Source organism: Varanus komodoensis, unplaced genomic scaffold (assembly GCF_004798865.1).
Source record: "Varanus komodoensis strain SLA01 unplaced genomic scaffold, ASM479886v1 scaffold12, whole genome shotgun sequence".
In the NCBI taxonomy this organism is placed as follows: Eukaryota; Metazoa; Chordata; class Lepidosauria; order Squamata; family Varanidae; genus Varanus; species Varanus komodoensis.
The window spans coordinates 1,234,570-1,293,934 of record NW_025335349.1 but is presented as its reverse complement, the minus strand read 5'-3'; the positions used below and the strand labels follow the sequence as shown (position 1 = coordinate 1,293,934).

The 59,365-nt window shown below is 40.9% G+C and overlaps 1 protein-coding gene across 1 annotated transcript; it reads left to right on the top strand.

Moving 5' to 3' along the window:
* Positions 1-18,725: 18,725 nt before the first annotated feature.
* On the top strand, positions 18,726-58,916 carry BMP5 (bone morphogenetic protein 5; the record flags this gene model as incomplete). Its single annotated transcript, XM_044421499.1, has 7 exons — positions 18,726-18,741; positions 20,584-20,776; positions 25,257-25,405; positions 42,044-42,241; positions 52,844-52,920; positions 54,079-54,189; positions 58,767-58,916. Coding segments are annotated over 7 exons (894 nt in total), but the record flags the coding sequence as incomplete, so codon positions are not given.
* Between the last annotated feature and the right edge of the window lie 449 nt (positions 58,917-59,365).

Genomic DNA, 59,365 nt, shown 5'->3' with positions numbered 1-59,365 from the left:
GTATTTCAATGTATTTTATTGTGTTGTAAGCCGCCCCGAGGCTTCGGCAAGGGGCAGCATAGAAATGTTATAATAATAATAATAATAATAATAATAATAATAATAATAATAATAATAATAATAATAATAAAATCTAGATTTAACCAACAAACTTATCTAGTTCTCTTATGCCACTGGACAACTTTCTCCTCAAATATTACCTATCTTAACTGGTGGCAGCTGATAAAGGCTCCACATTCTGGTGTTTTAAAGCCCTGGAACCTGATTTACTCTAAACTGATTATGGAATACGCTTCTCAGAGAGGTTCATTTGGCACCAATGCTTTATTCCTTTCAGTGCCAGGCGAAAACCTTTTTATTTTCCCATTATTTCAATGTTTAATAGGTTTTAATGTGGATGCTCCATTTCATTTGTGTTGCTTTTATTGTAAAACAGTCCGGAGACGCTAGTAGTTGGATGGGATATAGAAGTTTTAAATAAATAAAATTAAATAATATAAAATTAAACTGGAGATCTCCAGGATGCAGCCTGGCACCTGGGGGATGTGCCTGGCTATTCAGCTACAACTCTGGCTGGTTAAAGATTCAGCAGATCTTTTAACTGAAAACTGTTTAATTGATTAACTGATTTTAGCAACATCAGATAACTTTTGTTTTATCACTTATAGGTTACCACTCATTGCTAGAAGGAAATGCTATTTTTAGTTGCTTGTTTATCAATCTGTTTGAAAATATAAGATGAATTTACAGTAGAACGGAATTGGCTTTAAACAACAAGAAGTTTAAGACCCATCAATATTTATAGAAGACTCAACATTTCAAGCTGCAAGGATGCTGATGAGGGATGTGCAAGGAATCTGCTTTGGGCAGTTAAGCTGATGGATTCCCCGGTCTGAGTGCACCCAAGGTTCATTGGGCCATTGCCAGGAATCAAGCCCCACACACCGCACAAGCAGCGCCATTGCTGGCCGCTGGGAATGGGAGCTGGAGCACTCGCTTGCCGTGTCCCTTTCCGCCTCATGCCGGTGGGTGCTGGCAGCGAGCAGGCAGAGACGTTGGCAGCTAGGAAGGGTGGCAGGGGAAGGTTCCCAGTTGTGCAAAAGGGAGAGTGTGAAGGCTTGCAGGTTGCTTCTGCACTTCACTCTCTTCCTTAGAGAGGGATGGGTACCAGAAGCATCCCAAAACGCAGGTGGGTACCAGAGGGGTTCGGCAAATCCCTCATGCTGTTTGGATGTAAACTTCACTTGACTAGTATTCCCTTGTTATAATGACTACTAAAGCAATAGTCTTGAAGGGCCTTCATAGTGCCTCCATGGAGTACAGAGTGATGGGAAAGCTTCCCTTGATTTGATTTTTAATAGCACTGGTGGTTATGAATGTTGCTGGAGAATGCTATAAAAATGCCTTCTTCTGAGTTATAGTTATTTGTGCATGCATCACTTTCTGGGAAATGTAAAATTGGCTTGGGGGAAGGCAGCACTTTCCCTGAATTACCAGGGAATGGGTGTGGATTATTGTTCCTGCAACACTAAGACTCAAGCTGTGAGACTCACCCCACCTACCCCATGGAAAGAATGGAGGGGAGGAACCACAAGACAAAAACAAAGCAATCTTTGCCTTGGGAGAGCAAAAAGGAGCTCCACTGCTTTTCTTCTTGCTATTGGGAGACTTAAAAAAATAAACGTGCAGTGCTCTTGCTTAGCTAAGACAGAATCTGATGAGTCCACTGACACACACCCCTGAATAAAACCCTCACGAAGGTAATGCCACCTCACTGATGATGCAAACTTTTGCGATATTGCTGATTTTTATGTACTTGAAAATTTCTAGGTCAGTTGATTGCAGCGCAGGACTACTGCAAAGGCATTATGCTATACGTATCATACATTACACCCCCCTTTTAGAAGAGTTTAGTCAATCAAACATAGTTTGTGACTGACGCATTGGTGGGGACCCTCAAGCCTTCAGGACAAAACTGATGGAAATGTGGTCCCAAAGCAGCACCCAGATGGCCAGGCTGTAAGGACTGGGCCAACTTCTCCCAAAATAGCATGTGGCGTTGCTTCTGTCTGGCTTGCAAGTAGTGTGAACCTCCCTGAGGGTGGAGCATCCTCCATTTGGTGGAGAAGGGAGAACAGGAATTCATTTTGGTATCAACCCTTGGTATGGGAAAGAACTAACTCTGCCTCTTGCTAATAATGATCTTTACATCTCTATATCACACAGCTTGTCCTGGCTGACCAGTTTTAACATAAAAAGGATTGTGGCTAGAGGCCTCTTACAATGATCTGCTGGAAAGGGGAAAGGAGAGTGGGTGGGTGAGAGAGAGAGAACCAGCCCTTCCACACACACCCTTTCTGAACAACTGCCAATGGTTTAGTGGTTTCCTGGCTTTTGTGTGATCCCCTCTTCCCTATTCTAAAAAATTGAAATGAACTTTCCATGGTTTAGTTTCTGGTGGTAGGAACTTTAAGCCAAAAGAGCCCACAGAACTTTTCAAAAATGGAATTTGGCCCTCAGGCTGAAAGAGGTCCCCCAATCCTGGACCAGAGGGCTGAAGCAATCACTTGTAAGGGAGGGGCTGTCATGAGGTACAGTCCTTCTCCCAAGTAAACCCGCTGCTTCAGAGTTCCTTTTCTCAGTGCTTTATTGTTACACATCCCCACTGTCTGAGTTCACCCCGAGTAAAGTGTTGAACCCTCTCTGAGCCTTCCCTCAACCTTTGTCCCGGCTCGGGGGGGGGGGGCGTGCTGGCATTCCATGCCTGTCTCCACCCCTCCCACCGCTCCAGCAATGGAATCTCCTAGCAACCAGCCACACCTCCTCAGGGGGAGGAGCCTCTGCATCTGATAGACTAGTCTGCTCTTGCCGCACGCCCCGGGCAGACCCTGAGCCCGCCCCCTGTTCTCCCATTGGCAGATTGGGGCGCTCGTCATCTTCCATCGCCAGTTCTCCTTGCTGGACTCTCTCTCCGATCCCACAGGATGGTTGGTCAGCACCCCACCCAGCTGGGGCCATGGTGCATGAGCTGCAGCCATTCCGTGACCTTGATCTGATACGGTCATTGCTGACATTGCAAAACTGTTTCATCTTCACTGTCTGAACTCCAGTTCCCATCACATCTGTCAACAGACCGCAGCCCTTCTGGCCGCTGTTCCCTGTGTGCGCACGCAGCAGGGGGATGCCGTGTCTGAGCTTTGCATGTTCACATAGCGTAGCAACTGCAGGCTGCTGAGGACAGGAGCCTCTGTGAGCAGCAGAAAACTTTCTGGACAAGGGAGCTCTCTTCAGAATATGTTTGGATTGTAAAAGCTGAGGAAATCTGTTTTCCAGTTCCCTTATTTTTGAACTAAGGGGAGATCACTAGAAGCAGAATGTCATCGCTGAGCCTGAGAGAGAGCGACACGGCAAAGTCATCCAATGAGGACTGGCTTTGCTCAAGATGCTGAAGCTGCCCACAAATGAAAGTGCCCAGATTTTATGGCAGGTAGATCTGATGTATCTGCTCCTTGACTTGCCTGTTTACCAGTTGGCAATATCAGCTAACAAACCTGTCAGCATAGTATAAAATATAATATAAATACCAAGCATAAAATAACCATTAGCTACTAGGGTAAAAACCACATTGCAGGGACTAAATAACAGATTACGGGGCTTTTCAAATCCATCAGAATGCACACTGTGGACTGGTTTATATTCCCTGTCCCCCAGCCGCCATGTTGCATGCAGAATGCGCCAACTGCCTCTTTTGGAGCACCTTGTGCTTCAGTTGGTATGAGGTGTTAGGACAACGCAATCTGTGCTTTTCCATGATGTCTGTGAACAGAGCCAGCAGACTTCTAGCAAGAGCGCTGATCTGCAAATCGGTCCTGCATTGCTGGGCCAGTGTCAGCGACAGGCATGGCTGGACAGCTGACGGTCTACCTACAAGCAGGGCCCCCGGACAAAACCCACTGGACTTGATTCCTCCCTTCACCATTGACCTCTTGGTTCACCTGCCAAGGTGATGGTGATGGTGATGGAGGTGAGGAGGAGGAGGAGCAGTGCCTCCTTACTCGCTGGTTTTCTGCCCAACGTGCAAGCACATGGTAGTGGTGGCTGGAAAGAAGGTGTGGGGCAACAGCTACGATAATTGTGGTGATGGTGGGGCAGGTGCCACGCGGGAGGGACCCATTCTAGGTGCCTCTCCCCCAGAATCCAGAAGCCAACACTTCATACTGCATTTTGTATCCTGTAAACTCTGATCAGGATATGCCTGATCTACTATAATGCTACTATGGAAGCATTGTTTCTGTGCACCTTTTGTGCTTAATCATTCTTAAAAAAGTGCTCCCGTGTGGCAAAATCAAGATACAATGAAGGACATTAATTTTCAGTAGTTACCATGCATTGCGTATTTTACTTAATCTTGATTTCATTATGGGAGGCGGGGTGGAGGAGAAAGCAGAATTCGTTTTAACTTGCAAGTACTTGAAGGTGCCTTTAGCTATTACGTACAGCTTGCCACATGTACGCCCCAGCCATTTTTGAGAGCTCTACTTGGCCCATCGCCGAAATTCAGTGATGTATCTCTTGGGGAAAAATGGCAAACCAGTCCTTACAGAAGGCACCGCTGCTACACGTCCAAAATGTGGAAGCAAACTTCCAAATGTCCTTTTAAAATAGGAATTCCTCCCCTGCTACTGCTTCACCAGGGTTTGGTGGCAGAGAGGTACATGAGCAAAAGAGGTGTGGCCACCGCTGAGGTTCGGAGGAATTGTGTTCCCACATTCTGGAACTTTCTTATTCCTTGTATACCTCACACTTATGCAAGGAATAGATTTTCATGGTTTGATCAGAAGTGTGCATTTGGTGTGTGAGTGTGCATGATGGGAGAAGGGGACAGAATTGCGGGGGGGGGGGGGGGAATGAGTGTTTGGAAAAATAATGTAGAAAGAATGCAAAATGCAATGACCAGAATGCAGTAGGACTATATCCATGTGTGTATGAAAGAGAGAAGCAGGACTCAGGGAAAACGAGAGATCATTTTTATTTTCCCTTTTCATTTTCCCATCATTTTAATGTTTAATTGATTTTAATTGGGGTTTTAGTATTTCAGTTATCGGATGCTTTGGTGTTTTGTTTTATTTTACTCATTTTTATTGTAAGCCATCCTGAGACTCTAGTGGTAGATGGGATAGAAAAGCTTTTAATAAATAAATAATAAATAAAATTTAGCTCTTGCAGTGGAGGGAGGGGCCTGAGCTGCTTAGACTCAGACCAAAAGCTAAATTTAACAGGTACGTCTTTAAAAATGCTTACTCTGGAGCAGATGCAAGGACTCTGATTCAGATTTAAGAAGCCCTTATCCCCATGGATGGGACCTGATCCACATCAGTCCCTCTTCCCCTTGATGATACTAGAGTACATGTGAAAACAAGATAGAGATGCTAGATACAGATTTGAAGACATGCCTGTTTGAGTCCTTGTTTACAGTACAATAATGACCTCAGTTCCAGAGGCAAATCCTTTCATCCCAGCAAAGTAAATACACACACAAAAAGACCCCATCCTGCCCCGGTGTGTGTGTGTGTGTGTGTGTGTGTGTAGGGAGTACACAGAGCAGCTACTAATGCTTCTGGCCATAAATAACAGAGTAGCTCGCTTTCTGAAAACCACAGGTTAAAGGATGAGGGCTGCCCATGACGCACACAGAGAGGCTGAGATCAGAAGGGAAGCAAAAAAGAGGTCACTGAGAACAATGGGTCCCCTTGTTCCAAGTCATATTTATGAGTGCTTCATTGCACCTAAAGTTCATACTTTATTGGCTAGGCCATGGGGTTTCCCCATTTGCTCATCTCTTAAAATAACACCCCTGGCTAAAGGTTCCTATAAAACAAATGAGTGCTATAGCAGGCAAAGCTTGTCAATGCTGACAACTTGTTAGTTTGTATTGATGGAGTGGAGGCAGAGGTGCTTTGCTTTCGATTTTGCACTAGAGGTTGGGATGCTTTCCGTGAAATGCTGACAGTTGGCCATTTCTTCCCAGTTGTCCGAAGTCCTCCTACGAAGACCCAGATTTCTTTAAAATTTTGTAATTTGCGAGTTGTTATATTGCTCTTTGTAACTTGCCTTGAAATATGGTGGAAATGTAGCATATAAAAACGATCCATAAAAAGATGCACCCATCATTAGAAGAAGTCCTTGTTTAGAAACATTCTTTGTCATGCTGCTTTTGTGCTTTATAGCAACCTTTCCCAACACAGTGCCCTCTAGAATAGTTGGACTTCAACTCCTAGTATCCTCAACCAGCATGATGCTGTGCATTGCGGCCCCACAAGTATGGAGGGCACCAGTTCAGCCTTTGAGAAAGGCTGAGCAGCTGCCTCTTGTTCCCCTGGTGCCAGCTTGCTTATTGTTCTCTACTATTTACCATCTTCTTTGTCCTTATACTTCTCGGCTCCATTTTCTCACTGCCATTGCAGTGGTTATTGGCTGTAACCACCCATGTTATTCTGTGTACCTGCACTGCTGATACCTTGGTATGAAGCATAGCATCATGTCACTGACAGAAGCGTGAATCGGCACTGAACTGAAAGGATTAGGCAGGGGAGCCCAGGATTCTGAAAGCAGAGAACGAAGAGTCAAAAAACTTCCAAAATTGGGACGCATCTTTCAATATGATAAACAACTAAAATCAGACTTTTGACAAGATAACATTCTTCCTCTTCTGTCCAGCTTTTGCTTTCCATAATGCTGCTAGGTAAATTCTCCGCTCTTTGGAACAAACAAAATGGATGGAGCTAAAATGTCCTGGACAACCAGTTCCCCAGGCAGAAAGGGACTAGATTCAGTTCCCATATACCTTCAGTTCCAAAATTGCCTAGCAATGCACCTGAAGTTAAGAGTTCAAATTAGCCAACTGTGTTTCGGTTGCACATTCTTCTGTAAAGGTGTATTTAAAGAAGGTCATTAATAAATGATTTAACTGACTCGATCCATATATATTGCAGCAAAGCATAGTACTTTAGAGCAGGGTTGGGCACTGTGTACCCTCCAAATGTTGTTGGATTGCCTTTGTCATTGGCTATGTTGACCAGGGCTGATGGCAGTGGCAGTCCAACAACATCTACAGTCCAACACCATTCTATACCCTTGCCTTTTGTTCTTGCGAGGTGCCATCAAGTCATTTCCAACTTATGGCAGCCAAACGAATGAAAGCCCTCCAGAATGTCTTGGCCAAGACAGCCCTGCTCAGCTCTCATAAACTCAAGGCTGGCTTCATCTATGGATTCAATCCATTTCATACTTGGTCTTCCCTTTCATCTCCTGCCTTCAGCTTGATCTAAGATGCTCGTCTTCTCCAGAGAGTCTTGCCTGCTCATGATGTGGTCCTTGCATCAGAGGATCAGAACTGAGCTATGGGTCGATAAAGTGACTAAAAGTTACACTGCTATCTTACAGTGCAATTATATGCCTTTTTACACAGAAGTGTGGACTGAAGAAACTCCCAGCATTTCCCAACCAGCATGGCTAAATATGCACATGACTGCACCCCTAGTTAGGAAGGCTGAATATGTTACATTTAAGTTGCAATCCTATATACAGTTCCCTGAGACTCACTACTATTGGATTCAATGAATCCTACTTCTGAAGAGAAATGTATGGGATTCCATTGTCAGTTTCCTAAAACAGGGTAACTTAAAATCACTTTATGTTATCTTGCTGCTTTGGTTTTCAAAAAACCAGTGCCATGCATTCCTGACCTCTGAGTGATGCCTTATTTGAGTCAGTTTTTATCTGCTGACCATCTGACTGACTCCTGTTGTTAATTTTACTTAATTACATCCTGTTTTAACATTTTGAAATGAGGATGAGAATTCTTAAAGTTTTACAGAGAGGATATGAAGGCTAATAATCATAACAACCATAGAACTAAAGCCTGCTCTCATGAGAACCTCAGCTATTTATTTCCTCTGATGGGCAGCTATAGGTTCAAGAAGGGTGAACTCTTTAATCAGTTTGTAAAAGAGAGAGAAATGATTTTCCTATTTCCTGTTTGCTTTTGTTTAGAGAGGGCCAAAAGCATGATTCAGGGAGCAGGTCTCTGAATAATCGGCAACAGCGTATAGATAAGGTTATTTAAGGGTTGATGAGCTAACAAGGGACATACCTCTGGGACATGGGATTCTGTGGCTTTTTACCTGATCAAACTATTGGTCCGTCTGGTCCAGTATTGTCTGCCACAATAGTGATGACACTTCGGGGTCTCCAGCAGAGCTCTTTTTCATCACTGGTTATTTGATTCTTTTAAAGGGCCAGAATAGGACAGGACAGGACAGGACAGGACAGGACAGGACAAAAAAGCCTGCATGTGCCAGGAATCAAGCCCAACAAATGCCAAGTACCTGCTCTGCCATTTTGCTATGACTAATTCCTGGAAAACTTGGATGCTGATTCCAAATGTGCGGAGATGTTCTCCTGTATCTCTGAATGGGGAAGGGGTAAAATCCCTTTGGATAGTCTTCCATGATCTTCCTGTCTTCCCATCTAGTGCCAAGGCTATTCCAAATGTATTTTTCTCAGCCTGGTGCCCTCCACCTTTGTTGAACTATAGCTCCCACCATCCTGACCTAGGCAGGTTCAGCACATATGGAGGATTATAGGTTGTGGCAGTTTGTCTGCTGAAAGTGTCTGGCTGCTCTAAAGATTCCTGAAGCAATGTAGGAGCTACTACGGATGCAACAGTGCCATGTTTCTTGGTACTTAAAGGGAGTTTTAAGTCTGCTAAAGATTAGGGTGTGTGAAAAGTTCCAAAGATTTGTAAAGCAAAAGTATCCACAACCTTTCAAAGGAATCATTTGTATATATCTTTTGGACCACATTGTACCAGGCAAAGAATGAGTATACAAAGTTATAGCTGACTAATTGGACTATACAAGTTAATTAGTTTCAAGATGAATGGGAAAACTTTCTACAATATGCTTCTACTATATGGTAGCTTTTCAGCAATGCTGACACGGCACAGATCAAACTGGCATCTGTTTATGCCAATGTGTTCAGGCATTTATATGCCAAGTGTGCATACAGAGCCTCCAGTAGAACCTGAACTACCCAGAACCTATGGGAATGGGGCAGTATATAAATATTAAGATAAATGAATTAAAATATATACAAATAAGATAAATAGAACTGGACCATTCTAGTGAAGGTAACATCTATTCTGCGAACGAATGCAATTATTATTTAATTATTTAATGCATTTCTTATTTATTTAATTAAAGTATTTTTATTCTGCTCCTCAGCTGAAAAAACTCCTAGAATAGCTTGCAACAAGAACAATACACAAGACAGCCCATGTGCATAGACTTACAAGCTTAAAAACCACTAAAAGACAAGGGGGTGAAGAGGGAAGAGGAATAGAAGCACGCCATTCTTAAAATATGGGACTCATTCTTATGATGACCCTCTGGACTTGAATAAACTGTTCAGGAACAGGGGAGGCCGACATAGCTGTCCTCTCAGCAGAGCTGATGGAGTGACTCTGCTTTCCATCTCTCTCTTTGCAGCAGATTGATAGAATGGCTGTGCCCAGTGACAGCTGCCATGATTTAGGCCACTTTTAAAATCCATTCACACCTGATTCATAACTTGCTCTACTGTACTCCTGATTGAATAGAAGCCAAAGGCTCCGCTGCATAAATCAGAGCAGACTCTGACTCAGAAAAGTCTGAAGAAAAGGACTTATGAGTATGATTGGAATCAGTATTTCCTAAGGAACCTGACACATTCAGTAGCAGGGAAGATTTCTGAGCCTTCATTGTATCCAGGGGATTTTCCATTAGATTTCAGGTGGGGGAAGTAATTCAGGAATCTCCAGGCTGACTTGGGCCAATAGGCTTCATTTGTACATTTTGAAGAGCTCAGCTAATAAATGGTGCCCTTTCATCACATTGTTTTTGCTGCTGAACAAAACTAATATCATGCAAGGAACAGGAGGTTGTCACAAAAGCAACTTCAGGTGAACTTGATTTTCCTCTTGCTTTTCAACCTGAGCAGGCAGAACAATTTATTTGACTTATAGGCAATTGCAGACTCACCTTACCCACTTACTAATCAGGAACTGTATAGCAGAAACTGGCTTCCTAACAGGACATGAAGTAAATGTGGAAAATTTGACTTCCAAACTAGAAACAGGACCTTTACTGTATTCCAATCTATTCCTGCATGATATTAATTTCCCAAAGCTTTTCCTTACTGAAAAGGTAGAGTTGGCTCCATTCTTTAGAGGGCTTTCTGTTTGAGGGAAGGAAATTGGTATTACAGTCTGCGTGTCCCATACATCTTTATGTATTTATGACCCAAGGAACATGCAGACGATCTAAGAGCTTTCATTTAATTACATTTCAAATTAACTCAGACCCCACAGCCAGACTACTCAGGTCTAAGATCTTGCAAGGTCTCGTACAAGACTGTAGCTCTGAGCTACCTAGTAGTTTAGATTAGAAAAGTGATTTGATCTGCAGAAAATAAGCAGAGGTCTTGCAGGGCCGGCACAAAGGCTGAGCTTTCTTGCAAGCATGTTGCCACAGTCTATAAATTCAGCTCCCAGACAGAATACAGTAACTGCCAATTTGGAAATCATAAAAATGAAACTTGACCTGGTCTGAGAAATCAGATTTAAGTGCAGGACTCTTTAAATGTAAAGGTGGGATATCTTCTGAAGCAGGAAGATCAGGCAAGACCTGGATATGCAAATTGTGATCTAGAATGACATCTCATATGCTTTCTTCTCCCTAAAGTGACATTCCAGTTGCAGGCTTCTTTGTGGAAAGCTACAGTTTGAGATTATTAACATAGGAAAGCCTCTGACTCTGGGCAGACCAAGCATGATTCATTTCTGCTTTGTGGCTTCAACTTTAATTCTTGGAGGCTGAAGGGAAAAAACTTCCTATGAAGCCTGACCTGGCACCTACACTGTGCTCTTTCCAGAGCCAGGTGAAGACCTTCCTATTTTCCCAGGAATTTTCTTTCTGGCTCTGTGGTTTTAAACCCTTTGCTGTATTTTAAATCTTTGTACTGTTTAGGTTTTACTGCTTCCATTTTACACTGTAGTCTTCAACCTTTATAGTGCATTTTATGTTGTATTTTATTATTTTAATTGCTGTGAACTGCCCAGAGAGCTTCAGCTATTGGGAAGTATATAAATGTAACAAACAAGCAAGCAATATAGAGCGGCTCCATAAAAATGCGTATCAATATGTGCATCTCAATACATGGCAGGCTAGACAGATGTAAGGACTGGCCAGGATTTATGAGGTGTGAAGTCAGAATAAAATGTTTTCTTCCCAGTTCACTTTGACAACAGAGAGCAGAGTGACAAGTTCTGTAATTTGTAATCAAGTCCACCATTGCTTTTCCATGGATATTTAATGCTCTTGAGCAGCTTCCTTCAACATGCGGCTGTCAGATGTACTGAACTACAATGTCCATCATCCCCCAGTCAGGATGGATGGCTGGGGATTTTTAGAGCTGGAGTGTAACAGGTTAGGGAAGTTTGCTCTAGGAAAACATCCTCAAAATGGGAGATACTTGAACAATTTGGTTGATATTATCCTCTGCTTCATTATTCAATAACATGGCTGCTTTGGGATTTTGGACATGTTTCTAATATCTGCATTTATAGGGCTTATTTATAAATAAATATGGCCATAAGTAGGGATGGGCAAGCTCAGCCTTAGGGTTACATGTGACCCTAAACCTAATTTTATGTGTGCCTTTCCCTAATTTCGGAAGCCCTCTACAAGTGATCGGTTCAGGTCCCTGGCAAAGGTGATCAGTCTTTTACGAGGCAGAACACTGGGCAGGAAGAAAGCAGGAAAAGGAAGGGCAAGATGGTGATAAAAAGAGGGAACTGGAGGTGGCAGAAAGTGACTCATCCTTTTTCGTCTATTGCTGGCTTTAGGCCCACCTGCTGCCAACATTTGACTCAGTGAGTCAAGGCAAATAATGCATAGTTCTCTGCTGTCCGTGACACAATATTAACATTCCCATTGTATCCTAGTTTCCAGATTCTTTTGGACATCCTAACATAAAATGCTAGCCAGTCCATTCAAATGTTCTGGCCTGTTTCACTGGGAAGGATTGAACCCTTATAAGAAAAGACAAGGTGTAATTTTCCACTTACACAATCAACAATTGACATGATTTTCAGAATTTAATAATTTGGGAGGCAACTGCATTGCTGCACTTGTTTTTACATGCAAAGCAACCGCATATGACTTGGAAAGTGTAAGGGGTGGATAAATGGAACATAAAACACATGTGCATTTCTCAAAACATTACTTTCCAGGATAATATGGATTCTGTTTTTGTTTTTCCCTGACTGGAACATTTTAAATAGTTTTTGAAAAACAAATTGTAAGAAGTAAGCAAAAGATACTGACAACATTCTTCATAATAGGCAAATTATAGGGCAGATAATTTATGGAAACAGGATTGGATCATGCAGGAAAGCTGCTTTCCATGGAGGACTTCTAGCACTAGCAATTGACAGACAGTCTGTGGCCATTCCAACTTATACTTCTGAGCAGAGCGTTTTCCTGGCAAGAAGAGGAAGGAAGAAGAAGCTGTTGAAAAGGCTGAGAGGGTTAGAAATGGCAGACAACCTTGCTGTGAAAGAACCAAGTCCTGAGGCCTCATCGCTGAGCCGAGTGCCCGCAGCTGAAACACCCTGGAGCTTTGGCCTGATCTTGGAAGCAGAACAAATCCACATTGAGGTTGAAAGGATTTGAGAGTTCAAGGGGTCATTTCACTTAGCAGCGATTTATCTAAAATGCATGTGTATATTCTGAGATACTGTGAATCACCCCAAGTTTTAGATTCCTAAAGAAAACTAAAAGCTTACCTAATCTAAAAAAAAGAGCATTAACATTTTAGAGGTTCAGTTTCTAAAATAGATGGATATGCAATAAATTCTGTTTCCTCACAGGTCCAATAATTTGGGAAACAGAACAGCTAATGTGTCTAATATCCCTTTTAAAAGATTAGGTAAGATTTTAGGTTTACCAAGAGCATACAGGCGTCGAACTGATGCAGGCTGTATTATAAGGCAGGTGAGTGGAACCTCTCTTTATAGGCGGCAGGTCTGGCATGCCCCACTGTTGCAGGGCCGTGGCTCCTAATGTTACCCTGTACCCCTGAAAGAGAGGCCTCAGTTGCACAGCTTCTCTGGAGCTCCCAGCCACTCTTCTGCTCCAGCAAATGCAGCTAATGCAAGCACTGCAGCAGGGAAGAGGCACCTGTGGAGCTCTGAACAACTGTTGGCACTGCCTGCTCTCTGCCTCACTCTGTTGAGAGGCGTTGCATGGCTGCTGGCATCCTACCTGGGCCCCCATCATTCATCTCAGCAACAGAGTTTGGTTTTTAAATAGGAATAACAGAGGGCCCTTGCATCCAGCATTCCCCTGCCCCACCTGCTCATGTGTATTGGCAAACACTTTCAGGAGGTTGGGAAATGCTGAACATGAGGCTGCAGCATTGTAGGTGCCTTTTTCCAGGTTTTACTAGGAGGGTCTGTGGTGGCAACATGCATGGTGGAGGCTGCTGGCAGCCCCTGAGTTACGGTGCATGGGGTCCAGGATGACAGTCTGGAATGCCTTCTACTTGCAGACCTCGTCAAATGCAGCCATAAGACTTACTGAAGCTGTTGTTCCTTTCCTTCCTCCTCCCAAATGCCCCAGGTAGGTTAAGCCACCATTATGGACAAAACCCCCAGTTACCTGATTTGAAAACCACTGGTTAATCCTATCTGTACTCAGCTGGTCAGACCCAGGTTGTCATTGTCTTCCTAATTTCTGTCTGGAGTTGTAATGGAAAAATAAAACAAGCTGACCAGTCAAATACAGTACTGCTTCACCATCTGTGTTTATAGCTGTTGCTATGGTCAGACCAGAACCAGAGAGAGATCACACACTTTTATCAGGTATTCTGGCTCTGATCCGATCTGATTTAACTGTTGCTTGGCATTTTGGGGTGGTTCTTAAATCAGAATTACTTGGGAAGTACAGACATGTATGCTAGGCTGAGCCAAGTTGCAGCAAAATATCTCACTGGTAGGAGAGGAAGGGTGCGCGCACGCGCACACACACACACAGGTTAGTACGTTGAAAGGAAACTGACCCCTATGGATTTTGGCTGACCCATACTGCAAGCCACCTATAGCTAGAGGTAATTTTGTTATGGGACTGTGGTATATACACAGCCCTGTGTTTATGGCCTGGATTATCCAGGCTATCCTAAGGAGGCTAATGTGTGCATAACTCTGCCTTAGTCAGGGATTAGATCTGGTGGCCTCTTGCTCCTTCTCTAGCTTTGAAATTCAATGAGTTTAAATCTTTCTAGCATCACAGATAATACTCAGGCAGCCATAGCTAATAGGTTGGATCTAGACTAGTCATATTTAGAGCAGATCTGTTGAAATCCATGGAGCTTAAATTAGCCATACCTAATTTAATCCCCATAAATTCACTGGATCCCATCTAAGTATATCTAAGTCAGAATTCAAGCCCACTTTGTATGCATGCATGCATGCATGCACGCATGCATATGAAGTAAATACCCACAGGTTTTCCTTCTGAAAGAGCTTTCTTTTCTAAGGACTTTATGGAAGTGCATTCTGTATTGTGCATCACTTAACACTCATGATGGACCAAAGAGGTGTGGCAAGAGCAGGTTTTGAGCATTTGTTGTTTGAAGATAATAAAAGGAGCAAAGGATCAGGATGGTAACCGTTTGATGTCTCTGTCTTCCCAGTAACACAATCACTAATTCCTGGGGCCTCTGCCCTTTGAGTGTACAGGAACCAGAGTCTTTGCATTTATCTGTGACTTATCTGTCACCTACCACGTTTGATATGCCCAGCCTCTGCTTTCAATTATCAGTCATCAGCAAGAGCACTCAGTAATTTCAAGAGGAAACTCTTGGAACCTTTGACCTGTGCTTGTCAGATAACCAAAAGTATTTACTGAAGATAAACTATCATTTCATTGGTTTCAAGAGGTAAACATATGGACTTTGTTCTGTGTCAGCTTATAGTCACCTCCATCACCTAAAGGTGGTTGGGACTGGCTGGTTTATGTACCTTCTTCTGCAAACAACTTAGAGATTCCCATAACCTCCCCCCATGCCTGCATTACATATTTCAGATGTATATCTACAGTGGGCCCATGCACTTATCTAAGCCAAAAGTGCTGGCAATGGTGAAGTGTAGAGCAAATGTGCATATGGGTGAATTTGGGGTCATGCTCCTAATCCTCTATTCAGATTTTTATTTATCAGCAACAGGTAGATCAGGGCTGAGCTTTTAGCCAATGCTGGCTCCCAATGTTGGGGATTTGGGCTAGGCATCCTCAATGGGTCCTCCTCGTGCAGGGAGTCTACCTTCTCGCCACCATTGTCACCACCTGCTGGTGCTCTTCCTCCTCCTCCTCACTTCCACAGCTTGTGAGGAGATAGGCAGTGGTACCTTCTCACCACACCTGTTGTCTGGCCCAGAGAACCACACTGCCATGGGGAACAGGAGGAGCAAGTCCAGAGGGCTCTTGATAGTGGGCCTTTGTTGAAGACACTCTGGCCTGATTTAGCTAAAGTTCGTTGTGATTATAGTTTCTCTCTTTCCAGAATTTGAAGGGAAATGCTTCCATTGGTTTCAATTGGATTTAGCCAGGCCAGGCCAGGTAGCAGCTGCCTCTTGTAGTCCTGTGCCCCGCAGAATAAGGAAAGCAGCATCTGATTCAAGCTTTGCTTTCCTTATTTGAACACGGTAGCTCCCCAACTTCCACTGAATCCTTGAAAGGAATCAAGGCTTGATTGGTACATCAGCGAAGTTTCCCCTTAAGCACTCTCAAAAATTGCAATGCTGTTGTTGTTAAATTTTATCATTGCAACCTTTAGATAAAGCAAATACTTAAAGGCCAAAAGGCTCAAAAACTATTCATTAAGTATGTTGTATACAAGCTGCACTTCATGGCAATAACATTTCTTTGAAAACAAATGAACAAAGTTTAAATGCTAAGACAACAATGTTTAAATTTCAATAATACAGTTTGTTGAGATATACTTAAGTGCATATGTGGCATGTGGCTTTGTACAGAGTGTAAGTCTGGTTCTGTGCATATTTTTTTCAGTTTATCAGTCCGAATTAGTATTACTAAATTGGTTGTATCCTGCTTCTTTTCATGACAGTCATAAGACATTGAGGGCATGTTAACTTATTTATACGGGCCTTGAATGAAGTTCTTTGCTGCCTGTTTACATAGAATAAAATATTTAAAACAGGTAGTCATGCACTATGACTATCCCAATATAGCTTGTTTAGGATTCTCTGTCACTGAGAAAAAAATACTTCCCACTACCCTTAATGGCTATGAAAAGCTTAACATTTTAAGATGTTTTAGGCAGCATAGGGACTAGAGCAAAATTATTGTTGGACTAACACATTTAAGGTATTACACAACAAATTATTCTCAAGGCAATTGACTTTTCAGAACTGCCCAAAGCCCGGAGAGAGGTGACAAGTGCTGAGCAACAGGGTTCAATCTGAGACCAACGACTTTATTAATGATCTAGGTGAGGAAGTCCAGGGAAGGATAATCAAATTTACAAATGGCACAAAACCAGGACCAGGACCAAAGCATGGCACAGCCCATAACTGTCTAGGCCATGTTCTCCTCACTTGGCCAGCCCTCCTTCCAGTGCTTCCCTCCAACTCTACCCATCACTGTGCTGATGGGGCTCTCCCAAGATTCTCCAAATTGGCCCATATCTTCCCTCCCAGGCACAGATTCAGATGCCATGGTGGGAAGAGATAGCCCATCAAGGCTCTAATTGAAAGGTTCAGTACTGTTGGTGGAGGAAGTTGCATGTCACCCCCAGCTGGCAGTCCACAGATGTCAGGCCACAGGGGAAGAGCCATGGGGCAAGAGCAGAACAAACTCTCCGTGCTGGTCCCCAGGTGGGAGCATCTTCCAGGTTCAAGCAACCCTCCAGCCACTTCCCAATTCATCATCAGTTTTCCACATCTCCACAGGCACCTCTGTGTATCACATCCTCCATCCTGTCCACATCATTTATCTTCTGCTCCCTTAAGGAAGGTTTGTAAGCCTTAGTGCACAATTTCCTTGCTTGTTCATGCTTGGTTGAAATCTGCACTGTCTTAACTGTGTTAAACTGTGTGTGTAAACCATGGGTCTTTTCTTTGTTGAATTAGCTGTTATATAGATTTCATCTAGAACCCTGTACATAATGTTTTGGAATCACAGTACAATTGTATAACATACTTTGAAATTTTGGAAGGCATAGACTGTCCTATCGGGCATCTTTGACTGAATGGCACAAAGTTTTAGTATTCATATATATACTGTATATCCCTACACAAAGCATTTATTGTGCACTTGGCTTTTCCTATTCATAGTTGTGGTTTTTTTTACAGATCCTTTAAATTATAGAACCATCCAGTTTTGCTTCTGTTTTTAAATAACACTTCTGGGAAGAGCAGATATGAAATATCATTTGTGAAAGTGAAAGAAAACATTTTTCCATGTGCAATTCCTCTATGCCACAGTGTCAACTAGATGTTATATAGCAGAAAAGCAGGGAGAGAACTTCTTTTGTGTACTGCTTGGATCTCAATTCTGTGATGGAACCAAAAGTAGATACAGCAGATTAACAGCCTAGTGTAGAAAAACCCTTGGTATGAAGCAGTGTGGAAAAGTCTCATACTTGGAACAAAACGTTTCAAAAGTCAGATTAGTAAGATTTATGAAACATAAACAGATGTGCTGGGAAAAGCAAGTTTTCTGGGTCAAAAGGAAGATTCAATTGAAGAAAAAAATCTTTTAAACTTCAGCTTTCTGAAGGATTTTAATATAGATGTGGGGTATTAGTAACATCTGATACCATTTCTGGTGGTTAAGAAAAGTGAGCAAATTTGTGTATTATGGCAGTGGAGAAACTCCTATTTTTTTCTTTTCCACACAGACAGTGCTCCTTTGTCACACACACAATGGACAGAACAGGTTCTGGACTAGGGACAGTATCCAACAAGGTGCTATACCCCCTCTGTTACATTTCACACACAAGACCAACCACTTGTGGGGATTGAATGCTACAAAGCAGCCATTGGAAACAAGCAGAAAGTCTGCTTTAGAGTTAGATACATTTAAATATTATTTAGATTAATTAGATATAAGAGTAACTTAAATTGCCTTGCTGCAGTAGGGTATTTTGGTGATTATTAGTTGGCACAGTCTTCTGAGTCCATCATGTCCTTTTTTCCTACAGTAGCAGCTTCACAGCTGCCTTTCTAAATATTGTTGGGACCATCTTCTCATTCAGGGAAGTGTTTGCAATCTTTGAGGCCAACCAGTTGGTTCACCCCTACCAACTTTTACAAGCCAAAGTGGGCAAACATAATGTACTTTACTTGTATTCATTAGAAGCAGTGTTATTCTATCCTAAGTACCATTAATTTTAATTCATAGAATCATAGAATAGTAGAGTTGGAAGTGTCCAAGAAGGCCATCAGGTCCAACCCCCTGCTGTTGCAAGAGACCAGTTTATACCATCCCACTCAGATGGCTGTCCAGTTTCACCTTGAATGTCTCTAGTGTGGGAAAGCCCATGACTTCTCAGGCAGCTGGTTCCACTGTTGTATTGCTCTGATAGTGAGGAAAGCTTTCCTGATATCTATACTGAATCTGGGTTCTCAAAACTTCAGCTGGTTATTCTGTGTCCTACACTCTAGTATCAGGAGAAGAAACCTTGACCTTCCTTTTTGTGACAGCCTTTGAGGTACTTCTAGAGGGATCTCATGTATCCCCTCAGTCTTCTCTTCTCAAGGCTGAACAATGATCTACTCTGAGTAGGACTGACAATGGATATAAACCTTTGTCCACATTCTCTAGCCTGAGTAAGTAAAACTTCCCCATCAAAACATGTCAAAAGAGTGCAGTAGAGTCTGTGCTGGCACCATTATAAATGATGTGTTCCTTCAGAGTACTGAGCTGATCAGTCAAAATAGACCTTTAATCCTTCGTCCAACTGAGAACCTGATGGAAAACACCTCAGGTCACTTGGTGCAGCATTGCTGAACAATACTGTACTGTAAGATACAATTGTGTGAGTCGCCTAGGGAGGCCACTTTGGCAGTTATAGGCAACATATAAATATGTGAATAAATAAATAAAATAGAGCATATACAGTTCTCAGGCACCTGTATTCCAGCTACTATCCCAATCATTTCTTTGCTACAAGCACCCTAGTAAACCCGGGAGACAAACAAATGTTAACTGCAGGGAGAAGGTAATGAGGAGTCATCACTCCGACTGCTCAAGCTGTCTCTGTATGTGGTCATGAGGTTTCTTCACCTCCAAGCCAGCATCTTTCCACTCAGGAAGGACTAGGAACTCAGGAGTGTGACCTAAGATGTGAGCTGGGCAACCACATACCAGTGCAGTTCCATGATTGCTTTGGAACCCATGAATTTCTTAGCCACATCTGATTAAAATCTTGGGTACTTACATTAATAAGTTTTCTGAGGAAAGGTTAAGTTCTCAAAACACTATAAACATGGGTCTCAGTAATAATATTTTAATGTACTGGCTTCTATATCAAAACATTAGACCTAATTTGATGTGAAAGTACACTATTCAAATATAGTGAAATTCATAGTCATTCTGATTTACAGTGGCTTAGAGCACTGAGGGAGAATATGTGAAATTATTTATATGAGGATGTAGCTTGTATTATGCAGTGTTCTTTAACCATTTTGTTCTTCCTTAAAACAACTGTGTGAATGAGTCATTAGTCTTGCCATTGAGCATATGAGCAACTGATGCAGAAAGTGTAATTTGTTCAAGCAACTTATCCAAGAGAGTTCATGGCTAATATTTATAGTGCTTGTCGCAATATTCGTACATGTAGTGATATCCATAGTGATAGGATTTACTAATACAGAATGCTTGTTTGTAAAGAAATGTCAGCATAGCAAGGTTATCAGCACAATTTCACTCGAAATGGCATGAGCAAAGCTATTTTGATTTTTCATGTTTTTCCTATGCTTGCATTACTGAGAATGTGAACCTAACAACATGAGAATCAAGCAAGCATCTGCGTTATCACTGAATTATGATTTCAATCAAAATTTGGCCAGCTTCTCTGCCCCTTCTTTCACAAATGCTGTCTTCTCTAATATATGCCAAGACCATCTGCAAGTAATTCCTACTTGGGAACAGAGCTAAACCAAACTAGTTTCTAAATTCTTCTGAAACTTGTATTTTATCTGTATTTTCCTTAGTGTTAATATACAGCTTTTCATTTTTATGGATCTTTCTTCTTGTTGCCTCCTGAAATGCTGAATGCAATCATTAAGCACTTTTCCATTTGACCTCCTAACACTTGTTGACTGATGTTTTACCCAAAGGTTGTGGTTGGACTATTTGCTTAATTCCCGGTTTAATTTTAAAGTGCATGATAAACGGTCATCATTATCCAAATACACTGGATATGTATTTTTATCTTTTCATTTTTATTTTATTTCCACAGTTGAAAGAGACAAGGATTTTTCCCACCAGCGACGGCATTACAAAGAATTTCGATTTGACTTGACTCAGATCCCACATGGAGAGTCAGTGACAGCAGCTGAATTTCGGATTTACAAGGATCGAAGTTACAGTCGATTTGAGAATGAAACCATTAAGATTAGCATTTACCAGATCATCAAGGAATACCCAAACAGGTGCCCTCTATTCCAATTTTATTTCAAATCATATTTCCATTGCTGGGACAAGACATCTGAACATTTTTTAAGGGATGCAATGCAAGCGAGACTATGCAAGATTCACATGTTGCAACAACCCATGTTTAACACACCGTAGATTGTTGAAAATGAAGTAGAAGTAGGTGAGCCTGCTCCCACTGCAGGAAACAGTCCAGGGAAGGAGCATCCCTGGGTTATTTATTGTGATGTCTGAATGCAGAACGGAGTGCTCCTGGGTCATTCAGCTCCCCCTGGCTGCAGCAGGAGTGGCTGGCTCACTTATTCCTAATTCATATGCAACAAGTGGTGTTTTGTTATGGATTGTTGCAATGCACAAACCACGTCTATGAGATGCTTCAGAAATACCGCCAAACCATGCTTTGCATAGTGAAACCGTGCTTTGGTGTGATGTCCAAGCCAGGGTATGAAAAGATGGCCTGAATTTAATTTATAAAACATGGGTTGGCCTGATTGAATGGTTGGAGCCATTGCTCTACCCTGAAAGTCTGGAGTTTGGAGCCACATTCAGGGATACTTCAGGAAGAGAGAAACCATACAAACAGTGACGTGCCCATGAGGCTGCAATGCAAGAAATGATTTAGAGTTTGAACTATCATTCATATGCACACATGCACACATATAAAACAAAAAAGTGGGGGGAACAGCAATTCCTAGAAGAAAAGCATTGCCAAAAAGGCACCATTTCACTATTAACAATAATAATAAAAAAGGGAAGAAGTATTCTACATTTCCAATTCAGATATACATGTTAAGATAAATGACTCATATGTCTAAATAAGACTGTATATGAAAGTGATGCCTACAGGATATGCATCTAATTTCAGCAAGAGCAGTAAGATCTTCAGACCATTGGATGATAGCTGGTGAGCTGTCGATCTAACCCAGTCAGTGAGCCGTCAGCCTCGAGAGTCTATCTGAACTACTAGGTGGCTTATAAATATATAAATAAATAAACTTAAGTCCCATTTGCAAACTGCAGCTGTTACCTTAACTTAATGTCTATGTAGTTCGCTGGTTCTACTTTAAGGAGGACAAATATTGAATATGATGCTATGGGCTGGTTCACATGATCAAACAAACCATTATGGCTTAAATAAGCCATGGTGGCTTGTTTAAATCAGTGGCGCATGCTGGTGTGTGTAGGACACCCTTAACAAGGCTTGCTGTGCCATTTGAATTGGCTGGCATGGCTGGTTTATGGGGCAAACACATATATTTTCTCAAATAACCCAACAACAGGCCATCAGTTATTTGGGGGTTGTTTCCCATTCTAACAACCCTTTTAGCCTGGGTTTGAACAGCACAACAAACTGTGACTGGGTGAATAATTAGGCTAATAGCAGCCAGCAAGCCACCATTTTGATCATGCAAACTGGGTCTGTGTTTCTAAAGCAAAGTGTAGTTTGGCTCTTAATTCCATACTAGAAGTGGCACCTCTGACTCTTGTCTTCCAAGGGTCCATGCAATGCTTAATTGTTATCTGGTATGGCAAAAGTGCTGGAGAATGTGAAAAAAATTGTCTTACCTGTGAATTTTCCTTTAAGACCACCTCACTGGACAGAGGTCCATCCCACCCATCTTTGTTCCATTACCCCAGGGTGAGAAAACAGCTGAGTCTGATGACAAAAATGACTCAGCAGAAAAGATCAAGTAGCCCTGTCCTTGCCTAGAGCCGCTGTGACAAGCAAATCACTGTTTTTGAAAGCTATAGCCTAGTAAAAAAGGGAAAAATCATAGATCAATCATATCAAATACAGCTTGAAAATTAGAGCTAAACTGCCAGTTACACTTATTGCTCAGGGTTATCCTTGGTTTTACTCCAGTGAAAGTGCACATAGCCCCAATTCCGGCTGGGACCACCTTGCTCCCCCAAATTCCATTGACACCAATTGTGACCTTTTGTTTTCTTTTTTGTCAACACGGTGGGGGCAGTTTTGGGGCGCAAATGGGGGTGGTGGTGGTGGCAGAAGAGTTAAACCTTCTCTTGTGGAGTATGGTGCTCTCAATTTGCATCAAGGCCACACACACTTGCACTAAAGTAAATGAAAAGAAACCCCTGAGCTACCTGCTGGCTGGTGTCGTTTGGCTACTCTTGGGACGACACATGCTTGAGGCAGCACCAAATGGGAAGCGCGCCTCACATTTAGAAAACTGGCCTGCTTTGAGAGTGAGCCAGGCTAGAATGTCTCTCCTTGAGAAGCTAGGATTATATGTACAGGGGCTCTTTTGAATGGAGGAACAAATTGTCTTGGAGCCAGCCCAAGATTCTGACTGCAGTTTGAAGCACTTCAGCCCAGGTACAAGTTTCCCACTCCAGGACCAAAACAGTTGTTACTTTAAAGAAGTGTTCTAGCAGCCATGAATGAAAAGTACTTCCCTTACTTTCCATACTACTCCTGTAGTATTATTATTATTATTACATTTATTTCCTGTGCAGAATCCAAGGGGACTTATATAGCTCTATTTTACCTTCACAACAACAATCCTGTGAGATAAATCAGGCTGAGAGTGTGTGACTGGCCCAAGATCACCCAGTGTGAACTTCATGGCTGAGTGGGGCCAAGAACCTGAATCTCCCAGGTCTCAGTCCAGCACTGCAGCTGCCATATTATTTATTCATTTGTTTGTTTGTTTTTTGATTTATATCCTGCCTTTTTCCTACAAAGGGCTCAAGGCAGCGTACATCATTCTCCTCCTCCATCTTATCCCCACAACAGCAACCCTGTGAGGCAGGTTGGGCTGAGAGTCTGTGACTGGCCCAAAGTCACCCAGTTGGCGCCATGGCTGAGCTGGGACTAGAACCCAGATCGTCTGAGTCCCAGTCCCATGCTCTTGACCACTACACCACACTAGCTCTCTAGCCAGTTATGCTGCCTCTCTAGGATCGGAGCCCTCTACCCACTGTGGGGAAAAAAACTGGAGGGAAAAAAGTGACTGCTAAACACATGTTCAGAGTAATGTCTGGTTTGGCCCTCAGTCACCCCCAGCCTTGCATGCTTTCTTCAAGGGGATGTGCTCGGATAGCACCAGCTTGTCTATGGGCTGCTCTTTGCCAGAAAGGAGACTCAGTGCTTTTGTGAACCATGGGGGAAAGGTTCAGCTCGAAACACCAAACACTTCTTCTTTTGTGCGTCGACATAAGCTGTAGCTTCATGTCATCCCTGAACAGAGTCGGTGTGACCCCGGCAACTGCCTTTAATATCATACCCACACAGCCTGGCAAGTTTGGAAAATAGGATATAGATTTGGATTCAAAACAGAGCGGTGGTTCCTAATACCAGCATGTCTGTTTTCAGCCTCTACCTGGAGTCTTTTTCTCCTAGTGGTTGGAAGGTTGAACAACCCATCTGTTGTACTGCTGTCCAGTGAGGGTGCCAGAAGGAAAATTCACAGGTATCCAATTTTCCAATTTCATCATGTAAATGATTAGTTAAGTTAACCGTTATGGATGAGCAAATGTAGGGATTACATGCACAATTTAAATGACTAGTTTTGAAAAATACACGTTGCCCTGAAATATGAATACAACAAGCCAAGTTTAATTTAACTTCAACAAGGGATATACTATATGGTTCAACTCTATTTATTTTTACAGAACCAAGAGCTACATTTACTGTGTAGGACTTTTGTGTATGAGTGGGATTGCTTGTTGGGCCTATTAAGCCATGAATGAACTTTAAGATTAGATTTGCCACATCCATGCTCCTCACCATAAGTAATTTTTAATGCAAATATTTCATTAGTAAGAAGTGGATAAAGTGATAATCTTGAGTTTGGTGTTTCAGAAACTTCTGTGAGCCATATATCTAAAACATCTAAGCTGCTGAGCAAGTTTGGGGGAAAAGGTTCACTCTCTCTTTTAAGTATTTAAAAGAACTAGCCTGATTTTTATGTTATTTTTGTAGGGTCCCATGGTAAACCAAAGAAATATATCACTTTTCTCCTCATAATTCTGAAGAAATAGTCCTAAAGCACCACAGGCATGTTCCAAAGCCTGATGCATGTGGAGGTTTGACTTTCTTCTTGATTCTCTGCATGCATGATGGCATTCCCCATTGAATGCATGGAATAGTTACATGCTCATAGAACTGAATGGTGGGTATGCAAAAACTCATAGGAAACCAGAAATGGCAGAATGTAGCCAAGAGACACACTAATGGAAAATGCTTCTGCATTCTCTAAAGAGAAATTAAGAGTGTTTATGACCCATTGAAGCCAATGGGTTGGGAAATTAAAAGGAAATTCTCTGATTTAACTGGTGTGTGGATCACAGCCTTCATTTCCAAAACAAACACTAGCGATGCATGCAGTCCTTTTCTGCATTGCTATGGCAAAGTCAGAACAAATGTTTTATTGGCAGCTTTCTGTTAGAAGCAAATCAAAACCCAAGACTTGATTACTATAATTTTGAAAGTCATATCTTTATTTTCTAAACTAGGGATGCAGACCTGTTTCTCTTAGACACCAGGCGGGTACAAGCATTTGATGTCGGCTGGCTTGTTTTTGACATCACAGTGACCAGCAATCACTGGGTGATTAATCCGCAGAATAATTTAGGATTGCAGCTGTGTGCAGAGATGACAGATGGTAAGCTACATGTATATATAACACTTTTAACATAGACATTTCTCCTTGTGTGTTGTCATTTTATACACTGAGGGCTGGTCTTCATATACATCTGAATGTGACAGCCTCCATGCAGTAATTACTGCCCAGGGCATCCTGTAACATGTAGTTCTGCCTGCTGTACAAGCTCCTGCATCAACTGTCCCAGTGCCAGAGCAGCACATGTCTAATGGTGACTGTTGGGGCTAAACTAGATGCTGCATTAAATCTGTCACGAAGACATGGGCAGCTTTCACCATCCCTCACCCGTAGCTGTGCTGGCTAGGGATGGGGACAGTTGTAAGTTGTAGTGCAAGAGGCCCACAGGGGGTTGCAGTGGGTCCTCAGGAGGGTCACTGGCTTCCTGAAGCCAGGGTCACTGTCCCTCCCCCACCACCTCTTGGGAGACTTAATTTTGCTGGTTTGTGGCTGGCAGCTGCCACTGTGTTGGAGTCCTGAATTTAATGGGTTAAGAACAGGGGTGTTTTTGCAACGGCTCCCAACACTTCCTGGGAACTTCCTATCTGGGCAGGCCTGCCAGGCAAGCACATGTGTTTTCTGTGACACTTTCCCTCATGGTCGACTTGCCTTTGCTGCTCCAAAAACTACCTCTCATCCCTCCTGACTTCCCATTCTCAGTTGTTTATGCCTACATGTCAGCTGTGAAGGACTGAATAGGCAGAGAGTATCTTCAAGGTCACAGAAAGTTCAAAATATTTTTTTTGCAAAGGTGTAGTTAAGTTTCAGTTATAGCATGTAAGTTTCATTTCTGCTTTTGACAGAGCAGATGGGGAGGGGCTTCTTGGGTGGGTGTGGCTTTGAGGTGTGGCTCTGACTATCATGAAGGGACCCCTCACCACTTCTAAATTTGCTGCTGTACCACTGTTGCCCACCTTGAGCGCACAGGGCTCTGATATGGAATGGGACCAGAACATTATTATATAACAGATTTGAATACTATTTACCATATGTTAAGACATCTCAAAGCACATTAAATGTAAACACATTAAAAGACATGATCATATAATTAGAAGTCAATCAAAACACATAATTCTTGCTAAAACATTTGTATAAAACATTAATAAGAGTATTTAAACCAGTGAAACATCAAATAATTCATGCAGGTGTTGATGGTTGTGTAGAACTTCTCGCCTGCTCACTGAATTGACCCTACCCCATGAAAAAATGAAAAAGAGAAAATTCAGTTGGTACTCTGACTGGGGTGCTGTCTGCCTACAGTACAGTGGCTTACTACCATTTCATACCTTCTGTGATTTAGATTCCAAGTCAGCATCTAATTCTGACATCCTGACATGGCAAAGGGCCAAGGCCTGAAGCGCAACCTTTTCAGAGGACTTTGCAGGGAAATGTCTGCCACAGCAGTCCCACTTCCTTAGAATTCTTCCACTTCTTTCTGAGAACTGGGTTGGGAAAACTGTAATCATTAAAAATCCAGATTTTACGTAAGGGCTCTTTAAATTGGAGCAGTGTATGCTTACAATGGGGCAGACACAAGAATCAGAAGGGTCAGCCATGGCATATTGCTATCCTTGCAGGGCCAATTCCAACTAGGAAACAGGAGGAGCATTCTGTAGATCATTTTTAGGTTATCCATTTGGGGATCTTTTTATATTAAGTGATATATAGTTGTTATTATTATCATTACTATTCTTATTTACTAGCAGTAGGTCAAAAGAATCCCCAGTTTGTGTAAAAGACAAACCGGCTTTGTCTGGTGTCAGTGTTCATATGTGACACAGGAAATCTGATGAAGAATGACACAGGAAATAATTATTTGGAGTTTTGATACAGACTGATCAGCATCCTTATTCATGATGCTTATGGGTTATTATTTCATTTTTATCTCACCTTTTCTCCCAAAGGCACAGGTTGGCTCCTGTTGTGCCAACTCTTACTCCCACAGCAATCTTGTGAGGAAGGCTGAGAGACAGTAACTGGTCAGTGAGCATTATAACTGAACAAGGACTTGAAAGTCCAGTCCTCTATCTACTGTACTAAAAGATCCTGGCTTTCCTCAGACTAAGCAGCAAAACACTTTGACAAATGAAAAACACATTCATACAGGTTCATATTTTTTCTACTGTACATTTATTTCCGTGGCCGTATATATAGTCCATGGTCCATGCTATATAGCTATTCAAATTATTTAAGCCTTCCTTCCTTTAATTCCCCAGTTTCCCAGCATAGTCCTATGTGGTTAAAACTACATTTTTATTTGCTAATGATATGAAATGCATGGCAACGGCAGATATTCTCCATGTGAATAAACCTTTAGCAGTTAAAGACTTCAATGTTGATGGCAGTTTTGTTATTTAAGAAGCAAACTGAACATCAATTTAAAGATGTAAGTAGCAGTTAGGACTATTAAAATTGTATTTATTTTAAGACACTCTGTATCTTCAAAACGTTTCACTGAATGGTGCACAGTAAAACAGAAAAGAATCAAACTCCAGAACAGGAAAAACTTTTCAAATGATTCAATGTATTTATGGCTGTTCATTCAGTGAAAGCGTCATTAAAATGTCTTTTGCAGATACGGAAAACAAGACCATGTGGATGTCTGCCTGATATCCATAGGCAGGGAGTTCCACTGGGAGGGAGCCAGCACACTGCAGGTTCTTTCTGAGTGGACACCAAGTGGACCACAGGTCCATTTGGATCTTCCAGGAGTGCCTCCTCCAATGACATCAGTGACCAGGCAAGTTAATAAGGGACGAGGTGCCCTGTTTTCCCACTTACAGGTAAGCAGGAGGACTTGAGCAAGGCTGTTTTGTGGGATGGGGAGGGCATTAACTCTTTGCCTTTCCTTGCAAATTGAGGCCACCACAGCTGCAATTTGCATTACTAAAAAGGATCCAAAGGATTAATGCTCCCCTACTACATATATACCTGAGTCCCAATCCAGACTTGGTCTCTCTTTGCTTTTGAGTAAGGAGGAAATAACGTAGTCATGAAGCAGGCGTTTAAAGTAACGTGTAGGTTGGTCCTAAGATACTACACTGGCATGTACTTAAATATTGAATAACATTTATTTAATTCATTTGTTCATTTCATTTCTATGCTGCCCAATAACCAAAGCATTCTCAGCAGTTTACAATTTCATGCCCACAGAGTTATAAATTAATCTTGTGAGCAAAAAGTATATAAGTTTGTCCAACTCTTTCTTCAATGGAATATTGCTAGTCACAGTTGTTACGCCAGTAGAATGTCCCACTATTGCTTTAATTGTTATGTGTTTTAGCTGTTACGTTGCTTTTAAATTTTGTATTTTGGTATAATTTTATGGATGTAAAGGAACTTTAAAAGAAGAACTGTTGTAAGCTGTGCAGAGATCGTTGGCTAATTGGTGGTGTAGAAATCAATCAATCAACCAATCAAGCCAACAAATGTGTCTGGACAGAGGTTGCAAGGCACACAGGACTGTGGAAATGCAATGGAAGCCATGCAAGCCAGGTTGTGATCCAGGAGGCTCCTTCCATCCATGTAATCACAGCAAAAAATTGAATGTGAGATGCACAAACAACAGTAATGTCCAAGATCCAAACAGGCTACGGGGAAGCCACTAGAAACAGAGTGCTCATGTGAACTCAGGGGTTGACAAGGCATCTGCCTTCTGTGGGCACAAATTGGGGTGCAAGAATATACGCTGCAATCTCTGTTGGGTTTTGTGTTGATGGAAGCCCAGTTGGTATGAATGGCTAGAAGAAGACCTTAGCGAGGAGAAAAAGGTAACATCACCACCACTACTGTTCTTCCTCTTGCAAGGAGCTCAAGGAGGCTTTACAAGGTTTTCCTCCTCTCCATTTTCTCTTTACAACAACGTTTTGAGTTAGGTTAGACTGAGAGTGTGTGATTGGCCCACTGAGTTCCATGGCTGAGGGGGGACTAGAACCTGGATCTCCTCAGTCCCACTCCAACCCTCTAACCGCTACACAACACAGGTTCTCATATGCAGTAGCTGCTTAAATGTTTCCAAGCAGGTTAATCAAGCTTTTCCACAAAATTAGAAAAAAATCAATTTTAAATTATCTACTTAGAGTTTTGTCCTGTTGGGACTAATGATTATGATTAGCTGGCTATTGGCAAGGTGACATGAACAATGTTTTAACAGCTACCACAGGCACAAAGATCACAGGAACTTGGTTAGTTTAAAGATTAGATGATCATGAAACTGATTTTCGAGGGACTGAAATACGCTCAAGGAACACAAAACTGGATCCCGGTGAACTTTACTAGCTAAGCACAGGCCAATCAGTTAATAAATTTCACCATCTCTGTAGCACAAAAAAAAATGGGCTGGCATATGATGTGGTGTGCATATGTGATTACCAACATACCCCCTGAACACTGGAAAGCTTATAATGCAGTGATAACAAAACTAAGAGTTTGTGCCCTCCAGTTACATCTTACCCAAACAGCCTAGATTTTGGCCTATCAGTTTGTCTTTGAGGATTGGTGTTATTAAATTAAAACAAATTCATTCTTGGTTTCCTTTAGGATTCTGGCTCTTAACTTTAAATCCTTTGTTACACTAGCAGCAGAGGAAAATAGGTAGTATAAAAAAACCAATATACTGGAAACAACGGTGGGAAAAGGTCTGGTTGTTACAGTTTGTTTTCCTTCTTGATGATGCTGAAAAAGTACAAAAGGTTGCATGACTTTTTTTCTCAAAAATGATATTTGGTATCATATGCATCATTCTTGAATGAAATGTAGCTGATTTTCTGCTAAAACCACATTTTATATTGAATTGTAGGTCTAAAGAGCAACATAACACATATGGAAGCTGTCAACATATAATTTACTGTTTCCCTAGGGCTGCGATAAATTAAGAATGAATCATTTTTTTAAAATGCTCTTTTCTAAATGTCTGCATATATCGTTGCAATACTCCACTGGGTTCCCTCACTGTTTGCATTTGAGGGTTCTGGTAGTTGAAAACATTTGTGGTCTTATAGGAGAAAGGATCACTTCTACACTGATACAAGACATGAGAGACATGAGTTGATGAACTGCACTGTAAAATATATGCAGATGCAGAAGTCATCTGAAAAATCTTGTGTTATTTTCTCATATGCAGAGCACATCCGTCATATTGTAAGCATATCAGCACCTGTGTTTTAATGCATTGGATCTAAACAATTCGAAGTCCACTCTCACATACTTTTGAGGTATGGGTGGTATAAGAAAAGTATTATTCCCCCTAAGTGGCATGTGGAGGATGAAACGTTTTAAAATTTGTTTTGTACTTTGAAATCCTGCCTTTCTTCTGTCAAAGAGCCCAAAGCAGCAGACATGGTCCTCCCCACCCCCGACCATTTTATCCTCATAACAACCCTGTGAGGTAGATTAGGCTGAGAGCCAGTGGCTGGCCCCGAGTCATCTAGTGAGTTTCATGGCCAAGGGAACATTAGAAATGATCATATGAGAGAATATGCTGATGTTTTTATATTAAAACTATACACTTTCAATAAGAGGTGGATGAACCAAATAAAGAGTAAATCAACTGATTGACAGGTAAGGCTAAAAGCCAGAATGAAGAAGACATTGGAGATTCATGCCTGGATCCCTCACCTTTCTGGGGTCTGGCAAAGCACAGTGGGGTGCAGGCTGGGTTCTGATCAAGACTTGGTTTTGGGTAAGGGGGCTAGCACTCCCTACTCTTCTTTTCATGATCGGGCTTACTGGGAAACCCTATGTATTCTGGTAAGCTTTGTGAGACAGAGTTTTCATTGGGAAAATGTAGTGGGAGAAAGGACAAAGCCATTCATGTTCTCTCTCCTGCTCCCCCAGTTTTCTGCCAGCTTTTAAACAAAAAATGAAAGGGGTGAGAGATCTGATTACAGCTCTGGTCTAATTTGGCCTGGAATGTTTTTGAGTGTGAGAATCATCCAGAAGCATGACAATGGCCTGAGGTAATACTGTGGCATTTTGCTTATTTCCTGTGGTTTGATACCTACAGTGCTGAAGCAATTTATGTGCAAGGTACCACCTTAAGTTATTTGTAGATTGTACTCTCTGGTGTCTTACATCGTATTCTATTTATTTTATTTTGTTTCCTGGTTCTCTATTTATGCAAGCCATATCTTCCTGTTCCTGAATGCTAGTAATTAATCTTCTGTTTGCAATACTTTCTTAAATAGCAATGTGTGTGTTTTCCCCTTTTGGAGCATATTCACGGTAGCCCACCAAGTTTGCAACGTATTTTTCTCATTGATTATACATTGCAAATTATCTCTCCAACTCCACTGTATGTAGGTCTGACTATGTATATATAGTAGATTGTAAATATTATGAGAGATAACCCATATGCTTCTGGTCTCTCTAGATGTACAGCACCAAATACAACTCCAATATCTACTATAACAAAGAATAGTGGAATTTTTAGCTTAATATCAGATGCAAAAAACTGATGACATGGATGTCAGTGAGATCAACAGAAAGCTGCACCAATGTAGAATCACTTCTAAAATAGAAGATGGCAGAATTTCAAATTTGAAAAGGGTATTTTTTTCTGAAAAGTCCCTACCCTCTTTGCTTTACTAAGAACCCTGATTGATGTCTGTGCTTTCATCTTTTTGTGATCATTACAACTGCATCACTTTGGAATCAAAAGTGGGACTTCTATATTCCATTCCCTATTGAAGTGCATTAAGTTGGAATGGTAGATCAAGAGAACATTTTCTATCATGACCAGATTTTTTTTTCTCTTTAATATATCATGCTGTACTGAAAGAATGTGTAAAACATTAACCAAAATATTCATAAATCTTTCATGAGTTTTGCCCTAAATTGCTGTTCAGATATCATTTTCAACATATAGATATCATTTCAACATCATTTTCAAGGCAACTCTTGTCAAATTAATTCTACTAATTCTGACTTGAGCTTTGAGGGAGAAAGTCCATGTCAAAATGTGACTAAGGCTGCAATTATAAATCCACTTATTGAACTCAGTAGGGTTTACTTTTAAGGAGATACATATCAGATTGACTATAATTTGTTTTTTGTTTGTTTATTTGATTTCTATCCCATGTTTTTCCTGCGCAGTAGCCAAGGCAACTTAATAATCCAGCTCCTGTTCCCCATTTTATCCTCAAAACAACCCTGTGAAGTAGGTTAGATGGAGAGCGAGGGACTGGCTCAAAGTCACCCAATGAGCTTCATGACCAAGTAGGGACCTGAATCTGGATCTCTCCAGTCCCAGTCAAGCACTCTAACAACTACAGCATACTCCTTTGCCTTTCCTTTGCAGTGCAAAATGAATTGTGGGTTCATGCACACTACATGCAGTGTAGCACAGCAAAAAGCCTTGGCCTCTAGCTGCCCCCACCCCATTTAGAAAATACTGTGTGTTGAGCTACACCAGCATCTATGTCCATAAGAACCATGTCTACACGATCTGCCCCTGCAGCCTCTTTTAGGGGGCCCATGTTGCATGGGAGGTCTTACACACAGGGATCTGAATATAGTTGTGCTGCTCTACAGTATGAAAGGCCCAGCAGCATCCACACATACCTGTTATTATTTAAATGCCTGTGGTACATAACAAGCAGGGCAGAAGGTGGGAGAAAGTGGTGACTGACTCAGCTCCCACTACCTTTGTTGACCACTCTCTTTCCTCCCACTCCCCAGCTCCCTGACATCTGCCCAGCTTCGCACCTCTGTTCCTTCAGATGGCACGGAGCAGGGGATGATGCATTCATCATGTTTCTCCTCTCCCTGCAACTCCCAAGAGGAGACTTGTGATGGAGGAAAGGACCAGACAGAAATGTATGCATGTGTCTGGAGGGTGGCAATGATTTCCATGATCCAACAGAGGAGCTGGCAAGGGGAGAGGAGGGGAGGAGCAGGAGTGGATGGATGCATCCCATTCTGGTCTGAGAGGACTCCTAAGCCTGCACTGAATTTTGGTATTGATGTGTGATTTTAAAAAATCACTGGCATGAACATGTACTATTAGATGCATATTTAAATACAATTTTGAAACTTACTTTTCTCACATATGATAAAAGGTACCCGGTTTATGTTTGCATTTTCAACATCCATTTGACATATTTGGAAACATCTTAGCTAATCTATTTGGTGATAGATACCATCTATAAAACATTTTATAAAGATTTTCTTTATATGAGGTTGCTAATGTTACTTTGATATTTCTTTCCCACAGCTTTTGCCATTTCTGAAACTCAATATTATATCCAAAATTTTGTGCCCACATTATCATAGTTTCCTTAACTTGTTCATCTTCCATTCTCATATCCAAAAGAAAATTATACAGTCTTTTAATCATTTTCTCATCTGATTTTAAGATCACTTGGTCAAATGTTAACTCCTCATAAAAATCCCACATTTTATAATCTTTAACATATCTCGATTGTATTTGAACCTTATGCCTCCAAGAGATATTAATTCCCTGCTCTTGTAGTTCTTGGTTCAGTTTCAATCCTCCATCATTATCCAGAATATCATCATATCTCACAATCATATCAAAATTAAATGCATTTGGATATACAAGAGCTTCCATAGGTGAAAGCCATCTTGGTAATTTAGTGTACAATTTTGTCTTTAATTTTTCCCACACTGACATTAATGACTTTTTAATATAATGGTTTAAAAAGCAACCATGTGCCTTACACTTCTCATACCACATATAAGTGTGCCATCCCATTTGCAAATCGTGCCCTTCAAGATAAAGGATTCTCTTATTTTTTAAAGTTATCCATTCTTTTAGCCATGTTAAGACAGAAGCTTGATAATACAACATCCAATCAGAAAGGCCAAAACCACCATTCCCTTTAGCCTCATGAAGCATTTTTAATTTAATCCTTGGTTTCTTCTTTTTCCATATATCTCGAAATTTGGGTGTTTAGATCATCAAAGAATTTTTTATCCATTTTTATGGGAATTGTAGAAAATATGTATTTTCTTTACACATTTCCAATCCATGCATTTCCAAATGCATTTTGGAATGCATTTCAGTGTCTCTTGTCAGGCTCAGGGTTGGGTCAGAATATTCAGGAAGTGTACACATTGGCAAATAATTAAATTTTGACCTGCATATTAGCCCAAAAGGTGCAGATCAGATCTGCTTGTATTGGAATTGGCAAAGGGTCCAAGTCCTCAAGCATCCCTAGGGAGGAAATTGGCAATTGTATCACCAATCCGTTGCCTGCTTCCCTCTTAGCTTAGGGTATGTGTAACACTGGAAATATACTGAGCTCTCCCAAAGCTGTTGCTATCCCAAAGTGGAGAGTGGCAATCCTTGCACTATTTTTCATGTAACAATTTTTCTCCAATCCCATTTTAGATGTGAGCAAGCAATGAAAGCAATCATGTAAACTATATATGTACATGTATTTAGTTTGAACCTAAGAAGCTAGATGATGTATGATTCAGAAAGCAGAGAGAGAATAGACTTGTACCATATGATGAGAATATCTATGTTTCCTTCTGCTTTTTAATGTTTGAGTGGCACTTAGCAATGGGATTCAGGGTTTGTAACTATATATACAATATGAACATAATGACTATTATATAATAATTGAATATAATATGAATACAATAATCTATTCAGATAGATGAATAGTCATATATATGACTATATCTTTTGATGTCTTAAAATTAAGGATGAGTGAATCTGTCCATTTCAGTTTTCTCAGTTTCTCATTTTTCCAGTCTCAGCTTCAGATTGTCTTGAACTTTGAGAATTTTCTTTTCTTTTTTTAAGATTGAATTAAGATTGAATGACAATGCTTAAGTGTTTTGGTGACCATTTCTCCTCATGCATGCATGTTTGCCTAATACACACAGCTTTTGCAAACAACTTACTGCATTTAATGTTATTTTCCTTTGCATACGCATTTTTAAATTGAAGAACCCTATTGAAAAATTGAGAGAACTGTGATTTCGGAAAGATAACTGAGTTTTGGTTTGTATCATGCAAAATTAGGTCAGTTTTTATTAAAATGTAAATTTGAACAAATTTCTCTGCAACCCCTACTTGAAGTGTACCTTCTCTTTTAGATAAATTAACAATGAATCAGAACCAAACATCACTTGACTCCCTTTAATGGCCACGGAGGCTACAAAAGCCCTTTGTGGGGTCAATCCTTTCTGATGGCTTTTTCTTACTCCCAAGTCACTTGATGTTGACTTACTATTGAACAATGAATATGTAGGCGTGAATTTGTTTGGATTACCATTTTCTTATTAGAAAAGCAAGGTACAAACCCAACCCATAAATAAATTGTGCTGCAGAAGAAAAAGGCTGGCCTAGGACTGGGCTAGCCTAGCCCTGCAAAATCCATCCCATAGTAGAAGTCCAGAGGTAGGTAAAAAATGAACAAAGGCACATGCCTGCAAGAGAAGAGGGAAATCTGACATACAGATCTTTGGACTGACTTGGACATTGTTTAAATGTGTTTTCTGCAGGACATCAGCTTTTTAGTTTTAGTTTTTAAAAATCAACTGCTACTAAGTGTAAATATCCCAGTGGAAGACCTTTTTCCTCTGTTTGTAGCTTGGGATGTTCTTTGTTGGAATTGTGGTGGGAAGGTGCCCTTTCTTATGCTTTGCAGTCCTAATAAGAGTTTTGCTCTCTCTCCACAAGTATCAATTTAGAAATCCAAAGATAATTTGCAAGTGATGCAATTCAAAGTAATATGTTGTTAGGCCCTTGGAGACTTGGTTCAGGACCTTTCATCCTGCAACTGTTGGAGAAGAAGTCTTAAGAAGGAGTGAGGGAGCAACTTGTGGGTTTTTTCTGGAAACACGCCTGCTATCCCTGCAGACTCTGCTCTTGTTGGGCACACACCCCAGTCACTGTGTTACACCAGATATAGGCTGCTTAGGTGTGTTGTGTTAAAGATGCTACCTTACTTGCAAGGTGAATATGTTTGTGTTATATGTAAGAGTGTTCATTAAGAATATGCTGTCTGGCTGTGGTTAGTAAACTGTGCCATAGTTTGAGCTCCATTAATTTCTGAGGGAACTACATTACTGCATCAGTGAAAGCTGTTACTCTGAGCAAGCACAGAATTGCAAAGGTTTGAGTAGCATGCCAATTGTAGCCACTTATAATCCCCAAAGAAAGCTTTACAGGTCAATGTGGGGAGTTTTCCTTGCAAATTCCTGAAATGTATTTTCTTTATGCATCAATGGACAACATTAAATCTTGTGTGTAATGAGATTAAATGAAAGAAATTGGTTTCAGGGTAGAATTAAATTAGTAGTGTCAGTTTAAGAATTTTTGGGGGGTTAGCCAAATATTTTGAAAAGCTATAGCTCCCTTGAATTATACCAAGTATGACAAATAGCAAGTAAGTTCCTCCTATGCAAATACTTGTAGCATGCAACTGAAAGAAAAACCTCTCAACAGCATATAGTTTCATCCAAATCAAATGGGAAAATGTGCCTATCAAGCCAAAGGGGAGGCTAACCAAAACTTTAAAGCTGTCAATAATTAGAGCTCTTCCAATGCTTTCCATCAGGACATTTTCACAGCTTTGGAGAAGGGAATGTGGGTGGACTGAAGTAGGAGGAGAAAATTAATTTTTGAGAGGAAAGTAAATGTTTTAAAATGGTAGAGAAAGGAAGCTTACCAGCAAAGCCAGAGATATGAGTGTCTTTAAAATATTATTTAATTCAATGTTGCTGCTCTGAGTTGTGCAGAGAAGCTATACTGCCATGTTTCACCACATGCTTCAGTTAGAATAATGCTATGCAATAATGATAGTGTCATTGTACACCCATGATTGAGAGGGAAAGACAACAACCCTCACTGGATCCTTTGACTGTCTACTGTTTTATGGCTCACAGATGGGGCTGTAAAAGTGAGAGGACAGTCTTCATCCAGCACTAGAATAAGTGAGCAAGGAGACAGTAAATAAATGAAGCTATACAATAAAAATTTTGTTTATATATTTGTGTTAGAAGACAAATCCCCACTGCAACAGTATTCCAGGAATACATTTGAGCATGTACTATATTTCCCAAGGGTTCTGGAATAAAGTTATTAATCATTAAAAGTCAGTCTCGCCTGCCCTTAACAAAAACAGTTCAAGATGTCCAACAACAATAAAATACGAGATGAAATACAACATTATACTTCAAGTATAAAGTCATTTAAGACCTTTTTCAAGCAACAAATCAGCTTAAAAGTCCAAAGTCTGTCTGAATAAAATTGTCTTTGTCACCTGGCAGCAGGCCTGCAGGGAGACAGGTGGCCTGGTCTTCCTTGCCAGGAGATTTTGAAGCCCAAGAATAGCCCTGCAAAGGCCTTTTCTTGCATTCCCACTAATACAACCCTGATGGTGTGCGAAGAGAGGGAAGGGCATCTCCCAAAAATCTTAAAACCTGGGCAGGTGCATATGGAACAGTCTGATTTTCCAAGCTGTCATGCCTTGTACAGCTTTATAGGTCATAGCCAGTATTAAGTGAACTGTGCCCACAAACAGCTCTTGTAACCTGGGAGCCATGTGCTGCCGTCAACTGGCTTTAATCAGTAGCGTGACTGCAACATTCTGGACCAGCAAAAGTTTCCAAACATCATTCAAAGGCAGCTTAAGGTGCCCAAACGGGATGTGACTAACATCTGTGTCTCTGGGGCCAGAACTGGTTTGGCAGGTACCTGGTGTGGAAGAGGAGGACAGTAGCAGCAGCAGTCACTGCTAGAGCAACAACGAAGCCTGTAAGGAGGCTAAACAGGGAAAGGGCTCCAGGGTTATAACGTCCACCTTGTGCTCAGACTAAGGATTATGAGTAAATGCAATGTGTACTCTGAATCAGTGCAGTATGATCTCTGGCAGTACAGTCCCTCATTTTGGCAAGCATGTGTAATCTGGTAATGGAAGACTAATTGTGTGACTGTATCCCCATCAGCGAGAGCTATGCTGTTTAGTATATACAGAGTAACTGTGACCACCATGTTCTTCAGGCTTCATATTTTAAGGCAAAAATTCACACAAGATAACTATTAATGCAGAAGCCAGATCATTAAAGCATTCCTATAGCCCAGGGGCGGCCAGGCTTGCTCAACAGGAGAGCCACAGACAGTAAATGTCAGCTGTTTGAGAGTCACAAACAGGCACGTGCAGGCAGTGGCAGTGGGGGACAGACAGTGGCAAGTCCCCCACTGCCCGTGGGTGAGCTGCAGCAGTGAGTGGTGAGCTGCAAAATAAGTCCAAGAGCCACATGTGGCTCCCGAGACTCAGTCTGGCCACCCCTGCTATAGCCCCTTACCTGGGAATTTATCTCATTCAACCCAGTGGGATGTGATTCTGAGTAGACATGTTTATGATCGCACAGTAAAAGTTCTTAGATGCAGTCTGTTATCATCTGCCACTGTCAAACAACACTCATATGACCAGAGCAAATTAACTTCAACATTCAGACTCCTGGAAGCTTGATGTTAGTTTCTTAGCAGAAATAGTATTGTTTTTGCAAATTGGCTTAGTTATGAACTGTATGGCTTCACTGTGCAAACAGAGCAGTACAAGTGAATTGTGTACCATCTTAACACAGAAACACGCACTAGGCCATTGCGTTCCGCCTCCTATTTCCATTTAGCTTTCCCGGATCTATGTTTTGTAAATTATTTTAATTTGAACAAGGTGAATATTATTAAAACAATTAATCAACATTGCAACTGTTGCATTATGCTAACTGAGGTCTGAAATGCTTGGTTGTGCTCTGTGGGGTTTCTAAATTTTTCCTTTGAAAAATTTCTACAAACTGCATCTGAAAGACCCTTGGGTTCAAAGAATGGCATGTAAGAGAGACTACTATTTGGAAAAGGCAAGCCTAAATATCTCTTGGGTGCATGGAACTAGTTGCATGGTTCTTTGGAAAATGGCCATAATAAATAAGGGAAGGTTTCAGTTATGAACCCACTAATTTTGGAGTAGTTTTGAGATCAATGAGGCAATTCTGAATTAAGTGCTTTGATGCTTGTGACATGCTTTTTGCTACAAAGTTAATTTATCAACTCATGTAATCCTAAATCACTTATTTGAAAGTAAATTCAACAGTAGTTGTGGGGATTGACTTCCAAGTAAATCTTTTCAAATATGAATGGTTTTTTTCAACCAAAGCACTGGGTCATAATTTTAAATGAATAAGTGAAAGGTGAAAAAAGTGAAAGGTGAAAAAAAGTATCTGTTCCCAAAAGCTTAACTTGGCTGTTCAAAAGATCAAGTAAACAGAAGATAGAGAACCACATAAACTGCTTCTGTGTTTAAAGGGCGTTTGGGCTTAGACTAATTTTTAAGAGTATCTCTGTATATCTGGAGAACTTGAGTAAACTGTAGCTTGTGGGATCTTAATAGTAATCCCATTGCTGAAGTCTGAATGAAACCAAGAGGAAACTTAATAATATTAAACATTATTTTAAAGGGAGTTCACATCGGCTCAAATACTCCTTTTCTTCACACACAAAATGCACCTTTGTAAATTCAGTGAACTTTTTACACCTCTAAAATACATCTTATAAATTTCTGAAAATGTACACCAGTAATTTGAAAGATTGTTTTATAAATAAATAAATGAGTGAATGAGGTTGTAATCCTATAGTACACAGAAGAGGTTCCCAGGATAGGATAGGATGCCATAGATAGGATGCCATGCAAGTAGAAAGAGAGGTCTGCTGGTGAACTCCTCCTTTGACCACTGGCAAATATCGCCACCGTTATGCCTGCTCTGTCATTACTGCTCCACTAGGGGTCAGTGTGCAAGTGGCCATTCCAGGTGTATGTGGATCAAGGTAGGCTCATTCCCTAGACACCCTCCTGGAATGCAGGAAAATTCGATAGCCATTTTCCCTCCTATTGGAAGCATTGCAACAAATTCTTTCCTCCCCCTCAACTCCTGGTCCTCAGATGTTTCTAGAAAATGCTCCTCAGTCCTAGAAAATGAGGGTGATCTGAACCTGAGTAGTCTTTCACATTCAGAAATTAATTGCACCATATCTTGTTCCAACCCATGGAACAAAAGCAGGTTTTGGTTTTGTGTGTGTGTGTGTGAACTGCAATTTGAAATTGCCACAAGTAGCTATCTATGCATCTATGTCTGTCAATTGATTGATCTATCTGTCATGTATCTTCCCTCCTTTTCAGACCACACCCTTCAAAGGCGCAGCAATGATATAAAGATTTCAGAATATGTGACCACTTATTCTGCTCCTGAGCTGCTTAACTTTTTTGGTTCTTCTTTTTTCTGCCTTTGCTGGGTTCTCTGTCACTGGAAACATCTTAAACCAATTTAAAGTGCTACACCTGAATAAACATGTTGTAAAAGTGTTTATGTATTGAAGTGGGTCAGTTCAAGGTACGGTATTTGGCTGCGACTTCTAATTTCTCTTTTTTTACTGCAAAAAGGCTGCCAGAAGGAGGAAGTCTGAGCTGAATTAATACATTTGTTACAGTGGAAGTAGAATGGAAACTACTTTAACCACAAATCAAACTGCCTCTTTCATTTACGCCAATGATAGAAGTTTTTCTAAGAAATATAGACCCTGGCAGAAAGCCACTGTAAGTTTGCCTTTAAAAGGGAAGCCTATATGCTTATTTGTTTAAGGCTTACTCCTATGATTATTAGTAAGTTCTTTCTGAAGCAGATTGAGTTTAATGGCATGATACCTTTGCAAGGCAGATGCTTTTTTTTTCTGTCCTAGAGTTTTAACCAGTTCCTCCCTTCTATAGAGGATACCATAAAACAATGGATTCAATAGGCTGGCTATAGAACAATAGACTCAAGGAACTTTGCTGCCTTTACTTTGCTCAGATGAGCCCATTTCACATTTCTTTACCAACCATTTGCTGTTTCACAGAGCTTGGTGTGCATTCCCCGGTACAGCTGCATAGCTTCACACGACACTGTCTGGGTTTCTGGTGGAATGAAAGGTTCTGCGTAAGATGTGGAGACACCGAAGTATTTCAGCTGCCAAAATAAATTATGTGAGGAGCTGAAGGGCTTATTTATTAAGGATTCATAGAGATGCACTTCAGTTACTCTTTTTTTAATATTTTACTTTCTCCAAGCTGTTCTGCTGATAACCTGCCCCCCACACCAGCACTGTCCTGGAGGGTCAGAACCTATAATCTAATGAAGTTACTACTCAGTCTTGACTGAACAAATAATAAAAAGAAATATGTACATCCCTCAGGAATTGAACCAGTGTCAATCATGTACATATTTAACTTCTATTATATATTATTCCTTGAAAGAATGAAGCTTTGGCTGTACCTGTTCTTAAGCTTTCTGGTGAAAGTTGAGTAATGCCTTGAAATTATTTATAACTTGACACATAAATATATACATTGCCTCAATTTCTCATTCTTCTTTGGTTGGATATTCAGAATTCCCAGTTTACCATACTAATTTTTAAAACATAAGTGGCTTTTGAAAATATTAATTCCTTTGCCATCACGAGGTAAATTCTAGATATATATTTTTTCTTCTAGTGCTATAGAGTTTGTCAAAATAACTACTGCCTTTCACATTATGTTCCACAAAATTAATCTTTTTTAACATTGTAACTTCACCCATAGGTTTAACTGATTTTAACTGTGCGAATTTTTCTTATGTGTACTTATTCTGCAGGTCGCAGTATCAGTGTGAAATCAGCCGGCCTTATAGGAAGGCACGGCCCTCAGTCAAAACAGCCATTCATGGTTGCATTCTTCAAAGCAAGCGAAGTGCTTTTTCGATCTGTTCGAGCTGCTAATACTAAAAAGAAAAACCAGAATCGCAACAAATCCAGCAGTCCTCAAGATTCTTCAAGAATGCCAAATGTTGGGGGTGAGAAGTAATGCTATTAATATCTTATGTAAAAGGCAATATGTCCTGCTTTACAGAGAAGGATCCTCCATTTGAAGAGCTGCCAGTCTGAAGGTATCCTCTGACTGAAGGGCTGACTGGATCAAAGAATGTGAAAACCATGCATGGAGGGTCCTATGTGGCAGGACTCCTATTTATGCCTGGATCTGCATTGCTAGATTGGTTTCTGTTTTGATAATGTAAGATCAGCATTTTAGCTGCATTCACATTTGTCCTTTCATAGAAACAAATACTTTGGAGTCAAACTACACCTCAAGGCAATTTATTTCTATTTAGCTGATGACTACACTGTCTTGTGCTTGTTTCTACAGAAGAAAACACTCCCAATTTGCTAAGGTGTACTCATGTTCAAAAAATACAGCTCTTGCTGCAAGCCTTCCCTCACAAACAAACCCCAGAACTACAGCAACAGGCCTCTTGGTTTCTTAAATAACTATGTGACACTTTTCCATAAAGCATTATTTAAAAGGCAGCCAATTGCTGAAGTAACCAACAAAGGCCTAGTTCTGACTGCAGTGGTAAAGCTTTGTCTGGGCTGTATCCCTCTTCACCACAGGTGGAGGTCCAACACCATTAAATGTTCTTCATTGTGGAAAGAAACAAAAAGGAGGCTCCCCACAAAGAACACTAGCATGGTTGAGAGGTGCCGTCAGGCCTAGCCATTTTGACCTGCCTAGTGGAAATCAGATTTTCCCTTGTAATGGGAGAACGTCCTGATAAGGCAGGCTTCCTGCAGTAGGAACTGCGGCCCACCATTCAGTGGCTCCCACTTAACAAGCCCTTTGACAGACCCTTGTGCTCAACATGCAAATGTCTCTGAGCTAGCCAGGCATGGAGGAGGCTTGAGGGAGGGCCGAGTGCACTGCTCACGTCTGCTGTGAGCTAGGTGTTCCCTCCCCAAGCAAGGCAGACTCTCCAGCACTTCTTGTGCCTTTATTCTACATGGCAGTCTCTGAGCATACACAAAGCAAAATGTTTAACCCTCTCTGCCCCCCTTTACCCAGAGCTTTGCTTATGAACCCATCTGGGCCTGTCTCAGGAAGGAAGAGTGCTGTGAAAACAGGCACGCTTACATTCTTCACTCTGAGCCCTCAATTGGGCCACCCTGTGGCTGTGACAACAGACTTTCAGGTCCACCTCCTCAGGAGGCTGGAGTTCTCCATCCAAGAGACTCCCCATCTCCAAATCCCCTCCCTCAGGATGTTGTTGTTGTTGTTCTTTTTCATTCCCATGGGCTGGTAGACTGGGCCCCATGGTTGTCCTTGAAGTAATCTCGTCTCAAGCAGACACAGACAGGTACTGAGAAACGAGGGCTGCAGCTGGCGCCGTGTCCATTACAGCAACTATTTTGTTATCAGAGTTTGAGCTCTCAGCCCTGCCTAGGTCAGCCAAGTCCCCATTATCCTCAGACTTGAACTGCCAGTCCTGCCAAAACGATTGGCTTCTTGTGCACACCTGGGAACCTCACCAGAATGTGCATACATGACAATGTCCTTCCCCTGACACATGATGCAAGCAAACAACTGTGTTGGGCTTGTGTATGGGTGTCAGTGTTTGGTTCAGAAAGAGGCCAAATGAATGCTCTGAACTTAAAAGTTCCACTGAAAAGTGGGTGATTTTGAAAAAGCCTTCCTTGAGAAGCTTTGTTGGCACAGCTCATCATTTCTACCCATTCTAAACACATTCCAACCATCAAAATCATGCCAGGACACCTCATTTTGCTAACCCTAACCCTACCCTGGTGCACACCCCTAACCTTAATATATGGCGAAAGTTCCACTGAAAAGTGGGTGATTTTGAAAAAGCATTCCTTGAGTAGCTTTGTCAGCACAGCTCAACATTTCTGCCCCTTCTAAACACATTCCAACCATCAAGTTCATGCCAGGAGACCTTGTTTTTCTAACCCTAACCCCTAGTGATGGTGAACCTTTTAGAGACTGAGTGCCCAAACTGCAACCCAAAATGCACTTATTCATCACAAAGTGCCAACACTGCAATAAAACCTGAAAACTGAGGTTTTAGTTTGGAAAAAATAGCTTACAGCCTGTCCCAGCAAATATATCTATATCTTGTCAGCGCACTGACCGGCCATTGAAAGCTCGGGTGAGTCACGTCCAATGAGTTGCGGCTTGTGATGTCATCGCCTGGCGCCACTACTCCTTTCCGAGTATGCACATGGCCCCTATGTGTGCTATTATCTGATGCTTGGCTGCTGGGGCGATGCTGGGGCTCTGTGTGCCTGCTGTTGCACGCATGCCATAGGTTCGCCACCACTGACTTAGGATGTCCAATAAAATGAGATCTCAGAGAAAACTTCCTGAGCTTGCCTGTAAACCAAAGCTGTCAGACTTAAGCAAAAGGAATGCAGGCTGAACTTTTCAGACTTTTTCTCCCAGTGTGCTGACTCTGTGACTAGCTATCTCCTCCTCCTGTTTTTGCACACTACCATTTCCTTCTTTGCCTGGACTGGGAAAAACTAGCAAGCTGTCGTTCTTTCAGGCTCCTTCCTCACTCTTTTCCAGCTAGTAATAGATTGGAGTGCATCTGAAGAATGTCCTCTTAGCTCTTATTTTGTCATTCATCTGTCCTACCAGATTGAGCAGAATAACACCATTTAGGTGGAAGCACTGCTTCATAGCCCATGCTGATTTTATGGTGACAAAAATGACTTTGTATATCATACCCTGAAATGTAATGTTTAAATCTCATAAATATCAGCAGTATTGAATCACAGAGGACAATGGAATTAACTAGCTGCTGTTCCTTTGTCTTCCAGCTCCCTTCTGTTTAATTTCTTGCACAGTTCCCACTTTTCGTCACCATGCTGTGTTTTTACTGGGATTTTAGCTATCCTATTTAAATGTACACTGTAATATTGCCCCAAATATTATTTTACAGCACCTGCCTACATTTATATAATGCACATTTAACTCTTAGAATGGACTAGCTTCCTAAACAGGGACAGGCAACTTGTGGCCTACATGATGGTTTGGCCTACAGCCCTACCACCAGCAATGTGACAAAGGCCGATGGGAATTGTAGGCCAAAATATCTTAAGGGTCACCAGATGCCAACTTTTGTTAAGACTATCTTGTTCTGGTATGATAGTTATGGAATAAAAACAAAAGCAAAATGCAAAAACAAAAAACAAATCAACTTGTGCTTACCAACCATTCCTATACCTCTCTATTCAGTAGTTACGTTGTGTTATGTTAGTCGCGAAGTCATGCCTGACCCATTGTGACCCCATGGAAAGCATTCCTCCAGGCTCTCCTGACCTTCTCTATCCCCCAGAGTCCACCTAAGCTCACACCAACTGCTTCCGTGACTCCATCCAGCCACCTCATTCTCTGCTGTCCTCTTCTTCTTTTGCAGTCCATCCTTCCCAGCATTAGGCTCTTCTCCAGTGAGTCCTTCCTTCTCATTAGGTGGCCGAAGTATTTGAGTTTCATCTTCAGGATCTGGCCTTCTAAAGAGCAGTCAGGGTTGGTCTCCTCTAGGACTGACTGGTTTGATCGCCTTGCAGTCCAAGGGACTCGCAGGAGTCTTCTCCAGCACCACAATTCAAAGGCCTCAATTCTTCGGCGCTCAGTCTTCCTTATGGTCCAACTTTCACAGCCATACATTACAAATGGGAAAACCATAGCCTTGACTATACGCACTTTTGTCGGTAGGGTGATACCTCTGCTTTTTAGTATGCAGTCCAGATTTGCCATAGCTTTCCTCCCAAGGAGCAAGCATCTTTTAATTTCTTGGCTGCAGTTACTGTCTGCAGTGATCTTGGATCCCAGGAAAATAAAATCTGTCACTACTGTGATTTCTTTCCCATCTATTTGCCAGGAAGAGATAGGACTGGATGCCATGTTCTTAGTTTTCTTAATGTTGAGTTTCAAGCCAACTTTTCTGCTCTTCTCTTTCACCCACATCAAGAGGCTTTTTAGTCTCTTCACTTTCTGCCATTAGAGTGGTATCATCTGCATATCTGAGGTTGTTGATATTTCTCCCAGCAATCTTAATTCCAATTTGTGATTCATCTAGCCTGGCCTTTCGCATGATGTGCTCTGCATATAAGTTAAATATACAGCCTTGCCATACTCCTTTCCCAATTTTGAACCAAGCAGTAGCTCCATGTCCAGTTCTCACTGTTGCTTCTTGGCCCACATACAGGTTTCTCAAGAGACAAATAAGATGTTCTGGGACTCCCATCTCTTTAAGAACATGCCACAATTTATTGTGATCCACACAATCAAAGGCTTTAGCATAGTCAGTGAAGCAGAAGTAGATGTTTTTCTGGAACTCCCTAGCTTTCTCCATGATCCAGTGTATGTTGGCAATTTGATCTCTAGTTCCTCTGCCTCTTCAAAACTCTGCCTGTACTTCTGGTAGTTCTTGGTCCACATACTGCTGGAGCCTAACTTGTAGGATTTTGAGAATAACTTTGCTAGCATGTGAAATGAGTGCAATGGTGTGGTAGTTTGAACAATTTTTGGCATTGCCCTTCTTTAGGATCAGAATGTAAACTGACCTTTTCCAATCTTGTGGCCACTGTTGTGTTTTCCAAATTTGCTGGCATATTGAGTGTAGCACTTTAACTGTGTCATCTTTTAGGAGTTTGAACAGCTCAGCTGGAATACTGTCTCCTCCACTAGGTTTGTTGTTGCTAAAACATCCTAATGCCCTTTTGACGTCACATTCCAGGATGTCTGGCTCATGAAATGTTCCCTTCCTATCTCCAATTTTTTGAAGAGATCGCTGTCCTCCCTATTCTATTGTTTTCTTCTATTTCTTCACACTGTTCATTTAAGAAGGCATTCTTATCTCTTCTAGCTATTCTCTGGAATTCTGCATTCAGAATTTTGCTTTCTTGCATTTTATTTTTGCTTTCTTGCATTTCTATTTCTTTGGAATGGTTTTAGTTGCTACCTCTTGTACAATGTTGCGAGCCTCCATCCATAGTTCTTCAGGCACTCTATCAAAGCTAATTCGTTAAATCTATGAGTCACCTCTACTGTATATTCATAAGGAATATGATTTAGGTCATACCTGAGTGGCCTAGTGCTTTCCCCTTCTTTCTTCAATTTAAGCCTAAATTTTGTAACCCAGAAGCTCATGATCTGAGCCACAGTCAGCTCCTGGTCTAGTTTTTACTGACTGTATAGAGCTTCTCCATCTTTGGCTGCAGAGCACATAGTCAATCCGATTTCTGTGTTGACCATCTGGTGATGTCCATGTGTAGAGTCATCTCTTGGGTTGTTGGAAAAGAGTGTTTGCTATGACCATCATATTCTCTTGACAAAATTCTGCCAGCTTGTGCCCTGCTTAATTTTGTACTCCATGGCCAAACTTCCCTGTTATTCCGGTTATCTTTTGGCTTCCTTCTTAAGCATTCCAATTCCCCATGATGATAAAGACATCATTTTTGGCTGTAATTTCTAGAAGGTGTTGTAGGCCTTCATAGAACCGGTCAACTTCAGCCTCTTCAGCATCAGTGGTTGGGGCATAGACTTGAACTACTGTGATGTTGAATGGTTTGCCTTGGATCCAAACCGAGATCATTCTGTCATTTTGGAGATTGTATCCCAGTACTGCTTTTCCTCCTCCATTTCTTCTGAGGGATTTTTGCCCACAGTACTATACCTGATGGTCATCTGAATTAAATTCACCCATTCCAGTCCATTTTAGTTCACTGATCCTAAGATGTCGATGTTCAGTCTTGTCATCTCTTGTTTGACCATATCCAGCTTGCCTGAGTCATAGAACTTACATTCCAGGCTCCTATGCAATATTGATCTTTACAACATCGGACTCTCCTTTCACGACCAGATACATCTGCAACTGAGTGTCCTTTCGGCTTTGACCTGGTCGCTTCATTCTTTCTGGCGCTACTAGTACTAGCCCTCTGCTCTTTCCCAGTAGCACATTGGACACCTTCTGACCTGAGGGGCTCATCTTTCAGCGTCATATGGTTTTGCCTTTTGGTACTGTCCATGGGGTTTTCATGGCAGGGGTACTGGAGTGGGTTGCCATTTCCTTCTCCAGTGGATCAGGTTTTGTCAGAGCTCTCTGCTATGACCTGTCCTTCTTGGGTGCCCTTGCACAGCATAGCTCATAGCTTCATTGTGCTACACAAGCCCCTTTGCCACGCCAAGGCAGTGATCCATGAAGGGGGTATTCAGAAGTAAGCTTGAGTAAATATCAGATTGCAGTCTAATGAAAATTATTTAATTAAGTATGCAACATTTTGCATATTATATACATACTTACATGTCTTTACCTCCAGTCATCCACTCTCAAACCCACCAAAAATCCATCTTAAACATTCTTTGCATGCTTATGGATATTTTCGTAGGAGTTTTAAATCTGATTTCCTTGTGTCTCTTTCAAAGCCCATTTTCCTGTTCCATATACAACTCAAACTCCAGTTTCTAAATTATTTGGGTACAAAGTTTATTCAACCACAATAGACCATGGTTTTGATTCCTAGCAGAATAAGCATATGGACTTTAAGCCCCAGTCAGTGAAATTAGATATCTGGCACAAGATTCCGTATAGTAAATGTCACCCTAGCCATTTCCATGGAATGCAGTATTACATTTGTCTCATCTGAGATGAAGAAATGTAAGGAAGGAATATGGACTGGCTTAGCATTTTGGCTTTCAAATAAGTGAGTGATCAAATGTTTTCTCCCTTGATTTTGAATACTGAATGTCCAGTTCCCCAGAATGCCCAGATAAAGGATGCTGGAACCATTTTTATGGTTTTGTTTTTAGCTCTTCCCATTGTAACCAGAACATCACCCATCTGGTTTTAAATTGTTGCTAGCAATTTCATGATCGTGGAGAAAGGTGAAGTAATACTTTTGGATATTTCTAGAAAATTCAATTCCTCTGGCAACCCCGAAAAAACCCAAAAGGGATCATGAGGAGATGGAATTCCAGAAAGTGTGCAATGAGCACATTTTTGCTTCTCTGATGTGACTCTTTTTCTGTCCTTCAAAAAGTGGCCACTAGTTCCTGCACAGTTTCTCTTCCTCCCTCTCCTCTGTGCAAATTTAATAGGGAAGGAGGAAGGCAGATTTGAAATATATTAAACTGCAATCAAGGAAAGTAAGCCACAAAAAGTAAGCACATAAAGCTAGAAAGAATGAAATAAAAACACCACCAGTGACTTAAGTGCATACTTTTTAAATTTATGTTTTATTATAAATGTTCTCAAAACCATAAAAAAGAAAAACTGAATATGTAACTAAATAGATTTGAATATTTATTTTATGATTACATTTATAGCCTGATTTTTTATTCTTGTAAGGAATCCAGAGCAGCTTATATTATCCTCTTTCTGCTCTCGATTTTATCCTCACAACATCCCTGTGAGGTAGGGTAGACTGAGTGTCAGTGACTGGCCCAAAGTCACCAATAAGCTTCATGCCTGAGTGGGACTACAAGCCAGATCTCCCAGATCCTGGTCCAACACTGCATTAGACTGGCATCTAAATACTGCATTAGACTGGCTTAATTGTGCATATATTTCTGCAAAGACAAACCAAATATCCATATTGGTATCCATTTGATAGTGCCATCCACTCAAATGTTGAAAATATCATTAGGTTATAAGGAATGAGCATTTATACTTCTAATGTTTTGACAATCATTTGGCTGTCAAATGGGCAGAGAAAATCTATTTACATTGATCATGCATTAACTTCCAGAAAGCAGATAGACAGTTTAAAAGAACATGTTCATCAGTTCATACTAATGAGTGTTCAAATACAGAATTTATCTGAATTATAACCTCCCCCCAAAAAGAGGAGGATACAAAAGAAGCTAATACAGCAATTTCATGATTGCCAAAAAATATTATTACAGGTAGCATGAGCAATTACACCTTCAACTGTTAGCCCACTTAGACAAACCCTTATTAAAGAGATGTCATGGCATCCAATAAACCAAAAACAGTAACTTTTGTTAAATAATTGAGATCCCTTGAAGCTTCAGATACAGATGTTAAAACAGCAATCCATTATTTAGACTGAATATGACAATCCAATTCCCTATTCCATTCCTGCTTTATATCTTGTGCATCATGTTTATTCACCAGTTATACATGTTTGTAAACATGGAACATAGATAGACATATCTGATTGGCCTCAATAAGTGTTTCCAATGGCAAAGCAGACTGGGAAGCTGTAAAAGCTACAGAGCCAAACCTAGGTTCTAAGAAGCGTTGCAACTGCAAGTATTCTCCCAAAACAGGTGGACTGTATATGACAGAATAAAAATGACTGTATAAAAATGACAGAAATTTGTCATCAACCCCTGTAACTGATCCAACATAAAAACTAACATATTCATCCAAGTCCACCTGAAAAGCAGTTTCTTACCAATTTGCTGGATTTCACCATGCAATTAGGTTAGTATTGGACATTTTTCAAATACTATTCAACATGCTATCATCTGCCACACGTCCATAGCAACCATATCTGCAGGAGGAACCCTCTCCATTTAATATGCCAAGAGCCCATTGCCATCAATTTGAAAAGAGGGTCCAGACCAGAAGATTCCTGAAAGTTTTGGGAAAGACTAAAAGCAGTTAGCCCCAATATTATAAAACAGGTTCCAGAAAAACAAACTTACCTTCCTTGATGGAAAGTTAAATCTTTTTAAAGGATATTTGTGACATAGAGGAACTGCAACAAAACATTTTTGAGAGGTTTATTAAATATAACTGAAGGAATTCTATGTATAACATAAACAATCTGAGATATAATATTCAGCTTAAGTGTATTAACCTTACCATGCAAACTCAGTTTTAGAGATAACCATCTCTGTACAGCCCTGTGTGATCTCATTAGACAAATGGTTCAGCTTTAACTTATTCATCAGACTTCAGTCTCTGGGGAGGAAGTATTTCAAAGTAAGCAAGGACCAAGTATATACTTAACATGCTTAACATGCATCCCATTATTGGGCACTGATCTGGCATTGATATTCCTTGGAAACAAGCCTATAATAGAGAAGGAAAGGAGGTGCTTCGCCCACTACTGATCTTTTGGTTGTTTCCTCGTGTATTGTTTTGTTTGTTCTGTTTCCCAGTTTGAAAAGGATACATCTGATGTTTCACTACTGGCAGTAAAAGTTTTAAGCTAAAATACTTTAGTGTACATTAGTAATTTTGGCCCTAGCTCTTTTTGTCTTTGGCTTGCCTGTTACTGGAATATGGCCTCAAGGAGCTTCTCCAAAACTGAATCCGGCCCTCAAGCTAAAAGAGATCCAAAACTTCTGCATTACAGAATATCCATTTTGCAGAGTGGTCAAAGGGAGCTTCCAGACAGAGGGCTCCTAGTGCCAACAGGCAAAAATTATTGTGCATCTGTTTCATCTAATGTATTTTCCACAGTAAGAGAGAAGATAGAAAAAGTGATGGTGAAACATGAAAAGGTTATGAGTAGAGGATGACTTTGTAAAGGATGACCCTTGTAAAATTCAGTGAATGAATCAGGGTGATCACACCCAAAGTTATTAGATGATTAGAAACCTAGGTAATTAAGATAACAGAAGTGCCCAGTACTGAAGCACCTACTGTGCTTTCGTCTTCCATTTCTTATGGAGTTGGGGGTCAGACTAGATCGCCTAGGAGACCCCTTCTGACTTGTTTTGTTTCTACGTTTCTATATCTTATTAAACGTTGGTTTTATTGGTTCATTACTTTAGTCAGTGGGTACTGAAACAACATTGAAGACAAAATTAAATGAATAATACTGCCCCCGTATTTTTTTCAAAGACTTATAGAATGCTTTAGGTGAGGTCTTCAGCACTTCATTCACCGCATTTAGGAGTGGCCCAGGCTCCATCAATTTCCACCTACAGCCCTTCCATGTTTTCCCATCACTTATCTCTTTTTTCCTTATCAAAAAAATAAAAAATAAAAAACCCTATAAAGAAGAAACTATAGAACAACAGCACAATGTATTTTGACTCAGAACACTAGTCACTCTCTGTCGGGGAGCACCATGATCAACAGAATGCTTTTTGAAAGTTAAACACATGCTTTGATTGATGAGAATCCATACTGCAACTAGCTTTTGTGGGAAGGGAGATAATTAGCAAATATCTGTTTTTCATTAGGCTTGCAAATGACAAAATAATCGCTAAGATCGAAGGAACTGACATATCTTAGTGACTTGTTTACACTTAGTTTTAGTTTTTTTTTAAATGTGGCATTTACTGTTGAGCCTCTTTCTGTCCCAGGCACTAATGCATATTGAGGCAATCCTATATATCCACTCACTGAGTAGTTAACTCTGTTCAGTGGATGGAGCTTACTTCTTAGCAGACATGTATAGGATTTCACTGTTAATATAATTATTCCAAAGTTCCTCTGCTCACATTGCCTGAGTGGCTACCCAAGAGTGATACGTGAATCACCATGAATACTTTGTATATCAATGACAGATTTTCTGAAGCTTTATTCATATCAAGATGTTCATAATATATAAGGGAGAAAATAGTGAATATTTAGACCTGAGCACGTATTTATGCAATGAACTTCTTTTGCCCCCTATAGATTATAATACAAGTGAGCAGAAACAAGCCTGTAAAAAACATGAACTCTATGTGAGCTTCCGGGACCTGGGATGGCAGGTAGGTGCAATTCTATTTTAGGCAAAAAAAAAATCATTTTAAAAATAGAAAGAATCTGCACTTAGAATTTATGCAGGGGTGAGGAGAAGGAGGGAGGGAGAACTTCCAGCTAATCAAAATGTTCCCCATTTTCAAATACTATATAATAGATAATCATTAATTATGTGAATGGATTTTTAAAAAGTAAATTGCAGGCAGGGGTAGTTCTGCTCCTCAGTGGTTAATTATCTACAGGTTCCATAGAGCTTGGCTCTCCTTTTGTGATTATCAGATAATCTGTTACCTTTCTGTATCTCCTAATCTTTCCCAGGTATAGATTCTTCTTTTGCCTGGGTTCTCTTCTTCAAATAGTGTTGTTTGTTGATCTGGGATGCACAGGAGGAACACAAGAAAGAAAGTTTAAGCATTCCTCTCTACTTGTCCTCCTTCTGAAAATCATGTCTTCTCCTTCAGTGTTCGGGTAGTGATTGGGTTTTGCAGACCCTTATCTGCTGCTAAATTTCTAGTTCTTGTCCAGGTTGTGGGCCATTGATCAGATCTAATCCTGAAAGTTACAAACCTGTTGCAGTCTACAGGTGCTCCCCCGCAAAACAAAAACAAACGAAGGGTGGAGACACATCTTTCCACATTAAGATTTATTTATTTATTTATTTATTTAAAACATTTCTATGCTGTCCTTTACGACAATTGTCTCAGGACGGCTTACAACATTAAAACCAATAATCAATTAGAGCAATCAATAAAACAATAAAATAATAATATGACAAATAAAATAAATCAAGGTGACTGTTAAACTATTAAATTACTATGTTTTAAAATGACATTTAAATAAAAAGGTTTTAACCTGACGCCGAAAAGAATATAGCCTTGGTGCCAGGCGAACCTCTCTGGGGAGCGCATTCCACTCTGAGTGCCACTGCAGAGAAGGCCCTACTCCAAGTAGATGTCCTTTTTACCTCCTTCAGGGAGGGTTCCTGGAGCAGGGTCTCTCCCGCAGATCTTAAGGGACCATTTTCACACACATTTGTGCTGTTTTCTGGCCAGAATCTGGAAGAATCAAGATCTTCACTGTTTTAATGTGGGCTTGCACAAGCTTGATAAGATTTTAGATGGAAAGTACTGAGTTTGTATTTAAATATTCCATGTTTTATTTTTTAGGATTGGATTATAGCTCCAGAAGGTTATGCTGCATTTTACTGTGATGGAGAATGTGCATTTCCTCTTAATGCCCATATGAATGCTACAAATCATGCCATAGTCCAGACTTTGGTATGTATGTATATATCCCTAAATGTAAGGTTAGGTGGGCTTATGTCTGATTGAATCATTAGAACATAAATGTGTCTTCTGTAGATTTCAGTTTGACTTCAGTTCAGTGTGATTAACCAGGCCTCCAGTATGCACGGTGGGGCCAAGAGGACCAATGGTGACATGAATTAGATTATGAATTTATCCCCAGTCACAGTTGATAGTACTAAATAAAAAGATGGCTAAAAAAAACAGGCTTTAGGCAGTTTAGTTGCTTCAGGAGGGTAGCGCCTTACCCTACCCAACCATTGCTGTTCCACTGTAAACTGCAAGTGGACATCCCAGCCATTGGCTCTCCACATTTCAAAATGTGTACTGAGTTCTGGTGTGTGTACATCCACCAAGTCCCATCCATAATGGCTGTGACATAAGCCCATATTCATTTGCTTGTTTGTTTCCTTTTTATACTGCCCAATAGCCAAAGCTCTCCAGGTGGTTAACAAAAGTTTAAAACAACAAAAACGGGAAAACCATAAAACAATAAGACCACAGCAATTGCACCCAAATCAGCATGTAGGTATAGCAGCAGTGCAGGATAAGGTGTAATATTAAAAACTAAAATAAAAAAGTTAACTATTAAAATACTGGGAGAATAAAATGGTTTTCACCTGGTTCCAAAATATACAGAGTGGGTACCAGGCGTACCTCTTTGGGAAGCTCATTCCATAGCAGGATTGCTACAACCCAAAAGGCCATCTCCTGGTAGTCACCCTCCTTACTTCCTTTGGAGGGGGCTCCCAGAGAAGGACTCCTGAAGATGATGTCTTGACATATGCATCAAGGTGTTCCTCCAGATAATCTGGCCCCAGGCTATTCAAGAGGGCACTGAATATGATGGATTTTTAAAAAATAGAAACAAAATCCACAAAGAAAATAGTAGTTCTTTAAAATTAAATTGCAAACAGACACAGAGTTTTAAGGAAAAAGAAGTGTACTAGGCTATAGCATTAATACTTATATTCTAAGCACATGTGTGTCTTTCTTTCTTTTAAAGTGGCTGTATCACTACTGACAAATACTCTTATTAATTTGTTCCATCTTCATAAAGCAATGGCTAAGAAATTATAAAACAAAAGTTGCACTTTCCATTGCTTTCAAATGTGGCAACCTTATAGCACAGGCTCCCTGGAATAAAGCTGGGCATGTGCATTTCTTGACATGTTATTTTCTATTTATGAAATAACTTAAGAAAATTCATGCACTCAAACTTTTACTAAACTGTTTTTTTAAGGATTTATGGTTGTTCAAAAAAGATTTCTTCATGGTAACAGTTATATAAAAGCTGTTTCCCGATTGCCTGTTCTGTATTCTCTGGCAAGACTATGAGTTTATATCACTCCTGGGCAGATGGCTATAACAGATTTTAACAGTCTTACCAAACAAATGAAACTTATTACTGCTGAAGCTTTTATCCAGGTTTTAATAATCTTTTGTCCTTTCTATTACAACTCCCTCCTCAATGGCCTCCTCACTTTCTAACTCAACCAGTATGTGCAGAATATTATTTCTAATGTGTTTTTAAGTACAAAGACCCCGATTCTCAAATGTTTTCTCAAATGTTTCTACTACCTTTCCTTTCATTCCAGGAAAGTGTTCAACATTGGCTCCATTATAATTATCCAAGCCCATTTCGCAGAACGGCCTCTTCCTCTGACCTTCTTGCTTCTCCCAGGAAGCAGGCACACTGCTTGGACATTAGCCCAATCCTGTAGAAACTCTGGAACACCCTGACATACTTGGACATGGGAGATCATTTGGCTTCTGGAGCCAACAGTGCTCACAGGATCAAAGCAATAGCACTTTTGACTGGCAGGGATGATGCTATCATGAGCCACTCCCCTCAAAAGTGCCTGTTCCCACTGAACTTAGCTGCAGTCCACACAGAGGAAAACATGGATTTTCCCAGTGGTGATGCGCATGTGTGTATGCACCCACATTCCCTCCCTTCTCCCATCTCCATGTGTACGCATGCATGCACACACATCAACATAAGTACTTGGAGTCTGAACTGTCTTGGGAGAACACCTAAGGAGACTGTCATAATAAATGGCCAAATTCTAACATGTACCAGCATCAGTGTAATCCTGTGCATGGTAATCGGAAGAAATTCCTAAAATACCAGCATGCTCCAGTCAGCCACACCGGATGAGGCTTTGTAGGTGTTGGGGGACTTTCTTCTGTTGAAACATGCATAGGACTGTGCCCAGCACCCGTGGAGAAGCCCACCCGTCTTCCAGTTCTGTACTAGAACACGTTCATAGAATATGCTCTGACTAGGTAGATATAAAGCAAAAGAAAGTGCTATTGAGCTAGATGGAAAGGAAGCAATAACAAGGACTGGGTTGGCTTTTCCCTACCGGATTTGCTTGCTAGCATCTTCCACCCATTTGTGTAATATAAATGACACTGATATCCAACTACAATGAGCCATACCCTGGATAGCAAATACAGGTATTAGATATGGTATGCCTCCCTCTTCAGTGTTCTCTTTTTGGATGGGGGTTATTCATTGGTACAATAAATAAATTGATAGACCACTAAATATTAAAAAAGTGAGCAACAGTAAAAACATGAAAAGAAACCACAAGGCAAAGCCGTAGCAATCATATACGTACTGTAGTCCATGGAAAAGAAAGCAGGGAAACTTTATTCATTTATGTATTTATTAGCCATATTTATATACCAGTAAATATGTTACAATCCCCATGTGGTTTGCATACAAATATTAAAATTACATTTTAAATACAATTTTTAAAATAATTATGGCCATAATCATAATTAAATAATAATGATGATAATTTGAGAAAATGCTGATCATCAACACTATCAGTGCCTGCCTTTTATTGGTGGGAGGGAATTCTACAGAGCAGGACCGGCAACATAGAAAGCTTTGCTCTGGCAATGCTCTGGAGGCCACCAGGAGAGCCTCCTTTGAGCAGTGCAGTAACCAGACAGGCATGCAAAGTATCAACTGGTTCTTGATGCTTGCAATTAAAATCTACTCATCGTATTTGTCTGCTGTTCATGCTCACAGCTGGTTTGGACAAAGTGGGTGGAGGATCCCATTTTTGCCTCACAATAGCTGTGTCCATTCGATCATCACCCTAAAAGAGATTTCTTGCTCCAGGCTGTGCAGGAAGCTGAAGGACTGCAGGAGGCTTTCAGCCCAGCTCTCCCTTATTCAGCTCCCTGCATCTAAAAGAGAATGCTGTAGAGCTAGAAAAAGTGCAGAAAATAAAATGATCACGAGGCTGGAGCAACTCTGGAAGGAAAGGTTACAATGCTTGAGACTGCTTAACTTAGGAAACAGTGGCTAAGGGGAGACACGATAGAGGTCTACAGGATTATGCATGGAGATGGAGGCATTTTTCTCCTTTCATAATACTGTAACCAAGGTCATCCCAAGACACTGATTGATGGGAGATTCTGGACAAATTGAGAGCCAGTTTAGTGTAGTGCGGTGGTTAAAAGTGTCAGACTGGGATCTGGGAGATGCAGGTTCTAGTCTCTCTTCAACTGTGTTGCTCACCGGATGACTTTGAGCCAGTGACTGGGTGACTGACTCTCATCCAAACCCACCTCCCATCGTAGGGAAAAGATTAAAAAGAGAAGAATTATGTAAGCCACTTTGAGTTCCTTGAAAGGAAAAAAGGTGGGATAATAAATATAATAAATACAATAATTAAAGATGAAAGGATGTACTTTTTCAAATAGTGCAGAGTTAACTATGGAATTTACTTCCACAACATATGGTGATGTTTGGAAGGATTTAAAAGAGGACTGGAAAATTCCTGGAGGATAAAGGTATTAATGGCTACTTGCCTTGATGGCCATATGCCGCTTCCAGCAGCACAGGCAGCCTGTTTCCATATACTAGATACTGGGGAAAATGGGTAGGACGGAGAGGTGCATTCATGTACAGCTTGTGGGTTTCCTATGCACAGCTGGTTGCCCATGGTTTGAACAGAATGCAGCAGCAGGGCACTTCTGATGTTTTTCGTATTTTATCAACTCCCCCTGTCTTCTCCAACCTGGGTCTGTTGCTCCTGTCATTCCCAGGAATTGCAGTCCAACCCATCAGGACAGCACCAAATTGGGGAAGGCTGAATTACAGCATACTGGATGCCTTGGCCAACTCAAGAGATTATCATCAACTTTCACTTCTTACTGTAGGAACAGATCAGGGTAACTTAACGTGGCCACAGCCAAACAATAAGTGATATACAGTATCTTTTATAACATCTCCTATGTCAAATTGAATGGGCTTTTTCCACAGAAATGTGTCACAAAACATCAGTTAAGTCTCTTAAAGAGCTGCAGGGCATTCCCCCCATACCTTTCTGAATGCTATTATTAGCAAAACTCTTAAACCATTTTTATATTTGAATTATAAAATATAAAAAAGACACTTCTTTCATGAGTTGTTTCTGGTTTTGGTTTTTACAATGTTAGTACAAGTAGAAGAAAGTGTGTAATTTTGCTCATGGAAATAATTACCCGAGTAAAATCTTCGCTTACCTCTCTCTCTTTTCTTTCAGGTCCATTTGATGTTCCCTGATCATGTCCCTAAGCCTTGCTGCGCCCCAACTAAACTGAATGCAATCTCTGTGCTCTACTTTGATGACAGTTCAAATGTTATATTGAAAAAGTACCGGAATATGGTGGTGCGCTCATGTGGTTGCCACTAGGATCAGTTTGTCAAGCAGACATTTTACAAGACCTGCAGCTGTGCAAAACTGGCCTCTTGAAATTACCCACTCTGTCTGTGGGCAGTGAAATTGGGGGACCATTTAACCAAACCTCTCCCAAAGGGAAGTGAAATTCTCAAGCATTTGCGGTGCCAGTAGCCCAGCTTCTCCCTTCCCCTTCAGGGCTGTGTTTTTTGCTTTTGCTTGCTTGCTTCTGTTGGCCTATGCTACTCCTCAGCATCGGCCACGGCGCCCCCAAGCCAACATTTTCCAGGGCATTGTGAGGGTGAAGAGAGGAAAAGGCAGCTGCCACAAATAAATGTTAGAGAATATTCACACAAAATCCCAAAGTCACCTTTTTCCATGAAGATGAGAAAAATAAAAAATAATTTAACAATCTCAGAAGTGTTCTCGGAAAAGTGACTTCTACAAATTTATGCCTCAGTTCT